We start from the raw sequence: 60,948 nt of genomic DNA, 5'->3' as shown, positions 1-60,948 counted from the left end.
TGTTGTTATATTTTATTTGAAAATGCCATTTAATTATATATATATATATATATATATATATTATGAGAAAAAATAAATTTTTTGAACATTTTGTTTTTTATAATAATAATTATATTTTATCATTATAATTAAATATATGGCTGCAAACATAATTTTTTACAAAAAAAACTTAAATTTTTTATTAATTTAAAAAAATGAAAAAAATTTGTGATACTTTTTCTATAATAATAACTATTACATATAGTTACAAAACTTGTCACTATATAACATTTTTGCACCAAAAAATAGGAAGAAATATTTCTAATAGTATAAATTTTCATAATGATTAAAATATACAATACAAAAATAATTAATTACAAAAAAACTTAAATTTTATTAATTACAATATATTTTGTTACTATATAACTTTTTTGACACTAAAAATAGAGAGAAATGGTTCTGATAGTATAATTTTTTATAATGATTAAAATATATAAGTATAAAAATAATTAATTACAAAAAACTTGAATTTTATTATTTTATGTGATAATTTTTTCCTATAACAATAACTATAAATTATAATAAAAATTGTCAATATAACTTTTGAAACAAAAAAGTGGAGAAAAATAATTATTACAATATATGCTATAACTAAAATTTACAACTAAATATAATTTGTCACAAAAACGTGAATATCATTATTTTTGTGGTAATATGTTTTTATAATAATTATTAACAGTTATTTTTGTGGCTTTATTTGGGGCTCCCCTCCTCGACTAATCCCATCACTCTAGTTAAATGGGAAGACCTCTGTCAACCTCTCCATACAGGCGGTCAGGGCCTTCATCGAATAAATTTTCAGAACATTGCTATCCTCTTCAAAATTTTCAGAACATTGCTATCCTCTTCAAAATTTGCAATGATCTCATTATCCCCTCGATTTTCTGGATCTTCCTCATGCGAGAGAAATAAGATCACTGAACTATGCCCATTTTTGATCTACCATTCCCTTGTTCTAATCCGTGGCGTAGTTTGGCAAACGTATAGCGTTCTTTCTACACCAATTTGGCTTGGTCAGTGGGTGACGGGCGCTCTATTAATTTTTGAACTGATAATTGGGTTCCCCCGATTGGCTCACTCCTCAACGTTGCAATGACTAACTTTTCGATGGATGTTTCCTTAACTGTTTCTGATATGTCTTCAGATGGTTGCTGGGATTGGGATCTTTTGAACACTCTCTTGGACCCGACAGCTATTCATCATATGAGAAATATTATTGCTCCATCTTTTGCGGTTGGTTAGGATATTGTTTATTGGTCGGTTTCACCAAAGAGGATTTTCACTGTTTCAAGCCCTTATAAATCCTTATGCTCCTCTTCCTGGGCCGCTACGAATCCTTGTTAGTATGTAATTTGGAACGAACTAGGAGTTTTCTATGGCTCACCATCAGAAATAGAGTGCTCACCAACTCTAACCGATACTGACGAGGTCTTGGGAAATGATTCCTCTTGCTGTTTGTGTCGAGTCGAGAATGAAACTTTGCACCATATCCTTCGAGATTGCATCACAGCTCGGAGCAATTGGACGAGACTCCTCCAAGCTCACCCCTTTCCCTCTTTCTTTGATTTCGATCGTGAAGCTTGGCTTATGGAAAATATTAGTTATTCTTCCCGCTGTGTCGCATCCAATGGCCCTTTGTGCATTTTTTTCGCCTCCTTGGTCTGGCAGATTTGGAAGGCTCGAAATCTTCTCGTTTTTCAAGATGTTTCTCCTTGTCCGGAAGCTATACTTCAAGTCAGCATATCCTGGAGCAAACTTTACGATGATTGTGCACCCATTCGGAGTTCACACAGACTGCAAACCTCTTCACATGTTCAATGGTGCCCGCCGGATTTGGGGTGGGTCGCTCTTAATAATGATGGGGTTATGTCACCCCAAATTGGTTCAAGTTCGATTAGGGGTTCGATGACCTTCCCTCAAATGCAACTGTCGAAGTCGGATGTATTGGATCCCATTCAAAAAATAAAAAATAAAAAGAAAAACAAAAAAAGAATAATAATATGTGGTCCTATACCCTTTCTTGTGAACCTTTATTTCTTTTCACTTTAATTTCGGTATGATGTATAATAGTTATTACTATTATTATTATTTATATTTAAAAATAATAATATCCTTTAATTAACTACTGAATTAATTGTGTCATATGTCCCCAAAATATTATTCTTATTTTAAATTGGTTCCTAAACTTTTAAATATTTTAATCCATCCTTAAACTATGACTCCAATCTAAATTTGTCCTTAAACTTTTGAATATTTTAATTTCATTACTACACTATGACCCCCTTTTTAAATTAGTCCCTAAACTTTTGAATATTCAAATTTCATCCCTAAATCCATACATATATGTGATTATTTTCAACCACAATTTAATCTAAATTTTTTAACATATAATAATATAACTTGGCCTAACGATTTTACTAACAAAGGACCTGATTAGTGAATATATATAGTTTTAGATGAAATTGGAATGTTCAAAAAGTTTGGGGACCAATTTAGAATGAAAGTCATAGTTTGAGATGAAAATGAAATGTTTAAAAATTTAAGAACTAATTTCAAATGATAATCATAATTTAGAGGTGAAATTAAAACATTTAAAAATTTAGAGATTAATTTAAAATAAGAATCATGCTTTGAAGACATATGATGCAATTAATTCTTTTTCAATCTATTGATTATAATTTTAATTTATGAGTATCTATAATTGTAGGATTAACAGTATTGTATAATAAATACAACTTTGCTGGCACCCATTTGTCAGATATATAAAAAGTTAGGGTAAATTACATACAAGGTCACTTAATTACATACAAATTATAGATATATCACTCAATTAAAATATTATTACAAATAAGTCAGCTCGTCGTTAAATATTAGATAGAATAGTGACATATAATAATAATTAATACTTCAATTTTATATATTTTATTAATTTAGTCCTATTATAAAATAATAAAATATATTTAACCTTTCATATTAAAATCTTATGATTTTAGTATTTGTTCTTTTAAATTGTTTGTTTCTCTTTGAAATATATGATTATTTTTTCCTTAATTTCATAATATAATAATATTTTAACAATCTTCCTCTCCTTGCTACGCATGCAACGGTCCTTATCTGCCTTAACAGCAGGTGCATCCCATGCTGGTGCCCATGCTCTTTGCTGTTGGTGACCATGCTTTCACCGTACCTGTCAGCAAGTTTCTCACAAGCAAATTAGAAAAGAGTAGAACAAGGAGAAACAAGAGGAAGAAAAAAAGATTTTTCATTTAATGAATTTTTTTTAAGGATCAATTAAAGATATTTTAAAAGTATACTCTTTTGGACTTGTGCTTAAATATAATAGCACCAGATAGCACTTCAATTAAACTCATTTTGTACAAATAAGCACACCTTTTATGCCTATAGACTATGTTGACCCTCCAAAAATACATGAAAACACTTTTTTTTTATAATGCACCTATGTCATACCATAAATCCGTATCTGACACTTGTGTCAAATCTAAGTCTAAGCCTATAGAAACTTGTAGTGATTACATATTATAATTTGTTTCCAAATCTAACAATATTCAGGACTCCAAATTATGAAAAGAAATGATGGTTTGCAACTTCTCAGATTCAATGCTAGTGTACCTAAGTTGTCTTTTGTTTTACCCGCTTTATTACCATATTTGTTATCCTTTACTTCCATCTAGATTACAGCCTAACAACTTATAACAACACTCTTCTCATTGCAAAATTATATGCGCATTACAGTCGACGAGGCTCTATGCCACCCTTACTTGGCACCTTTTCACGACATCAACGTGGGCCTGTTTGCCCAAGGCCATTCAGTTTTGATTTCGAGCAACCATCTGTTACAGAAGAAAACATTAAGGAGCTCATCTATAGAGAATCTGTAAAGTTCAATCCACACCCAATTCATTGAGATTTATGTGTTTGTATGTGCCTCTGTTAAGTGTACCTAGCGACTCTCGTTTGCTGAAATATAAGTTGTAGGACTCGTCAGTCCCTTCTGAGATTCGAAAATTGCTAAACGACTCGTGGAAAATACTATTTAAATAGAATTGGAGTTTGTTAAAAAAAAGTGCAACATTCATCAAATTAGGCCAAGTATACTTCCAACACAGGAGAGCGATGTACAAATTAACAAATATACCTCAACATCTGTGACAACAGTTCCATCAAAGAGAATGGCATGAATTATTCTCATAACCTAAAAAGCAAACAAAAACAATACAAACCATGTTAACGAAAAAAAATCCCAAACTCTTTTAAGAATATGTTAACGAAAACGAATGAAAATTACATGCATGCATACATGTAGCAAACCATGAATGAAACACCAACAAAGATGATGAAGCATCAAAATGAATGGCAGACATACCAGTTTTGTAGTTAGGAATAGTTGAACCTTTGAAGAGGAGGAGAGGCGAAATGATGGGATCGTAGCATAGAAAATGGAGAAGATGAAAGGTAGATGAAAATGAAGGTTTCAAATTCATTATTTGCAAACAGGGGAGGCGAAATGAAGGTAGATGCGGCGCACAAAGAGGAGAACTGGCCAAGTGAAAACAAAACGCGTGAAAGGCTAGGGTTTTGTGTTCTCCTAAAAGTTTTGGTCTAATTAATATACTGGTCCTTGTATTCTCACGTATTTTCATATGTTGTCCCTTGTTTTTCTTTCTTTTAATTTGGTCACTGAATGTTTCTTTACTATTTCTGATCGTGGCTCACTGTTTTGTTTTAGTACAATCTAGTCATTTTATGCTATTATGTTATTTTTAATTAACTATTGCCTTTTTATTTTATTACATTTTAATCTCTGGTTCTTTTTATTTGCATTTAATTTGTTGGATAATTTATATTCTTCTCAATGTAGTCATAGAATCTTAGATCAAATCCTTAGGTTTAGATTTCTTTTAAATAAATCCCTACTAGTTAGACATAATATCAAAGAAAAAACTCGTTGTTTTATTTTTGCCTTCACGATGAAAGAAGAAATATAAAGTTGGAATAATGGACTGAAACGATTAAATTGAGGGTTCTAAAAAAGTATTTATAAAATAAATACAAATAAATTTCTTTAAAAACCAGTTTCCCTTTAAAAATTAATTTCCTTTAAAATCAAATAGAGAGAAATTTCCCTCCTAAATAAAACCTAGGTACCCGTATTTCGAGTCATCGATACCTGATTAATATTTATTTAATTTATATTAATTTCAAAAAAAATACGTAAGGCTCTTGTACATTTTAAAAAAAAAACAATTTGGCCATCAAATTATTGTTGCATTCAATGCAACCCTCAAACTTAGAAAAAAACAATTAACGTGACCCTTTAACCAACAACTTCTATCATTAACCATTATGAAACTATATAATAACAAATATTAAAAATAGTTATACAACTAAGAAGAGTATTGTAGTGAATATAACATGATATACGGAAGTAAACTTTACCTAAACTTAATGTAAAAAATCTAATAGGAAATTTACCCAACTATGGTTAATATATATTGTTCAAGACTTACACGGACCGCCTTACCTGAGGGCTTAAGTTAGCTTGTTGATTCTTAATTCAATATATATATTGTTCAATTTTTTAACAATTTAATTTTCATTTTTACTATTTTTTATATTTTATTTTTTGTGTATTTTAGATTTTAAATTTAAAATAATGATTTTTTAATAAATAAACAAGCCCCTCAACTTTTTGATAATATATTTTTGTTGTTATATTTTATTTGAAAATGCCATTTAATTATATATATATATTATCAGAAAAAATAAAATTTTTGAACATTTTGTTTTTTATAATAATAATTATTTTATCATTATAATTAAATATATAGCTGCAAACATAATGTTTTACAAAAAACTTAAATTTTATTAATTTAAAAAATGAAAAAAAATTATGATAATTTTCTATAACAGTAACTATTACATATAGTTACAAAACTTGTCACTATATAACATTTTTGCACCAAAAAATAGGGAGAAATATTTCTAATAGTATAAGTTTTCATAATGATTAAAATATATAACTACAAAAATAATTAATTACAAAAAACTTAAATTTTATTAATTACAATATATTTTGTTACTATATAACTTTTTGACACTAAAAATATAGAGAAATAGTTCTTATAGTATAATTTTTTTATAATGATTAAAATATATAAGTATAAAAATAATTAATTACAAAAAACTTGAATTTTATTATTTGATGTGATAATTTTTTCCTATAACAATAACTATAAATTATAATTATAAAAATTGTCAATATAACTTTTGAAACAAAAAAGTGGAGAAAAATAATTATGACAATATATGCTATCACTATAACTAAAATTTATAACTACAAATATAATTTGTCACAAAAATGTGAATATCATTATTTTGTGGCAATATTTTTTTATAATAATTATTAACACTTATAGTTACAATATTTGTCAATATATGATTTTTTTGGCGCAAAAAATTTGGAGAGAACTCTTTGTGACAATATATTTTGTCATTATAATTAAAACATATAATGAAAAATATTTTTTACTAAAAACTTGAATTTCATTATTTGTTGTGACAATTTTTTTTGTAACAATAATTATAACTTATAATTACAAATCATGTCACTATATGATTTTGTTTTTGTACAAAAAATTGGAGATAATCATTTATGACTATACATTTTGTCACTATAATTAAATATATAATCACAAACAAAATTTGTCACAACAAATCTAAATCTCATTATTTGTTGTGACAATTTTTTTGTCATAATTACTAAAACTTTTAGTTGCAAAATTTGTCACTATATGCCTTTAATTTGGCGCCAAAAAATTGGAGGGAAACATTTGTGATAAAAATTCGTAATAAAATTTATTTTGTCAGTATATGTTACACATATTTTCTAATCGTGACAAATTATTATGACGATTTTAGCTTTTGTCATAATTGTATATCTTTTTTTAATTTAATGCGACGATTATTTATTTTGTCACCAAAAAGCTATTAATAGTGACAAAATTAATTTTGACAAAATTAAATTTGTCACAATAGTAGAAATTTCTTGTAGTGCCATAATTAGTTTTATATGTCACAATTTGAATCGTTGTGAGAATGGAACACCAATTTTTTAACACTAATTTGAGGGGGAAAAAGAATCATATACCGATTTGAAAAGGGATAAAAACTTCAGGTGTCAACTTGTATATAAGTTAAAATATTTGTTAGGAATTAAACTTTGATTTTGATGTTTTATTCAAATAAAATTATGGGTAAACTACACATTCAGTAACTAAGTTATCAGTTTTGGTCCGTTTTAGTATTTATACTTTCAATTTTTTCAAAATCATACCTAGTGTTTAATTTTTATTTCATTTTAGTACCCGACGTTAAAAACTTAACGTGTTTAGTACCTAAACTATCAGTTTTGGTATATTTTAATACCCAAAGTTTCAATTTTTTCAAAACTTAACGTTAAAACTTGAACGATATACTAAAATAAAACAAAAATTAGAGTTTTTAACGGAGGAGTACTAAAATAAAACTAAAATCAAACTTTAGGTATGATTGAAACTGAATTGAAAGTTTAGATACTAAAACCGAACAAAACTAATAGTTTAGGTACTAAATCCGTAGTTATCCTGAAAATATATATATGCCCCTTTTTCTAATTTTCTTTAAAAACTATTGTCTCGTCTTTTTCTCTTCTAACCCAAACCCTAAGGTAGATTTTTTAAACCTATTCACTCGTCTTCTTCTCTTCTCTTCTCTTCTGACCCAAGCTTAACTTGAATGTTGATTTCTACTTTGGGTCATAAGATTTTGATTTATATTCAATATGCATCTACATTGCTCTGTTATATTTGTTTCTGTTTCAGTCCTACTGATTTACTTTGTCGAGAAGGACTGGTATTTAAAGCTCTCGATTTATCTATTTTCTATTATACTGCTATTTGAGACCGTTATTGAATGTATATTTATATGTAATTCTTATGATGGATTAAGAAGATATTGAGGGCATGTTTGTTATGATGGGTGCATGTCAAGATTAAGAAGATATTAAGGGTATTTCATTAGTCATTTAAATCGTAATTACCTTTGGAAATAGTAGGCGTTGGAGGAGTAGCCTTTTCTGAAGGAGACAGAGCTTTTCTCAATTGCATCCGCCACCTAAATCAAGGTAATCAATACACATCACATTCATGCACATAAATCTAACATATTTTCATCTGATGAACAATAGGAATTCAAATCAAGCTCCTCTCAAAAGATCAAGGACCCAGTGCACTGATTATAGCTTAACTTTCACATATTTTCATATTGCCACAAATTGTTTAGACTAGAAAACTCAAAAGGGAAAATCTGAAAAGGATTATGTTTCTTACTTCAAAAGATGCTTGAAATCCTGCTTTCGTAGAACTCGCAAATCATCACAAAGAGCTTTGACCTGTCAATAAAGCAACAAAGTAAGTAATGACAAGTATTAAAGAAGGTAATGATTAGCAATACTATAAAAGATAATCACCTTTCTGTGGTAGAACTGTGATCCTTATAGGCAAGCTGGATCCCCAAAGGTTATGGTAGTAACTGAACCTAGGATTTCGAGAGGGAATCAGACCAAATGAAATCAGCAGCAGTAGACATCTTCTTTGAGATTGTCTCCCCGTCTTCATAACTGAAATTGGCATGTACTTAGAAACAAAGCATAACATAAACCTTAAAACCAGATAGCAGAGGAATCAATTCAATAAAAATGTTCAATCATTATCAACAAAGCAGTAACATTGCTGTATGATAAAGGGAAAACTTACCCATACGGTGTCTCTTCTGTTGTTACCCTAAGTACATCAATCACCTACATCAAGTATGTGGCAGAAAGAACAATAATGAGCAGAGATACAATCAATAGGATAACAAAAGTAGTCAGTTAAGAGATTTTGAAACCTAAAATGAAATTAAAAAACCTTCTTTTGTGGTTCTATCGATCCCTGAAACAGATGTTTGAAATCAAGAAGGCGTGGATCAATCTTTGCCGGGGCTTTATACCTTAGCCCCAAAACATAAGTCTCAGCTGATTTTGGGCGACTAGCATGTGGTTTCCAAACTTTAACCTCCTCAAACAGCTGCAGACCAAACCAAACACGCGTGTCAAAGGAAAAAAACAAAACTTCACAGAGAGATATATCCTATGGTTTTGTTTATCACCTGCTTGAGACAATATAGAACGGAACTGTAATCTTGGGACCTAAAAACCTTGGTGACAAAGGTGCCTTTAGGGGCCAAAAACTGGGTAGCCAGCTTAACAGAATCAATAACCAAAGTATTTTGGCTCATTTTCTTGAGCCCAAGAACCACCAACATTAGGGGATCCATCATGCAAAACGACATCAAAAGCCATAACCCTGTGCTCTTCCATGACTCGTTTAACCTTGGACTTGCAATCGGATTTGGTTATGTCTTGTTGGAGAGCGATGGCACCTCGTATAGGAGCAATGGGAACAAGATCAAGACCGAGTACAAGGCTGCCGATGGGTGTATGTTGCACGGCCACTTGCATCCAACCACCGGAGCAGCAAAGGTCGAGGACAGCATGCGCTGATTTTAGAAATCTAAAATTGTCATCCAGTTGTACTAACTTCCATGATGCTCTGGAACGGTAGCCGTGTTCTTTGGCTAACTTATAGTAGATATCTAATCTATGCTTCCCTTTCACTTTACCCATATTACCTCTTCAATTAAATCCAAATTAAACGCCAACAGCTGGTGGAGAAGAAGGAAAAGGGAAATATGGAACGTTAAAATGTTTTTTTTTAATTCTCCCAACACAAAGGCTTAATCCCTAACCAAAAATAACTAAACCTATTCAAAATAATATATATCTTCTCAAAAAAGCAAAATAACAAAGGGAGACAGAGTAACAAACAGAATCATCAAAAAACAGAAAATCAACAGAGCAATGCACAAACAAGGCAGAATCAAATATCCTCCATGGTCTTCTTCACCTAATACATTGAGCTCTTTCTCCAACTCATTTATCAACCGAAGATTCACTACTATTTCCAAAGGTAACTACGATTTAAATGACTAATGAAATACCCTCAATATCTTATTAATCTTGACATGCACCCATCATAACAAACATGCCCTCAATATCTTCTTAATCCATCATAAGAATTACATAAACATACCTTCAATAACGGTCTCAAATAGCATGTAATAGAAAATAGATAAATCGAGAGCTTTAAATACACAGTCCTTCTCGACAAAGTAAACCAGTAGGACCGAAAATAGAAAATCAAATATAGCAGAGCAATGTAGATGCATATTGAATATAAATCAAAATCTTATGACCCAAAGTAGAAATCAATATCCAGGTTAAGCTTGGGTCAGAAGAGGAGAAGAAGACGAGTGAATAGGTTTAAAAAATTTACCTTAGGGTTTGGGTCAGAAGAGAAAAAGACGAAACAATAGGTTTTTAAAGAAATTAGAAAAAATGGCCTATATATAATTTTAGGATAACTACGGATTTAGTACCTAAACTATTAGTTTTGGTCGATTTTTAGTATCTAAACTTTCAATTCAGTTTCAAATCATACCTAAAGATTGATTTTTCCCAAGTTGCAACTTGCAAGGGAATTACCTAATGAAGCAGAAGACAAACACTTGGAAGTTGGAACAAGCATAGGAACATCAACCCAAGAATCCCAAAGGAACATTAACAAGGTTTTTCGAATCAACTCGAAGAAACAATAAAAAGCGAGATTTGCTCAAGAAGCAACCATAGAAACTAAATAATCCAAATCCATAGGCATGTTGGAGAGAACCAAAAAAGAGCTAACTTTACCATTCCAATAACCCAAGAGAAGTAAGGGCGGCAGCTTTTGGGATTGGATTCAAAAAGATGATATATCAAAATTCCAAAATTTGAAGTAATTAGTACAAATTACGAAATAAAATAAGAAAAATTAACCTAATCTTCTCACATCCAAGATGATTGAAACCTATGGATCGTATTAGATCTAAGCATCGACAAATCCTTCAAACAGAAACAGTTATATACAGTTTAAATAAATGAAAAGCGGATTGATGATAATCACTGGACTGCAATGATAAACAAAAATTAAATAAAAAAAAAGGAAAAGGATTTACCCAGAGGATCGAGAATGATGCGAAAGACTTCGTTTTCCTTCTGTTCTGCTACTGAGAATTCACTTCGGGACAGCAGCCGATATTTATTTTGCACTTCACCGTTTTGACCTCACGTATTTTTAGTAAATTCATCGTTTTTGCCCTCAATATTATTTTCAAATTACGGGAAGGTCCCCAAATAATATACTCCTACAATTTAAGTGTAGTTCAAGTCTTTCACAAGTGAAATTTTGTTAAATGAGATAAACTTTACTTTTTAGTCCTTGTGTTTGGTAATTTTTATAATATAATCTTTAAATGTGTTTATATACGTTAGCTTTTTAATCAAACTTTAAACTCAAAACTAATATTAAAACAAGATCAAACCTCTAATTTTAAGCTTAATTGATCAAGTTCAAAGAATGTTATATTTTTCATATTTAAATATTAAATATATATTAATGCTCGTACCATCCTAGTTTAAGATTTGCACTATAGAATTATTAGACAGTGAAATTCCAACATCGTCATTTGTATTATACGTAAAGTTATATATTTATTCCCATACTTTATTTAGTCAAAATTAACCTCTAGACTTTTAATTTAAAATTTTAGTCAAGACTCAAATGACACGAAAAATTAAATTACAACTCCTAAAAATAACCAAATTAAAGTAAAAAAAATTAAACAACTTACATATAGTTTAGAGACTAATAACGAATTAAAATTTTGGTTTTATTATAATTTCATTTTGGCCTAATTCAAACGTAAACAAACCACCCCAACTCCGAACTTGACCTAAACTCGAAATGATATGAATACGTAATGAAATACCTTGAAAACAACCTCAACCCCAAATGACCTAAACTCAACAATTCTAAATTGAAATTGACCCGAATCAAAATGACCCCAAAATATAAAACCCGAATTAACCAAAAACTATTGACCTGACCCGCCCAAGCCCAAGCACATTTGACGTATAATTCCACTGATGAAAACCACTCATTTCAAAGCAAAACCTCTCCTATTGTTATATAGCTATTGTCAGCTATTCTTGCCATGCATTTTAAATCAGTATAATCCTCCATATCTATTTATTTGAAGTTAGGATGAAGATAAAATGCTATACAAAATCTGCATGTTTTATGCTTACAAGGGGACTTTCTAATCATCAATGCCTTCGAGTCGCTTGATGATTGCTTACCATTGTTTCTTTCCTTTATTCTTTCTCTTGTTTCCGTTACCGCTACCTCCGCCACCGCCCATATTGCTACCGCCAGTCTTCAAACCACTTCCAGGTTTGGCAACTGGGCTCTGCAGAGGTGCCTATAAAATCGTCAAACATGCCTGCTTGTACTGCTTCTGTAACCACTCTACGAATAAACAAAAATCAAATATAGAAGAGAAATGCACAAACAGAGGCATAAATCAAATATCCTCCATGGTCTTCACCTAATACCTTGAGCTCTTTCTCTCAACTCATTTATCAACCGAAGATTTACTACTATTTCCAAAGGTAATTATGATTTAAATGACTAATGAAATGCCCTCAATATCTTCTTAATCTTAACATGCACCCATCATAACAAACATGCCCTCAATATCTTCTTAATCCATCATAAGAATTACATATAAACATACCTTCAATAACGGTCTCAAATAGCAGTGTAATAGAAAAATAGATAAATCGAGAGCTTTAAATACACAATCCTTCCCGACAAAGTAACCAGTAGGATCGAAAGTAGAAATCAAATATAGCAGATCAATGTAGATGCATATTGAATATAATCAAAATCTTATGACCCAAAGTAGAAATCAATATTCAGGTTAAGCTTGGGTCAGAAGAGGAGAAGAAGACGAGTGAATAGGTTTAAAAAATTACCTTAGGTTTGGGTCAGAAGAGAAAAAGACGAGACAATAGGTTTTTAAAGAAAATTTGAAAAAAATGCCTATATATAATTTTAGGATAAACTACGGATTTAGTACCTAAACTATTAGTTTTAGTCAATTTAAGTATCTAAACTTTCAATTTAGTTTCAAAATCATACCTAAAAGTTTTATTTTTGTTTCATTTTAGTACCCTCCGTTAAAAAAGTTTTGGTACCAAAACTTTCAAATCAGTCGGATTATCATACTTTTAGAATCCAAATTTATTTTTCTTTCTTATTTTATTTCGCAACTTCTAAATTTTTTTACTCCACAAAATGCTTCTTTTATCTAATAATTTTAATGATAAAACTGAACTACTTCAATATTTAAACGTTATTATGCTTCATTTAAAATCTATATGAAGGTAGATGCGGTGCACAAAGAGGAGAACTAGCCAAGTGAAAACAAAACGCGTGAAAGGCTAGGGTTTTTGTGCTCTCCTAAAAGTTTTGGTCTAATTAATATACGAGCCCTTGTATTCTCACGTATTTTCATATGTGTCCCTTGTTTTCCTCTCTTTCAATTTGGTCACTAAATGTTTCTTTACTATTTTTGATCGTGGCTCACTGTTTTGTTTTAGTACAATTTAGTCATCATTTTATGCTATTATGTTTATTTGATAATATATTTTGTTGTTATATTTTATTTGAAAATGCCATTTAATTATATATATATATATATATATTATGAGAAAATAAATTTTTTGAACATTTTGTTTTTTATAATAATATTATTTTTATCATTATAATTAAATATATGGCTGCAAACATAATTTTTTACAAAAAAAACTTAAATTTTTTATTAATTTAAAAAAATGAAAAAAATTTGTGATACTTTTTCTATAATAATAACTATTACATATAGTTACAAAACTTGTCACTATATAACATTTTTGCACCAAAAATAGGAAGAAATATTTCTAATAGTAAAATTTTCATAATGATTAAAATATACAATACAAAAATAATTAATTACAAAAAAACTTAAATTTTATTAATTACAATATATTTGTTACTATATAACTTTTTTGACACTAAAAATAGAGAGAATGGTTCTGATAGTATAATTTTTTATAATGATTAAAATATATAAGTATAAAAATAATTAATTACAAAAAACTTGAATTTTATATTTTATGTGATAATTTTTCCTATAACAATAACTATAAATTATAATTATAAAAATTGTCAATATAACTTTTGAAACAAAAAAGTGGAGAAAAATAATTATACAATATGCTATCACTATAACTAAATTACAACTACAAATATAATTTGTCACAAAAACGTGAATATCATTATTTTTGTGGTAATATGTTTTTTATAATAATTATTAACAGTTATTTTTGTGGCTTATTTGGGGCTCCCCTCCTCGACTAATCCCATCACTCTAGTTAAATGGGAAGACCTCTGTCAACCTCTCCATACAGGCGGTCAGGGCCTTCATCGAATAAATTTTCAGAACATTGCTATCCTCTCAAAATTTTCAGAACATTGCTATCCTCTTCAAAATTTGCAATGATCATTATCTCCCTCGATTTTCTGGATCTTCCTCATGCGAGAGAATATAAGACTGAACTATGCCCATTTTTGATCTACCATTCCACTTGTTCTAATCCCGTGGCGTAGTTTGGCAACGTATAGCGTTCTTTCTACACCAATTTGGCTTGGTCAGTGGGTGACGGGCGCTCTATTAATTTTTGAACTGATAATTGGGTTCCCCCGATTGGCTCACTCCTCAACGTTGCAATGACTAACTTTTCGATGGATGTTTCCTTAACTGTTTCTGATATGTCTTCAGATGGTTGCTGGGATTGGATCTTTTGAACACTCTCTTTGGACCCGACAGCTATCATCATATGAAAATATTATTGCTCCATCTTTTGCGGTTGGTTAGGATATTGTTTATTGGTCGTTTCACCAAAGAGGATTTTCACTGTTTCAAGCCCTTATAAATCCTTATGCTCTCTCCTGGGCCGCTACGAATCCTTGTTAGTATGTAATTTGGAACGAACTAGGAGTTTTCTATGGCTCACCATCAGAAATAGAGTGCTCACCAACTCTAACCGATACTGACGAGGTCTGGGAAATGATTCCTCTTGCTGTTTGTGTCGAGTCGAGAATGAAACTTTGCACCATATCCTTCGATTGCATCACAGCTCGGAGCAATTGGACGAGACTCCTCCAAGCTCACCCCTTTCCCTCTTTCTTTGATTTCGATCGTGAAGCTTGGCTTATGGAAAATATTAGTTATTCTTCCCGCTGTGTCGCATCCAATGGCCCTTTGTGCATTTTTTTCGCCTCCTTGGTCTGGCAGATTTGGAAGGCTCGAAATCTTCTCGTTTTTTCAAGTTTCTCCTTGTCCGGAAGCTATACTTCAAGTCAGCATATCCTGGAGCAAACTTACGATGATTGTGCACCCATTCGAGTTCACACAGACTGCAAACCTCTTCACATGTTCAATGGTGCCCGCCGGATTTGGGGTGGGTCGCTCTTAATAATGATGGGGTTATGTCACCCCAAATTGGTTCAAGTTCGATTAGGGGTTCGATGACCTTCCCTCAAATGCAACTGTCGAAGTCGGATGTATTGGATCCCATTCAAAAAATAAAAAATAAAAAGAAAAACAAAAAAAGAATAATAATATGTGGTCCTATACCCTTTCTTGTGAACCTTTATTTCTTTTCACTTTAATTTCGGTATGATGTATAATAGTTATTACTATTATTATTTATATTTAAAAATAATAATATCCTTTAATTAACTACTGAATTAATTGTGTCATATGTCCCCAAAATATTATTCTTTTTAAATTGGTTCCTAAACTTTTAAATATTTTAATCCATCCTTAAACTATGACTCCAATCTAAATTGTCCTTAAACTTTTGAATATTTTAATTTCATTACTACACTATGACCCCCTTTTAAATTAGTCCCTAAACTTTGAATATTCAAATTTCATCCCTAAATCCATACATATATGTGATTATTTTCAACCACAATTTAATCTAAATTTTTTAACATATAATATATAACTTGGCCTAACGATTTTACTAACAAAGGACATGATTAGTGATATATATAGTTTTTAGATGAAATTGGAATGTTCAAAAGTTTTGGGGACCAATTAGAATGAAAGTCATAGTTTGAGATGAAAATGAAATGTTTAAAAATTTAAGAACTAATTTCAAAGATAATCATAATTTAGAGGTGAAATTAAAACATTTAAAAATTTAGAGATTATTTAAAATAAGAATCATGCTTTGAAGACATATGATGCAATTAATTCTTTTTCAATCTATTGATTATAATTTTAATTTATGAGTATCTATAATTGTAGGATTAACAGTATTGTATAATAAATACAACTGTGCACCCATTTGTCAGATATATAAAAGTTAGGGTAAATTACATACAAGGTCACTTAATTACATACAAATTATAGATATATCACTCAATTAAATATTATTACAAATAAGTCAGCTCGTCGTTAAATATTAGATAGAATAGTGACATATAATAATAATTAATACTTCAATTTTATATATTTATTAATTAGTCCTATTTATAATAATAAAATATATTTAACCTTTCATATTAAAATCTTATGATTTTAGTATTTGTTCTTTTAAATTGTTTGTTATTCTCTTTGAAATATTATATGATTATTTTTCCTTAATTTCATAATATAATAATATTTTAACAATCTTCCTCTCCTTGCTACGCATGCAACGGTCCTTATCTGCCTTAACAGCAGGTGCATCCAGCTGGTGCCATGCTCTTTGCTGTTGGTGACCATGCTTTCACCGTACCTGTCAGCAAGTTTCTCACAAGCAAATTAGAAAAGAGTAGAACAAAGAGAAACAAGAGGAAGAAAAAAAGATTTTTCATTTAATGAATTTTTTTTTAAGGATCAATTAAAGATATTTTAAAAGTATACTCTTTTGGACTTGTGCTTAAATATAATAGCACCAGATAGCACTTCAATTAAACTCATTTTGTACAAATAAGCACACCTTTTATGCCTATAGACTATGTTGACCCTCCAAAAATACATGAAAACACTTTTTTTTTATAATGCACCTATGTCATACCATAAATCCGTATCTGACACTTGTGTCAAATCTAAGTCTAAGCCTATAGAAACTTGTAGTGATTACATATTATAATTTGTTTCCAAATCTAACAATATTCAGGACTCCAAATTATGAAAAGAAATGATGGTTTGCAACTTCTCAGATTCAATGCTAGTGTACCTAAGTTGTCTTTTGTTTTACCCGCTTTATTACCATATTTGTTATCCTTTACTTCCATCTAGATTACAGCCTAACAACTTATAACAACACTCTTCTCATTGCAAAATTCATATGCGCATTACAGTCGACGAGGCTCTATGCCACCCTTACTTGGCACCTTTTCACGACATCAACGTGGAGCCTGTTTGCCCAAGGCCATTCAGTTTTGATTTCGAGCAACCATCTGTTACAGAAGAAAACATTAAGGAGCTCATCTATAGAGAATCTGTAAAGTTCAATCCACACCCAATTCATTGAGATTTATGTGTTTGTATGTGCCTCTGTTAAGTGTACCTAGCGACTCTCGTTTGCTGAAATATAAGTTGTAGGACTCGTCAGTCCCTTCTGAGATTCGAAAATTGCTAAACGACTCGTGGAAAATACTATTTAAATAGAATTGGAGTTTGTTAAAAAAAAGTGCAACATTCATCAAATTAGGCCAAGTATACTTCCAACACAGGAGAGCGATGTACAAATTAACAAATATACCTCAACATCTGTGACAACAGTTCCATCAAAGAGAATGGCATGAATTATTCTCATAACCTAAAAAGCAAACAAAAACAATACAAACCATGTTAACGAAAAAAAATCCCAAACTCTTTTAAGAATATGTTAACGAAAACGAATGAAAATTAACATGCATGCATACATGTAGCAAACCGTGAATGAAACACCAACAAAGATGATGAAGCATCAAAATGAATGGCAGACATACCAGTTTTGTAGTTAGGAATAGTTGAAAACCTTTGAAGAGGAGGAGAGGCGAAATGATGGGATCGTAGCATAGAAAATGGAGAAGATGAAAGGTAGATGAAAATGAAGGTTTCAAATTCATTTATTTGCAACAGGGGAGGCGAAATGAAGGTAGATGCGGCGCACAAAGAGGAGAACTGGCCAAGTTGAAAACAAAACGCGTGAAAGGCTAGGGTTTTTGTGTTCTCCTAAAAGTTTTGGTCTAATTAATATACTGGTCCTTGTATTCTCACGTATTTTCATATGTTGTCCCTTGTTTTTCTTTCTTTTAATTTGGTCACTGAATGTTTCTTTACTATTTCTGATCGTGGCTCACTGTTTTGTTTTAGTACAATCTAGTCATCATTTATGCTATTATGTTTTATTTTTAATTAACTATTGCCTTTTTATTTTATTACATTTTAATCTCTTGGTTCTTTTTATTGCATTTAATTTTGTTGGATAATTTATATTCTTCTCATGTAGTCATAGAATCTAATTTTAGATCAAATCCTTAGGTTAGATTTCTTTAAATAAATCCCTACTAGAGTAATTAGACATAATATCAAAGAAAAAACTCGTTGTTTTATTTTTTGCCTTCACGATGAAGAAGAAATATAAAGTTGGAATAATGGACTGAAACGATTAAATTGAGGGTTCTAAAAAAGTATTTATAAAATAAATACAAATAATTTCTTTAAAAACCAGTTCCCTTAAAAATTAATTTCCTTTAAAATCAAATAGAGAGAAATTTCCCTCCTAAATAAAACCTAGGTACCCGTTTTCGAGTCATCGATACCTGATTAATATTATTTAATTTATATTAATTTTCAAAAAAAAATACGTAAGGCTCTTGTACATTTTAAAAAAAAAACAATTTGGCCATCAAATTATTGTTGCATTCAATGCAACCCTCAAACTTAGAAAAAAACAATTAACGTGACCCTTTAACCAACAACTTCTATCATTAACCATTATGAAACTATATAATAACAAATATAAAAATAGTTATACACTAAGAAGAGTATTGTAGTGAATATAACATGATATACGGAAGTAAACTTTACCTAAACTTAATGTAAAAAATCTAATAGGAAATTTACCCAACTATGGTTAATATATATTGTTCAAGACTTACACGGACCGCCTTACCTGAGGGCTTAAGTTAGCTTGTTGATTCTTAATTCAATATATATATTGTTCAATTTTTTAACAATTTAATTTTCATTTTTACTATTTTTTATATTTTATTTTTTGTGTATTTTAGATTTTAAATTTAAAATAATGATTTTTTTTAATAAACAAGCCCCTCAACTTTTTGATAATATATTTTTGTTGTTATTTTATTTGAAAATGCCATTAATTATATTATATTATCATAAAAAATAAATTTTTGAACATTTGTTTTTTATAATATAATATATTTTTCATTATAATTAAATATATAGCTGCAAACATAATTGTTTTACAAAAAACTTAAATTTTTTATTAATTTAAAAAATGAAAAAAAATTATGATAATTTTTCTATAACAGTAACTATTACATATAGTTACAAAACTTGTCACTATATAACATTTTTGCACCAAAAAATAGGGAGAAATATTTCTAATAGTATAAGTTTTCATAATGATTAAAATATATAACTACAAAATAATTAATTACAAAAACTTAAATTTTATTAATTACAATATATTTTGTTACTAATAACTTTTTGACACTAAAAATATAGAGAAATAGTTCTTATAGTATAATTTTTTTATAATGATTAAAATATATAAGTATAAAAATAATTAATTACAAAAAACTTGAATTTTATTATTTGATGTGATAATTTTTTCCTATAACAATAACTATAAATAATTATAAAAAAATTGTCAATATAACTTTTGAAACAAAAAAGTGGAGAAAAATAATTATGACAAATATGCTATCACTATAACTAAAATTTATAACTACAAATATAATTTGTCACAATGTGAATATCATTATTTGTGGCAATATTTTTTTATAATAATTATTAACACTTATAGTTACAATATTTGTCAATATATGATTTTTTTGGCGCAAAAAATTTGGAGAGAACTCTTTGTGACAATATATTTTGTCATTATAATTAAAACATATAATGAAAAATATTTTTTACTAAAAACTTGAATTTCATTATTTGTTGTGACAATTTTTTTTGTAACAATAATTATAACTTATAATTACAAATCATGTCACTATATGATTTTGTTTTTGTACAAAAAATTGGATATAATCATTTATGACTATACATTTTGTCACTATAATTAAAATATATAATCACAAACAAAATTTGTCACAACAAATCTAAATCTCATTATTTGTTGTGACAATTTTTTTGTCATAATTACTAAAACTTTTAGTTGCAAAATTTGTCACTATATGCCTTTAATTTGGCGCCAAAAAATTGGAGGGAAACATTTGTGATAAAAATTCGTAATAAAATTTATTTTGTCAGTATATGTTACACATATTTTCTAATCGTGACAAATTATTATGACGATTTTAGCTTTTGTCATAATTGTATATCTTTTTTTAATTTAATGCGACGATTATTAATTTTGTCACCAAAAAGCTATTAATAGTGACAAAATTAATTTTGACAAAATTAAATTTGTCACAATAGTAGAAATTTCTTGTAGTGCCATAATTAGTTTTATATGTCACAATTTGAATCGTTGTGAGAATGGAACACCAATTTTTTAACACTAATTTGAGGGGGAAAAAGAATCATATACCGATTTGAAAAGGGATAAAAACTTCAGGTGTCAACTTGTATATAAGTTAAAAATATTTGTTAGGAATTAAACTTTGATTTTGATGTTTTATTCAAATAAAATTATGGGTAAACTACACATTCAGTAACTAAGTTATCAGTTTTGGTCCGTTTTAGTATTTATACTTTCAATTTTTTCAAAATCATACCTAGTGTTTAATTTTTATTTCATTTTAGTACCCGACGTTAAAAACTTAACGTGTTTAGTACCTAAACTATCAGTTTTGGTATATTTTAATACCCAAAGTTTCAATTTTTTCAAAACTTAACGTTAAAACTTGAACGATATACTAAAATAAAACAAAAATTAGAGTTTTTAACGGAGGAGTACTAAAATAAAACTAAAATCAAACTTTTAGGTATGATTTTGAAACTGAATTGAAAGTTTAGATACTAAAACCGAACAAAACTAATAGTTTAGGTACTAAATCCGTAGTTTATCCTGAAATTATATATATGCCCCTTTTTCTAATTTTCTTTAAAAACCTATTGTCTCGTCTTTTTCTCTTCTAACCCAAACCCTAAGGTAGATTTTTTAAACCTATTCACTCGTCTTCTTCTCTTCTCTTCTCTTCTGACCCAAGCTTAACTTGAATGTTGATTTCTACTTTGGGTCATAAGATTTTGATTTATATTCAATATGCATCTACATTGCTCTGTTATATTTGATTTTCTGTTTTCAGTCCTACTGATTTACTTTGTCGAGAAGGACTGTGTATTTAAAGCTCTCGATTTATCTATTTTTCTATTATACTGCTATTTGAGACCGTTATTGAATGTATATTTATATGTAATTCTTATGATGGATTAAGAAGATATTGAGGGCATGTTTGTTATGATGGGTGCATGTCAAGATTAAGAAGATATTAAGGGTATTTCATTAGTCATTTAAATCGTAATTACCTTTGGAAATAGTAGGCGTTGGAGGAGTAGCCTTTTCTGAAGGAGACAGAGCTTTTCTCAATTGCATCCGCCACCTAAATCAAGGTAATCAATACACATCACATTCATGCACATAAATCTAACATATTTTCATCTGATGAACAATAGGAATTCAAATCAAGCTCCTCTCAAAAGATCAAGGACCCAGTGCACTGATTATAGCTTAACTTTCACATATTTTCATATTGCCACAAATTGTTTAGACTAGAAAACTCAAAAGGGAAAATCTGAAAAGGATTATGTTTCTTACTTCAAAAGATTCTTGAAATCATGCTTTCGTAGAACTCGCAAATCATCACAAAAAACTTTGACCTGTCATTACAGCAACAAAGTAAGTAATGACAAGTATTAACGAAGGTAATGATTATCAATACTGTAAAAGATAATCACTTCTTTTGTGGTAGAACTGTGATCCTTAATAGGCAATGAAGTTGGATCCCCAAAGGTTATGGTAGTAACTGAACCTAGGATTTCGAGAGGAGAATCAGACCAAATGAAATCAGAAGCAGTAGACATCTTCTTTGAGATTGTCTCCCCGTCTTCATAACTGAAATTGGCATGTACTTAGATACAAAGCATAACATAAACCTTAAAACCATATAGCAGAGGAATCAATTCTATGAAAATGTTCAATCATTATCAACAAAGCAGTAACATTGTTGTATAATAAAGGGAAAACTTACCCATCACGGTGTTTCTTCTGTTTTGTTACCCTAAGTACATCAATCACCTACATCAAGTATGTGGCAGAAAGAACAATAATGAGCAGAGATACAATCAATAGGAGAACAAAAGTAGTCAGTTAAGAGATTTTGAAACCTAAAATGAAATTAAAAACCTTCTTTTTTGGTTCTATCAATCCCTAAAACAAATGTTTAAAATCAAGAAGACGTGGATCAATCTTTGTTATGGCTTTATACCTTAGCCCTAAAACATAAGTCTCAACTGATTCTGGGCGAATAGCATGTGGTTTCCAAACTTTAACCTCCTCAAACAGCTGCAAACCAAACACGCGTGTCAAAGGAAAAAACAAAACTTCACAGAGAGAATATCTTATGGTTTTGTTTATCACCTGCTTGAGACAATATAGAATGGAACTGTAATCTTAGGACATAAAAACCTTGGTGACAAAGGTGCCTTTAGGGGCCAAAAACTGGGTAGCCAGCTTAACAGAATCAATAACCAAAGTATTTTGGCTCATTTTTTCTTGAGCCCAAACACCACCAACATTAGGGGATCCATCATGCAAAACGACATCAAAAGCCATAACCCTGTGCTCTTTCATGACTCATTTAACCTTGGACTTGCAATTGGATTTGGTTATATCTTGTTGGAGAGCGATAACACCTCGTATAAGAACAATGGGAACAAGATCAAGACCGAGTACAAGGCTGCCGATGGGTGTATACTGCAGGGCCACTTGCACCCAACCACCGGGGCGACACAAAGGTCAAGGATAACATGCACTGATTTTAGAAATTTGAACTTGTCATCCAGTTGTACTAACTTCCATGATGCTCTGGAACGATAGACGTGCTCTTTGGCTAACTTATAGTTGATATTTAACCTATGTTTCCCTTTCACTTTACCCATATCCCTTCTTCAATCAAATCCAAATTAAACACCGAACAGCTGGTGGAGAAGAAGGAAAAGGGAAATATGGCACGTTAAAATGATTTTTTTAAATTCTCCCAAACCCAAAGGCCCAATCCCTAAACCAAAAATAACTAAACCTATAGCTTTTCAAGAAAATATATATATTCTCAACAAAGTAAAATAAACAAAGGGAGACAGAGTAACAAACAACATCATCAAAAAACAGAAAATCAAATACAACAGAACAATGCACAAACATATACAGAAATCAAATATCCCCAATGGTCTTCACCTAATACCTTGAGCTCTTTTTCCAACTCATTTATCAACCGAAGATTCACTACTATTTCCAAAGGTAGTTATGATTTAAATGACTAATGAAATACCCTCAATATATTCTTAATCTTGACATGCACCCATCATAACGAACATGCCCTCAATATCTTCTTTATCTATCATAAGAATTACATATAAATATACATTCAATAACGGTCTCAAATAGCAGGTATAATAGAAAAATAGATAAATTGAGAGCTTTAAATACACAGTCCTTCTCGACAAAGTAAATTAGTAGGACTAAAAATAGAAAATCAAATATAACAGAGCAATGTAGATGCATATTGAATATAAATCAAAATCTTATGATTCAAAGTAGAAATCAATATTCAAGTTAAGCTTGGGTCAGAAGAGAAGAGAAGAAGACGAGTGAATATGTTTAAAATTTTACCTTAAGGTTTGGGTCAGAAGAGAAAAAGACGAGACAATAGGTTTTTAAAGAAAATTAGAAAAAGGGCATATATATAATTTTAGGATAAACTACGGATTTATTACCTAAACTATTAGTTTTGGTCGGTTTTAGTATATAAACTTTCAATTCAGTTTCAAAATCAAAATCATACTTAAAAGTTTGATTTTTGTTTTATTTTAGTACCCCTCCGTTAAAAACTTTAATTTTTGTTTCATTTTAGTATCTCGCTCAAGTTTTAACGTTAAGTTTTGAAAAAATTGAAAGTTTAGGTATTGAAATGTACCAAAACTGATAGTTTAGGTACTAAACGCATTAAGTTTTAAACGTCGGGTACTAAAATGAAAAAAAAAGTAAACACTAAGTATGATTTTGAAAAAAATTGAAAGTTTAAATACTAAAACGGACCAAAACTGATAACTTAGGTACTGAATGTGTAGTTTACCCATAATTTTATTTGAATAAAACATCAAAATCAAAGTTTAATTCCTAACAAATATTGTTAACTTATATACAAGATGACACCTGAAGTTTTTATCCCTTTTCAAATCGGTATATGATTCTTTTTTCCCCTCAAATTAGTGTTAAAAAATTGGTGTTCCATTCTCACAACCATTCAGATTGTGACATATGAAACTAATTATGGCACTACAAGAAATTTCTACTATCGTGACAAATTTAATTTTGTCACTATTAGTAGTTTTTTAGTGACAAAATAAATAATCGTCGCATTAAATTAAAAAAAAGATATACAATTATGAAAAAAGCTAAAATTGTCATAATAATTTGTCATGATTAGCAAACATGTGTAACATATGTTGACAAAATAAATTTTATTACTAATTTTTATCAAAAATGTTTCCCTCCAATTTTTTGGCGCCAATTTAAAGGCATATAATGACAAATTTTGTAACTAAAAGTTTTAGTAACTATGACAGAAAAAATTGTCACAACAAATAATGAGATTTAGATTTGTTGTGACAAATTTTATTTGTGATTATATATTTTAATTATAGTGACAAAATGTATAATCACAAATGATTATCTCCAATTTTTTGTACAAAAACAAAATCATATAGTAACATGATTTGTAATTATAAGTTATAATTATTGTTACAAAAAAAGTTATCACAACAAATAATGAAATTCAAGTTTTTAGTAAAAAGATATTTTTCATTATATGTTTTAATTATAGTGACAAAATATATTATCACAAAGATTTCCCTCCATATTTTTTTGCGCCAAAAAAGTCACATATTGACAAATTTTGTAACTATAAGTGTTAATAATTATTATAAAAAATATTGCCACAAAATAATGATGTTCACGTTTTTGTGACAAATTATATTTGTAGTTATAAATTTTAGTTATAGTGATAGCATATATTGTCATAATTATTTTTCTCCACTTTTTTGTTTCAAAAGTTATATTGACAATTTTTTATAATTATAATTTATAGTTATTTTTATATGAAAAAATTATCACATCAAATAATAAAATTCAAGTTTTTTGTAATTAATTATTTTTATACTTATATATTTAAATCATTATAAAAAATTATACTATCAGAACCATTTCTCTATATTTTTAGTGTCAAAAAAGTTATATAGTAACAAAATATATTGTAATTAATAAAATTTAAGTTTTTAGTAATTAATTATTTTGTATTTATATATTTTAATCATTATGAAAACTTATACTATTAGAAATATGTCTCCCTATTTTTTGGTGAAAAAATGTTATATAGTGACAAGTTTTGTAACTATATGTAATAGTTATTGTTATAGAAAAATTATTACAAATTTTTTTCATTTTTTTTAAATTAATAAAAAATTTAAGTTTTTTGTAAAAAAATTATGTTTGTAGCTACATATTTAATTATAATGATAAAAAATAATTATTATTATTATAAAAAATGTTCAAAAAATTTATTTTTTTCTAATAATATATATATATAATTAAATGGAATTTTAAAATAAAATATAACAACAAAAATATATTATCAAAAAGGTCAGGGACTTGTTTATTTATTAAAAAATCATTATTCTAAATTTAAAATCTAAAATACACAAAAATAAAATATAAAAAATAGTAAAAATGAAAATTAAATTGTTAAAAATTGAACAATATATATATTGAACTGAGAATGAACAAGCTAACTTAAGCCCTCAGGTAAGGCGGTCCATGTAAGTCTTGAACAATATATATTAACCATAGTTGGGTAAATTTCCTATTAGATTTTTTACATTAATTTTAGGTAAAGTTTACTTCCGTATATCATGTTATATTCACTATAATACTCTTCTTAGTTGTATAACTATTTTTAATATTTTTTACTATATAGTTTCATAATGGTTAATGATAGAAGTTGTTGGTTAAAGGGTCATGTTAATTGTTTTTTTTTCTAAGTTTGAGGGTCGCATTGAATGCAACAATAATTTGATGGCCAAGATTTTTTTTTGAAAATGTACAAGAGCCTTACGTATTTTTTTGAAAATTAATATAAATTAAATAAATATTAATCAGGTATCGATGACTCGAAAATACGGGTACCTAGGTTTTATTTAGGAGGGAAATTTCTCTCTATTTGATTTTAAAGGAAATTAATTTTTAAAGGGAAACTGGTTTTTAAAGAAATTTATTTGTATTTATTTTATAAATACTTTTTTAAAACCCTCATTTTAATCGTTTCAGTCCATTATTCCAACTTTATATTTCTTCTTTCATCGTGAAGGCAAAAAAATAAAACAATGAGTTTTTTCTTTGATATTATGTCTAATTACTCTAGTAGGGATTTATTTAAAAGAAATCTAAACCTATGGATTTGATCTAAAATTAAGATTCTATGACTACATTGAGAAGAATATAAATTATCCAACAAAATTAAATGCAAATAAAAAGAACCAAGAGATTAAAATGTAATAAAATAAAAAGGAAATAGTTAATTAAAAATAAAACATAATAGCATAAAATGATGACTAAATTGTACTAAAACAAAACAGTGAGCCACGATCAGAAATAGTAAAGAAACATTCAGTGACCAAATTGAAAGAAAGGAAAACAAGGGACAACATATGAAAATACGTGAGAATACAAGGACCAGTATATTAATTAGACCAAAACTTTTAGGAGAACACAAAAACCCTAGCCTTTCACGCGTTTTGTTTTCACTTGGCCAGTTCTCCTCTTTGTACGCCGCATCTACCTTCATTTCCCCTCCCCTGTTTGCAAATAAATGAATTTGAAACCTTCATTTTCATCTACCTTTCATCTTCTCCATTTTCTATGCTACGATCCCATCATTTCGCCTCTCCTCCTCTCTAAAGGTTTTCAACTATTCCTAACTACAAAACTGGTATGTCTACCATTCATTTTGATGCTTCATCATCTTTTTTGATGTTTCATTCATGGTTTGCTACTAGGGGCTGTAAATGAGTTTAATTGAAGTGCTATCTGGTGCTATTATATTTAAGCACAAGTCCAAAAGAGTATACTTTTAAAATATCTTTAATTGATCCTTAAAAAAAATTCATTAAATGAAAAATCTTTTTTTCTTCCTCTTGTTTCTCTTTGTTCTACTCTTTTCTAATTTGCTTGTGAGAAACTTGCTGACAGGTACGGTGAAAGCATGGTCACCAACAGCAAAGAGCATGAGCACCAGCATGGGATGCACCTGCTGTTAAGGCAGATAAGGACCGCTGCATGCGTAGCAAGGAGAGGAAGATTATTAAAATATTAGTATATTATGAAATTAAGGAAAAAATAATCATATAATATTTCAAAGAGAATAACAAACAATTTAAAAGAACAAATACTAAAATCATAAGATTTTTAATATGAAAGGTTAAATATATTTTATTATTTTATAATAGGACTAAATTAATAAAATATATAAATTTGAAGTATTAATTATTATTATGTCACTATTCTATCTAATATTTAACGATGAGCTGACTTATTTGTAATAATATTTTAATTGAGTGATATATCTATAATTTGTATGTAATTAAGTGACCTTGTGTGTAATTTACCCTAACTTTTTATATATCTGACAAATGGGTGCCAGCAAAGTTGCATTTATTATACAATACTGTTAATCCTACAATTATAGATACTCATAAATTAAAACTATAATCATTAGATTGAAAAAGAATTAATTGCATCATATGTCTTCAAAGCATGATTCTTATTTTAAATTAATCTCTAAATTTTTAAATGTTTTAATTTCACCTCTAAATTATGATTATCATTTTAAATTAGTTCTTAAATTTTTCAACATTTCATTTTCATCCCAAACTATGACCTTCATTCTAAATTAGTCCCCAAACTTTTTGAACATTCCAATTTCATCTCAAACTATATATATACACTAATCATGTCCTTTGTTAGTAAAATCGTTAGGCCAAGTTATATTATTATATGTTAAAAAATTTAGATTAAATTGTGGTTGAAAATAATCACATATATATATGGATTTAGGGATGAAATTTGAATATTCAAAAGTTTAGGGACTAATTTAAAAAGGGGGTCATAGTGTAGTAATGAAATTAAAATATTCAAAAGTTTAAGGACTAATTTAGATTGGAGTCATAGTTTAAGGATGGATTAAAATATTTAAAAGTTTAGGAACCAATTTAAAATAAGAATAATATTTTGGGGACATATGACACAATTAATTCAGTAGTTAATTAAAGGATATTATTATTTTCAAATATAAATAATAATAGTAATAATTATTATACATCATACCGAAATTAAAGTGAAAAGAAATGAAGGTTCACATGAAAGGGTATGGGACCACATATTATTATTCTTTTTTTCTTTTTTGAATGGGAGCCAATACATCCGACTTCGACAGTTACATTTGAGGGAAGGTCATCGAACCCCCAATCGAACTTGAACCAGTTTGGGGCGACACATCCCCATCATTATTAAGAGCGACCCACCCCAAATCCGGCGGGCACCATTGAACATGTGAAGAGGTTTGCAGTCTGTGTGAACTTCGAATAGGCGCACAGTCATCGTAAAGTTTGCTCCAGGATATGCTGACTTGAAGTATAGCTTCCGGACAATGAGAGACATCTTGAAAAACGAGAAGATTTCGAGCCTTCCAAAGCTGCCATACCAAGGAGGCAAAAAGAATGAACCAAGGGCCATTGGATGCGGCACAGCGGGAAGAATAACTAATATTTTCCATAAGCCAAGCTTCACGATCGAAATCAAAGAAAGATGGAAAGGGGTGAGCTTGGAAGAGTCTCCGCCAATTGCTCCGAGCTGTGATGCAATCTCGAAGGATATGGTGCAAAGTTTCATTCTCGATTCGACACAAACACCAAAAGGAATCATTTCCCAGACCTCGTCGGTATCGGTTAGAGTTGGTGAGCACTCTATTTCTGATGGCGAGCCATAGAAAACTCCTAATTGATTCCAAATTACATACTAACAAGGATTCGTAGTGGCCCAGGAAGAGGAGCATAAGGATTTATAAGGGCTTGAAACAGTGAAAATCCTCTTTGGTGTAACTGACCAATAAACAATATCCTAACCAACCGCAAAAGATGGAGCAATAATATTTCTCATATGATGAATAGCTATCGGGTGCAAGAGAGTGTTCAAAAGATCCCAATCCCAGCAACCATCTGAAGACACATCAGAGACAATTAAGGAAACATCCATCGAAAAGTTAGTCATTGCAACGTTGAGGAGTGAGCCAATCGGGGGAACCCAATTATCAGTCAAGAAATTAATAGAGTGTCTGTCACCCACTGACCAAACCAAATTGGTGTAGAAAGAACGCTATACGTTTGCCAAACTACGCCAAAGATTAGAACAAGTGGAACGGTATATCAAGTGGAACGGTAGATCAAAAAAGGGCATAGTTCAGTGATCTTATATTTCTCTCGCATGAGGAAGATCCAGAAAACTGAGGGGGGAGAGAATGAGATCATTGCAAATTTTGAAGAGGAGAGCAATGTTCTGAAAATTTATTCAACGAAGGCCCAAACCGCCTATATGGAGAGGTTGACAGAGGTCTTCCCATTTAACTAGAGTGAGGGATTAGTCGAGGAGGGGAGCCCCAAATCAAGCCACAAAAATAAGTGTTAATAATTATTATAAAAAAATATTACCACAAAATAATGATATTCACGTTTTTGTGACAAATTATATTTGTAGTTGTAAATTTTAGTTATTGTGATAGCATATTGTCATAATTATTTTTCTCCCCTTTTTTGTTTCAAAAGTTATATTGACAATTTTTATAATTATAATTTATAATTATTGTTATAGGAAAAAATTATCACATCAAATAATAAAATTCAAGTTTTTTGTAATTAATTATTTTTATACTTATATATTTTAATCATTATAAAAAATTATACTATCAGAACCATTTCTCTTTATTTTTAGTGTCAAAAAAGTTATATAGTAACAAAATATATTGTAATTAATAAAATATAAGTTTTTTGTAATTAATTATTTTTGTATTATATATTTTAATCATTATGAAAACTTATACTATTAGAAATATTTCTCCCTATTTTTTGGTGCAAAATGTTATATAATGACAAGTTTTGTAACTATATGTAATAATTATTGTTATAAAAAAAGTATCACAAATTTTTTTTTCATTTTTTTAAATGAATAAAAAATTTAAGTTTTTTGTAAAAAAAATTATGTTTGCAGCTATATATTTAATTATAATGATAAAATATAATTAATATTATAAAAAACAAAATGTTTAAAATTTTTTTTTTCTGATAATATATATATGTATAATTAAATGGCATTTTCAAATAAAATATAACAAAAAAAATATATTATCAAAAAGTTCAGGGGCTTGTTTATTTTATTAAAAAATCATTATTTTAAATTTAAAATCTAAAATACACAAAAAATAAAATATGAAAAATAGTAAAAATGAAAATTAAATTGTTAAAAATTTGAACAATATATATATTGAATTGAGAATGAACAAGCTAACTTAAGCCCTCAGGTAAGGCGGTCCGTGTAAGTCTTGAACAATATGTATTAACCATAGTTGGGTAAATTTCCTATTAAATTTTTTACATTAAGTTTAGGTAAAGTTTACTTCCGTATATCATGTTATATTCACTACAATACTCTTCTTAGTTGTATAACTATTTTTAATATTTTTTATTATATAGTTTCATAATGGTTAATGATAGAAGTTGTTGGTTAAAGGGTCGCGTTAATTGTTTTTTTTTTCTAAGTTTGAGGGTCGCATTGAATGCAACAATAATTTGATGACCAAATTGATTTTTTTTGAAAATGTACAAGAGCCTTACATATTTTTTTTGAAAATTAATATAAATTAAATAAATATTAATCAGTTATCGATGACTCGAAAATACGGGTACCTAGGTTTTATTTAGGAGGGAAATTTCTCTCTATTTGATTTTAACGGAAATTAATTTTTAAAGGGAAACTGGTTTTTAAAGAAATTTATTTGTATTTATTTTATAAATACTTTTTTAAAACCCTCAATTTAATCGTTTCAGTCCATTATTCCAACTTTATATTTCTTCTTTCATCGTGAAGGCAAAAAATAAAACAACGAGTTTTTTCTTTTATATTATGTCTAATTACTCTAGTAGGCATTTATTTAAAAGAAATCTAAACCTAAGGATTTGATCTAAAATTAAGATTCTATGACTACATTGAAAGGAATATAAATTATCCAACAAAATTAAATGCATATAAAAAGAACCAAGAGATTAAAATGTAATAAAATAAAAAGACAATAGTTAATTAAAAATAAAACATAATAGCATAAAATGATGACTAAATTGTACTAAAACAAAACAGTGAGCCACGATCAGAAATAGTAAAGAAACATTCAGTGACCAAATTGAAAGAAAGGAAAACAAGGGATAAAATATGAAAGTACGTGAGAATACAAGGACCAGTATATTAATTAGACCAAAACTTTTAGGAGATCACAAAAACCCTAGCCTTTCACGCTTTTTGTTTTCACTTGGCCAGTTCTCCTCTTTGTGCGCCGCATCTACCTTCATTTCGCCTCCCCTCCTCTCCAAAGGTTTGCAAATAAACGAATTTGAAACCTTCATTTTCATCTACCTTTCATCTTCTCCATTTTCTAAGCTACGATCCCATCATTTCGCCTCCCCTCCTCTCCAAAGGTTTTCAACTATTCCTAACTACAAAACTGGTATGTCTTCCCTTCATTTTGATGCTTCATCTTTTTTGGTGTTTCATTCATGGTTTGCTACATGTATGTATGCATGTTAATTTTCATGCGTTTTCGTTAACATATTCTTAAAAGAGTTTGGGATTTTTTTTATAAACTTCTGTACATTTTCTTTCCAGGATTTAAGAATCAGATTCGGGCGATACAAGAGGCAACTGCAGATACTATAACTTCCCAGAAACGAAAAGAAGATGATGAACAAAAATCCCAACAAAATTGGAAGATTAAAATGTTTTATGAGGGGGATTGTCCGCTTTGCATGCGTGAGGTATATCATACTGCAAATATATCTTGTGTATGTTTTGCTTATGATGATCATATTCATAGTACTAAATTGCTATTGCGATCATCATTGCGGTTATGGTGGTACAGTCGCGGTAACCTTGAAAATCGTTACGATGCTGCCGTTTAACTAGCAACAATTTAATACTATGATAATATGTGGTGGGTTTATTCTTTTTATTTTATTTTTTCACTCGATTTAACATTTATTTCGTTGTTAGGTTGACATGCTAAGGGAGAGGAATAAGCAATATGGCACTATCAAGTTTGTTGACATTAGTTCTGATGATTATTCTCCTGAAGAAAATCAAAGATCGGACTACAAAACTGTATGTTCACATTGTACATTTTTTTTAATCCACATGAGAAGTTAGCTACTTTGTGTAGTGTAGTTTTTTTATTTCTTTTTCCGAGGTTATTGAACCCATTTTTCATAAATTTCAAGGGTTATTCTTTCAAGGAACATGGTTTGTATTGTTTTTGTTTGCTTTTTAGGTTATGAGAATAATTCATGCCATTCTCTTTGATGGAACTGTTGTCACAGATGTTGAGGTATATTTGTTAATTTGTACATCGCTCTCCTGTATTGGAAGTATACTTGGCCTAATTTGATGAATGTTGCACTTTTTTTTAACAAACTCCAATTCTATTTAAATAGTATTTTCCACGAGTCGTTTAGCAATTTTCGAATCTCAGAAGGGACTGACGAGTCCTACAACTTATATTTCAGCAAACGAGAGTCGCTAGGTACACTTAACAGAGTCGCTAGGTGGTAACTCGATTCCCGGATCAGAACTTCATTCGAAAATCACGATGCATAATTTCATATTCCAATGACGAATTTCAGAACTTAAATAATAATTTTTAAGGTGACGGAAATATTTTTTTCTGGTTCGAATCGGTGAACCGACAGTTGAATTTGGCTCGATTACGGATGCTGCCAGTACAGAAAAGTGAGACTATCGGCGATGAGGGTGTACCGACAACAGCCCTAAGGGATGGCGAACTCACGACCATGCTCACTATGGCCTTAAACGGCCGGCCACCAAGGCCTTTTAGCTGCCAAACGGTGAAAGTATATAAAGAAAATAAGGCTGACGAGGGTCTGCCCACTGAATTTCCGACCAGATAGACTTTCCCCACGTCACTTCCGGCCACGCCATGACCACGGACGGTCAAAGCAAGCCGCGATGACGGCACATTCGCGAGCAAAGCTCACTGGTTTCGAGCGGACGCGACTTCAGGTCGACGATAGCAGAAACGCAGTTAAAGGAGACGATCGACGAGCTTACCTGACCGGTCAGATGGCGTGAAGGGCAATGAAGGAGTGAGCGGCGACGGCTTAAAGGGAGATGGGATTGCTGCTAGGGTTTTTTTGAGGTTCTGTTGCTAGGGTTTTTTTGAGGTTCTGCTGCTAGTTTTTTTTTGAAGTTCTACTGCTATGGTTTTAAAAATAAAAGGGGAGGGTTGCGCAGAGTTATAAACGGGGGAAGAGGAGAGTTTGATATCAAATAGAATTGCGCTAATTTGAAGGTAAGTAATATTTTTTTAGGGTTTTGCAACTACGACTTCAATCTCTACCAATTTACAGTTTGGTCACTTGTTTCAATTTATGAATTTTAGGTCAAAAATTCTCAATTACTAGGGTTTTAAATTGGGAATTTTTCGGTGTGTTACACCATCCGTAAAGCATGCACAATCAATCTCTCCCTTCCTATTTATCCCAGTTTCCTCTTGGCGGCAACAATATATGTCGAAGAACATAATTTTTTAGCGTTAGATAGAGTTGTCAACGATTGTTTTTTATGGTTACTACTGGAAAGATTTTGCAAACTTAAATAAGTTAAGTGCTCCAATCCTAAATAAAGAAAATTTTCTAAAATAATTATAAAACATATAATTTAATTATATTCCTACTAAAATTTACATTAAATAATAATAAAGGTCATTATATTTTTTCATATTTATTTAATAAGAATAATTTAATTAGTGGTGTGCGTCGGTATGTCATATTAGTGGTTGTTTCGGTGTGCGATGTGCGCTCTAGATTCATCCTGAATTTGATCTAACTCATATTAATGAAGATGTAAACTTAAAAAAAATAGAGAAAGTAGGAAATCTAATTTGATTGAAATTAATAAACATATTTTATTTTATGTTGATTAAAAGTAGAAAAGGGGTCCGTTTGGTTTTATAAAATATTGACTATTTTTATTTTCATTTTCTTGGAAAATAGAAAGCATTGGAAAAAACTGTTTAGTTGTAAAATTAGAAAATGATTTTTTTTAAAATGAAAAAAATAAGTTAAAATATTTCTTTGTGTAGTGTAGTTTTTTTATTTCTTTTTCCGAGGTTATTGAACCCATTTTTCATAAATTTCTTCTATAAATTCAATTTGATTAAGAAATTTAATAATCCGAATTTATTAAACCGGAAATGACCCCAATATTTGGATAATCTATATTACCACCATAATGAAGCAAACAAGAAAAGCAAAACCGATTGCTCGAGCAGATACTAATGAAGGAGGCTAGAATGGTGCATTGTATGCCGTCCTCCAGGCAACGTAAACTGCAAAATGTATTGTAAAATGAGAATAAAACAAATATATATTTTTTTAATTGATAAGATAAAGAGAATAGGTACTTTCCTGCAAAGGAGCAAATGCAGAACAGAACTTTAGTATAGAAGAAGGGTCCCTTAACATTCTGAGAAATCTGTCAATCTCGGCTCCACTGGAGTGAAACGTAAAAAAATAAATAAATAAACATAACATTTTTAGAATACACAGATGAATCAAGAAGGTAAGCTATGAACATGAAACTTGTGAAAATTTCGTTTCCAGAGATAGGGGAGGTAAGTAAAGTAACTATCTTGCAGAAAACATATAACATAGCACCTAACAAACTTTTTATGCAAATGGCAAATCTTGTATTTATAAAGATGCATGTGGAAATGGATGCTAAAATTTACAAAGCTTCAACAATTGAACCGTAATTTCACTGCCTAAAGCTAAATATTACTGGAACTTATCTTGCTTTTTTTTGAAGTATAGTGTCCAACACCCTTTTCTGACATATATTTTGACATCGGTAGGGGATATGACCCTTCAAGAAATCTCCACATACATGGAAAAACTGGAAAAAAAAAAGGATATACCTATGTCGGTTACATATCTGTATCCGACCCTAACACCCAAATCAAAACAAAATAGGCAGGAACTCCTCAAAGTGTTCTTTGGTATTTGCAGGCATACTGCAGCATGCCATTGAGGAGGATCAATACAACCTTGGTGTAAGATTGGCAGCATTTTCATCGTCATATACTTTTTACCCATTAATTTGTTTTCTCAAGCCAATAATTTAAAGCCTGATTTGATTTCCTACAAACAGACTTGTAAAGGCATTTCCTACAAAATGTTCTGAGTAGACATACTGAATTTCATACAAAAATGACAGAACAACGTTCAAAACAGTTGATCTCACCTACAGAAAGGCCGGAATGGTGTTTGAGTCACTTACTAATCAAGTGCAAGCATTAACTTTTACAACAAAGTCCAGTTTGGTCTTATTAGTTACTGGTACAAATATTGGTGTTTCAAGAATGCACAATGGGCAACATAAGTCTCACATCAAGAAAGTCTAACATCTTAGGGTAATTTATAAAGTCCATAGGCTAGCCTCCCTTCAGCAATTTCCTAGTGAGATCCACTGCTCTTCCTATGGGGTTGGATCTAGTTGACTATTGAGAGAGAGAAAAAAAGGGAGAGATGAATGTGATGACAGAGGCCATGGGTAGTGACCAGTGCATGTAAATATCATGTTGTCTACAATAAGTAATTTACTATATGGTAGTAAATAGATTAATACAATATGTAATTTACTACCACAAACTCGTTCAAATTTACCAGTTGCATGCCAAATGCTAAGGCCAAAACATTAAAACCTGCATCTTAGATGTCCTGCTTCTTGTATTCTTATGGCTTCTGCTATCTATCTGTGCCAAAGCAGTGGGGACCAATGATGAAGCTGCAGTATGAAAGGATTGTGGATCGTAGAATGAGTTTACAAAGCCTTCAACATGCTTTAAGGCGATCCTCCCAACCCCATCCGTGTTCAGAGTCTTTGAACTTCCAGATGCGTCTATCCTGTAAATAGTTATGCCAAAAATTAGATCTCAAAAGTAAATTTTTGAAGCATTCTCCTACCAGTCAATACCACTTTTTAGCAAAGCTTAAATATTATTTTTGCTTCATTTTAGACGCTGTCTGGTTGTCCATCCATGAGAACTTGCAGAAAATAGATCTTTTTATCTATATATTTGAGGCTCCCAATCATTGAAACTAGGAATCCAAATTGCCAACTAGCAAAAAGTAGTTTGACATACCTTCCATCGAATATGTAAACTAAGGCTAATGCAGCCATAAAACGAGCCATTTTTGATATTGATGAAGAGCATAGATGAATGAGAGGTTTAACTCCACCATCTTGTACTATATGGAGAGCATTTTCACGATAAAAGGCCAAATTCCAGAGTGCTCCAGCAGCAGTCTCGTGGACATCCTGAAAACCAATCATATACGAAACCTTAGTTTATGGTTAGAATATTGATAAGAGCCTAGGGTTCTATCGAAAGGGAATTCGGAAAACTAACAAGAAAAAGTAAGATTTGATCATTTCGAGGGGATCAACGTCCAAACAATTGCCAAAAGGCTTTTTGTATATTTGATTGTTTGAGAAAAATAGTCATAGGACATTACATATTTATAGGGTCCATAATCCTTGGTATTGTACAAATACCCCTTATTGGCCAAACTCTTAAGGATAAACACTGAAGTTAATTACCTAAATACCCCTTATTGGCCAAAGCCTAACATTAATCTAACCTGTCAATTTACATCAACTTTAAATTCTCGGTAATCAGGGCCAAAAGCAATTGTACTAACAGTAACATAGAGAATATTCATAAAACCACAGTTAATGCTAGAAAAATCTTAAACTAATTTTGAAAATAATGAATAATCTAAGCAAGCAAAGAGTGAGAAGCTTACTTCAATATCTGAACGTGCTAAGACAATAAGTGGAGCAATACCACCTTGTCTTCCGATAGCAATACTGCATTAACAGAAAATACAGCAATTAGAATCATAAATTGCTAAGATACATCCTTCAAGAAAAAATTAATATACACTGCTATAATGTATATTGAAAAGGCTATCTATAACCCAAAAAATAAATCAAAAAGAAAAGAGATTGCTTCTTTCAGTTTGACATAAACTGAGGCCTAAATAATCGTAGATCAAACATTTTGTCAAGACACGGAACTCTGAAGATGAATTACGTCTAGAGTTTTAAGGTTTACACATGTAAATCCTTCAAACTCTAAACTAAATAGCATGAACAAGGTCTAGGTTACTCGCATTTGGTTTACAAGAAAAGATCTTTTTACAAGTATACATCACCAAAGCAAAGGGGAACTTTCACCTAAGAACTTGTTCAGCAAATATTATCACGTAAGTTGAAACATTAAACAATTACGGTCAAGAAGTTTCCTCAAATACCTGTTAGTTTCTGATACCGACAATCCCCAAAGGGCACCTGCAGCTCTTTCTTGAAGACCTCGGGAAGCACTCGAGCTAGATTGAGCGAGGGCAACCTAATGATGCAAACCAAAATAAAAAGTTTCAACAACCTGCAAGAGCTGATAGCCGAAAAATTCATATACTTGTGCAAAACCACAACCTAGGTGAGGGTTATCAGTTCAAGAAGTGGAATCATAAATTATATTAATATTTGGAGTTCTTATAGATGGTGTTGCTAATAGAATCATCAAGGCAGAGAACATTAACCTAAAAGCTTCTCGATATCAAACAAAATTATCTTTAGCACCTGCATTTCCTTCCATTTTTTATCATCAGACACGCCTATGAAGCTTCTCAATATCAAACAAAATTACCTAGTATCGCCATAGATAATGCAGCAATGCTGCCACATCCATTATAAAGAAAAGAACGATTATCATAATATGAGTCTCTTGAACTGCTGCTTTGCATATTAATTATTACCTTATTTTATGTTTGAAATCATGCATATTGAGTCTATTTTAATTGATTCAAGTCATGAATTCTACAATAATTCATAAGAAAATATAAAGACGAGAAAAGAAAGGCAAATTGACAATCTTGTCAACATTCATATTGTTAGAATAAAAGTAATTAACTGCAAACTAGAAATTTGCATGGTCAAAACCATTTAATAGCTTTTAACAGGCAACGGAATACTTGAGATAATTTAATAATTGATGCATCATATGTAAAACAAAATAGAATAATAGTTTACTTGAAATTTGCAAATATGAAATGATCAAAGTTTTGACATGCAATTCATCATATCAGTGCCTCAACACCACCAGCTGCCGCAATTGCTTCTCGATTTTTGCCATCAAATGAAAAATTCCACAAAGCACCAGCAGCTTCCTGCCTGCTTGTGAGTAGGTATGAATAAATGAAATGGCATTTGGAAAGATGGATTTATGAGTCGAGCATAGCTTAGTACATGCAATTACTTACATGAACATTTAAGGTAAAATTCCAAGTGTCATAGTCGACAGTAATAAATGTTTAAAACATGCAAGATGCATTGACATTTACTTGAGTTTCACTCAGAGGTGGTTAGGATTGCCGCAGGCGAAATGAAGCAAAGTAGATTACCTAACACCTTCATTTTCAGAATAGGCAAGTTGCACCAGCGCTTCCAGCGCACCTTCCTCTTGTCCGATAGCAGCATTATTGCTGTTGCTATCCCCATGAGCAGCCAAATTAGCCAAGGCACGAGCAGCCTATCCAAGAGGAGAAGAAAGTTCTATTTAGCAAGAAAAATTAAAAGCTATCTTTTGAAACATTAGTTTGCATAGAAATACATAATTAAGCTGATACTCAAGAATGGTTGGGAGGCAACTGAATGAAGTTAAGGGATAAGTCTTCACCTTAAAAAGACATTCCATTTGCAGGCATATTATTGACCAGGGATAGCACGCCAACTTAAAATTGAAATATAACAAATTTTCAAGTCTTAAAATAAGAAACTTGATAAAGGATCCAGCTAAATATTGCATTACCCCATTCCACGCTGCATAATAATACAGTAGAAGGAGCTATAATCTTTAGGCATTCTGAGTGAAAGTATTAGATGCATATTCATGGTAAATGCAAAGGTACTCGCAGTTTAGTGTCTTAGTTTACTTGGCATTATATCAGCCTAGCATGGAAGTGTAGTTAACAGAGAAACCCAATTTATGGAGAAAGTTTCCCACTAGAACTAGAATACCTTATAGTATATTATTCTAATACAACATGCTAATAGTTAGGATTAGAATTAGAATTAACTTAAAATACTAGGTAATCCTATACAATCGTACAACTCACACTCCCCCTCAAGCTGAGGAGTAAATGTTGAAAAAACCCAGCTTGGATACGATCTTATCAAATGTGGTTTTGGGAAGCACCTTGGTGAGGATATCCGCCCATTGGTTTTTGGTAGGAATAGGGTGAGCATTCGATCGAGTCATGTCGAGTCAAGTCGATTCAAAAAAATTTCGAGTTATTCGAGTTGATGAGTTGTATTTTACAACTTGAACTTAACTTGAAATGTTCTCGAGTCGAGTCGAGTTATTCGAGTTTGTACTAATTTTGTTATAATTATTTATAATATTATGGAAAGGATTTGTTTCAATTTTTCAACTTTCTCTAACCATATAATATATATATATATATTATATTCTTTTCACATTATAATATTATGTAATATATAAATAAATCTAAAATTATAAAATATATTCATAATATTATATTTCAAAGAAAATATTTTGAGGGTAAAATATTGATGAAAGTACAAAGGAGTCAATGAATTGATGAAAGAAAGAATTTGCAAACAACTGTAGTCAAAAGACCAAATTGAATAAAATGCAAAGTTAAGGGACTAAATAAAAACACATAGAGTACATTTTTAGTAAAAAAGTAGAAATTAAAGTTACATAGGTATTCTATTGTGGTATATGCGCATGTGGTTCAAATTTGGTAAAAACATACTTAAAATAAAGGATGAATTGAAGAAATAAGGAAATTATGGAAAATTGAGGGACTAAATTGAAAAATAAAAAAAATTATTATCAGAAAGAGGAATTGAAATTACATATGTATTATATGATGTTTTAGGAGCATGTGGTTAAAATTTGGTCAAAAATGGACTTAAAATGAAGGAAGAAGTGAAAGAATAATGAAATCAGAAACTAAATCATAAAACTGTCAAAATACTTAGTCAAATTTTTTATTTTTCGAGTAACTCAATATTTCAAAATTTCAACTAAACTCGAACTCGAAAACCAAATTGATAATTCGAGTTAAACTCAAATAACTCGAATCGAATAATTCAAAATTGAAAAAATAAATCGATTTTTCGAGTTGAGTCGAATTTTGCTTACCCCTAGGTAGGAACATAATTTAGTCTTACTAGTCCACCATTCACCTTTTCCGAGATGAAATGTCTACCAATCTCCACATGCTTTGTTTGAACATGATGAACTGGATTCTTCGCATTACTTATTATCGATTTGTTGTCACTTTGAAGTTCAAGATACTTGTTTTTACATAAACCCAACTCAGTTAACAGTCTTTGTAACCAAATCCCTCACAAATACCGAGTGTCATTGCTTTATACTATGCTTATGCACTACTTCAAGAGACCACAACTCACTTTTTACTTCTCCAAGTGACAAGATTTCCCCAAACAAACGAACAATAACCGGTTGTAGATCTTTTATCAGTTAATTCTCCTGCCCAACTCGAAACAGAGAATATTTTCACCGTTCTATCTTTACTCTTCCTGAAAATCAATCCATGTCCGGTGTCATTTTCAAGTATCTCAGGATTCAGTTCATGGTCTCTAAATGTTCTTCTCTTGGATTGTTCATATATCGACTCACAATACTGACAAAAAACGCTATATCAAGCCTGGTAAGTGATAAGTAGATGAGTTTGCCTACTAGCCTTTGGTATTGTTCTTTATTACTGGACTTCCCAATTCTACTCTTCTTAACTTAAGATTTTCATGCATGGGCGTTTCGGCTGGCTTGCATCTCATCATTCTTGTCTCTGATAGTAGATCTAGAGTGTACTTTCTTTGATTGAACATTATCCCTTCTTTCGACCTTGCAACCTTCATGCCTAAGAAATATCGCAAATTTATCAAGTCTTTCGTCCCAAATTCCCTTGCTAGTAACTTCTTCAATCTTTCTATCTCCACAGAGTCATCACCAGTTATGATGATAGCATCTACAAGACTATCAACATAGCCTTCTTGTTTAAAGCTGTTTTGACGAACAAGGTATGATTCGACTGACTTTGCTTGTATCCGTCCTGAATATTACCTTCATGAATCTGTCAAACCACACTCTTGGAGATTGTTTGAGTTCATATAAAGACTTTAGTAATCGGTACGTTTTTCCTATATCACCCTTCATACCTGGTGGGATTCGCATATACACTTCCACCTCTAAGTTATCGTTTAAAAAGGCATTCTTGATGTCTAGTTGATGAAGCACCTAGTCCTCATTGACTGACAACGATAGTAGCACCATCACAATGTTCAATTTTTCTACAGGAGTAAATATTTCTTGATAATCAACTTCCTGGGACTGAGTAAACCCTTTCACCACTAGTCTCGCCTTGTATCGTTCAATATTGTCATTCACCTTGTATTTCACCGTGAACACCCATTTACAGCCGACATGTTTCTTGTCTTTCGAGAGATCAGTTATAACACACATGTTGTTTTTTAGTGCGATTAGTTCTTCTTCTATATTCTTTTTCCACTTAGGGTCCTTCAATGCTTATTTCACCCTATTTGGAATGATAATGTTGTCTATATTGGTTGTAAAATTCTTGAAACAAGGCATCAGTTTTTCATATCCAACAAATCTATGAATCGCATGGTTTGTGCATCTCCTAACTCTCTTCCTCTGAGCAATCGACAAATCATTGTTATCAATCAAGGCATTTAATTCATTAGAGGGACTCGATTTACCTTCTTCATCTCCCAAGGGATTCGGGCTTTGTTCTGGTTCATGAGAGTATTCATGATGTGTGGGAAACTCGGGTCGAGGTTCAGAAGTAGGCCCATGCACTGGTTTTTGTCTTCTCTTGTAAAAAACAATTTGGTATGTTCGATTTGAGGCAAAGTGGGCTGGTTTGGTGCTGCTGGTCGGTCTAGGTGGGATGGACTTGGTAAATTTTTTAGTTTTTTTGGGTTCGGTGATGCTGGCTAGTCAAAAAGGAGCGTGGTTGTTCAGTCCAAGGATAGTTGGTTTGGTGGCATGGCTAGTTGGTTCAAATTTGGTTGATTCGATGTCGTTGGTCGGTTCACATAAGATGGCTGAAGTAACTAAAATTCACTATACGACTCCCCCTAAATTACAGTTTTATGGAAAAAATTAGTTTTCTCAAAGAATATGGCATCCATTGTAACAAAAAAATTCTTAGTTTGAGGACAATAGCATCGAAAACCCTTTTGAGTGGAAGAGTAACCAAGAAACACAGACCGAAACACTCGAGGATCTAACTTGGATCGAGAAGGAACATTATTATGTGCAAAGACAGTACAACCAAAGACTCAAAGTGGTAAATAGGAAGCCATAGGTTTAAAATTGAGAAAATGTTGAAGGAATACCTCTCGTGGACACTGAAAGTGCAAGGGTTTGTTGGGTAGTCGATTAATCAAGTATGTAGCGATTAAAAGAACATCCCAAAAAGAACAAGGAACGTCCGTAGAGAACAAAATAGAACGAGTGACCTCAAGAAGATGCCAGTTTTTCACTCAGCTACCCCACTTTGTTAGGGAGAGTTAACAAACACGGTTATATGAATAATCCCTTTTTCCTAAAAGAAATACCTAAAAAATTTGGCAAAATACTCACTGCCATCGTTAGAATGAAATATTTGGATACAACTCTGAAATTAGTTTCAACCATCTTATGGAACTGTTTAAAGTATCGCTAGCCCCAGACTTAGCTTTCATGAGGTATGTCTAAGTGGTTCGAGTAAGATCATCTATGAAAGAGATAAACTACCGGAATCGATTTAAAGTTTATACTCGGGATGGTCCCCAAATGTCACTGTGAATCATTTCAAATGGTTTGGATGATTTGTATGGCAAAGGTGGATAAATGTTTTTTGTTTGTTTTGCAAGATGAAAAATATCATAAGAAAAGGTTTTTGGGCTTTTATTGATAACTAAATGAGGGAACAACTTTGCAAGATAAAACAAACTTGGGTGTCCTAAGCAAAAATGTAATAACATAACATCGGTGGAGGTATCTAACAAGGAGGTTTGTGATGCAAGACTTGAAGGGATATGTTATGTGATAGGTAAGGTTACCGGAAGGAGGTAAAGGCCCCCAAAAAGCTTAGCACTCCAATCACCTTCCCTGAACACGAATCCTAAAATTCACAGGTATCATAGTCAAATATTGTGGTACAATTTAAATCGACACATAACATACTAATGGAAATAAGATTACATACAAGATTGAGAACATAAAGAACATGTGGTAGTAGAATGTATGGATTAATCTGAACAAACCCATATCTGGCAACACGCGAAAGGGAACCATCTGTTGTTCGAATCTGAGAAATGGATGAGTTCCCATTGAAGGATTGAAAGAGCCGAAGATCACCTGTCATATGATCACTTGCACCAGAATCCACAATCCACATAGGAGTGTCAGATTTGTGAGCCAAAGTAGCAAAGGAGATGTTACTTGCAGGAGAAGAAGATGTCGTTACAGAAGGAGGATGTAGTTGGCCAAAGAGCTTCTGGAATTTTTCTATTTGTTTCGTACTAAACGAACTTCCCTGCAATCCATGGACAAGGCACAATTACCTTGAGCATTACGTTATTGATATTGCTTTGAAGATTTTCCATCATTCGTTTTGCCATGTAGTTTCCAACAAGCGTCTCTCACATGGCCAACATTCTTACAGTAATCACACCAAGGTAGCCCCTTCTTAGATCGAGGGTTATTTTAAGAGTGAGTGAGTAGCGCAGATCCTTCAATGGACGCATAATGAGGAAGCATAATCTTGCACCGACTCTCTTCTCGTCTAACTTCAGAAAAATCCTCCCAAATCGAAGGAAGAGGTTTAAGCCCTAAAATTCCTCCTAAACTTCATTAAGATCCTGATGCAACCCTAACAAAAATTGTAATATCTGACACTTTTCCACGATTTGTTTAAACAATCGAGCATCATCCACACATCTCCATTCATCAGATTTTAATAGATCCAGTTGTTGCCACAACTGCGATAGGAGAGTGAAGTATTGGGTGACAGACATACTTTCCTCGGTGGATGGAAACCGTTAGTCAATTCACGATCAATGCCTACGGCTGACCAAGCACATACACATGGACGAAGAAGCTGACGTGGCTTGTCCAACTCATGGTACATGATGACGTGGTAGATCCACTTGGACTAAATGTTGACGTGGCATGTCCACGTGTGATGTCATTTCATCAAACATTTTTTAAATTAATTAATAATTATTTTTTACTTAATTAATTATAAAAAATCAAATACTGCCATGGGGCACATGGAATTTTTTTATTAAATTGAGAAGGAAGGATGGATTAAAACCCCAAAGAATACCACCCATAGGATTTGAACCTAGGTCTGGTGGATAAAAAACTCAAAGCCTAACCACTATACCAACTCACTCGAATGATATTATCATGTTAATAACAATATTTAAAGTATTGTAGCCGTTAAAACCACAACATAAACACTTTATAAATTTAAGTTTATAAATTTATTTTTTATTAAATTTAAATTACATACTTTATAATTAAATTATATTTTAAATTTTAATTAATTTTAAATTTATGAAGTTGAAATAGAAAATAAAAAAATTATTTTTTTATTTTAAATTTATAAAAAATATTTATTTAGTCTTATGTCCAAAAGATAAATTAAAATAAAAGTTTATAAACACAAGCACTTTAAAATCTTTTATTTTAAATTTATAAAGCATTTTAATTAATTTTAAATTTATAAAATTTAAACAGAAAATAAAGTATTTAAAATTTAAATAAACTATTTAAAATTAAAAATTAATTAGAGATTATGTAATTTAAATTTAATAAAAAATAAAAATTTACAAATTTAAGTTTATAAAGTTATTATGTTGTGGTTTTAATGGCTATAATATACTTTAAGTATTGTTATTAGCATTATAATAGCATCCAAGTGAGTTGGGCTGGTGGTTAAGCTTAGAGCCTTTCATCCACGTCAGTTGACTAATGGTTTCCATCCACTGAGGGTGTTTTTAACCCAAAATGAAACATTGAGTGGTCAAATGTGCCAAAAAAACAATACGGGTAAATTTGACAATACTATCAAACTTTAGTGTTATTTCGTTGCATTATGCTAAATTATATTACATATAATTTATGAAAATATTAAAAATTCATAATATTTATTAAATCTCGCATTAATCCCGCCCGACATCAAATTAATGTGATTCAAGAACAGTTGGAAAGCTAAGAGATAGACATTTGTAACTCCAAAAGACATGTTGACCAAATAACATCAGGATCCTATCCAAAAAGCAGTCGCAAGTCTGTTACTCTGATGTTCTTATTTTCCAATGCTTTGTCGTATGGATCACTTAGAAGTGTTAGTCTATATTCTTTTGATGCGAGTCTTGTGATGCATGTATCAGTTGCATTGAAATGAATTTTATAAATTTTTTCTACACTATATGCTCATGGGTTGGATGGATACTAACACGTGCTTTTGGTTATCCGTGTTATATGTTTGATGTATTTATAGACAACAATCAAAATCGATATCAAAGTAACATCAAAGGAAAAGAAAAGGATCGAGCTTAAAGCTTAGCGAGGCTTAAATTTTGACTTGTATAAAAAGTGTCAAGGTGAGTGCAATGCATACATAACATGAAGCATGGATGTTTTATACATCATTATGAAGACTTGCGATGAGTCGACCTTATTTATATTGGCATGATATATATACCATTTATCATGTATTTAACATGTTCTAGTTATGTCAAAAGTTGAATATAAATGCATGGATCACTAGTTTATATATGATGTTTATCATGAATGTTATTTCTAGTATGAAGTGTCAAATGTTAAATTAAATTATGTTGATATACTTTGCCATGGATGAAATAAATATAGACTATATGTCCAAGTATTTTATTGAAGGACAATGGTATAATTGGCATGCCATAGAGTCTAACAGCAAGTTGCATATTTGAATTATCATTATAGTGTATATAAAGGAAACTTAGTGTATATGGTAGGCACGACCTTGTGTGTATTATGGTGGGCACAACCTTATGTGTATTAGCACTTCGGTGTATATTTTGAGTCGTATACTCAGGGTTATCATAGGCTTATATTTGGGATATGGTTATCGGTTAATAAATTATAAACATGTGAAAAAGCTTATGAGCTTTTGGAATGAATGACAAGTATATTAGTAAGAAATTTTATATATGATTTATATCATGTTAATATATGGCAACATGACTGAAATATAGGTAAAGTGATCATAATGAATTGAGTAATGTTATTTTTTTTATATTTATTTGTTGTATTGCATTGACTATTACTATGATTGTCTCACTAAGTGTATACTTGCATGTGATGATTTTCATGTGTAGGTAAAAAGCAGGAATCGTAGTAAGGATTTCTTGGCATCCTAGTTATCGAGGAGTATATCTATGTATCAATTATGACATCTATATGATTTATTGTGATTTTACTAGTTGGCATGTATACAATAGTAATAGATGATCATAAACTAGTTTAGACTTAGTTGTAATAGTTTATGAATTAGTTTATGTTATTAAAATGAATGGAGATAGTTATATTAGTGTTGAAAATGTTTAAATGGATTACAGGTATAATATTCAGTAAAATAGAATAAAAATGGAGAAACCAGTTAAGGTTGAAATTAGGCAGTTTCTGAACTGCTAAGTTGCTGCTTGAAATCGAAATTAGCTTGAAAAAAATAAAAACTGATATTACTCGATTAATAATAAATGATTAATTGTAATTTTTGAATAAATGAATTCTAATGAATATTAGTAAATCAATATGTGACATTTTGAATCATATTTAGGAATTATATAGGGTAAGGGTGTTACATTAGGAATGCTAGAAGGGTGTGCACTCCGAGATGCAGAACCCTCAGGTACACTATGATATCTACCTCGTCATGTCATATTAGCATTGTATGTCGTTATACCTATGGAACTTGTATGCTCATTTAGTGGTTCCTAGGACCCGTGGGATAGAGTTAGTCATGCTCTAAACGTGTACATGCCTCTAGAGAGTCAAGAGTACTATATAGATTAGAATGACGATAATAACCTCCATTTATTTCTAATTTCAAAGAAAACCTATTGTAGATGATCCAGAATACAGTTAGGATGGTAGGGACAAGATTCATGCATCTCTAGCAGCCAACATCGATGACGAGTTCGTCCCGGACACGGACCATCATGATGTACTAGTAGATGCAGGGGTCGAGGATGCAACCTTATTTAGGAACCTTACCTCATCCCTTGGGTAGATAGTAAGGGCTATACCCAATGCAATTCCCCATTTTTTGGTTAAGGATAAAAATGTAAGTTTTAAAAGTTTGGTGACTAAAGTATAAACTTTGTGAAAGTTTATGGACCAAAAATGTAAAATTAAAAAGTTATATATTTTAGCCTGTAAATGTACCGTTTGGCCTAAAACAAGAATTTTTGTGGGAATCATATTTTTGGTATGAGATTCATATTAAAATCTATAAAGCGATAAAGTTCGGTATAGAAATCGGATAATCAGATCGAATCAGAATTTCACAAAAATTTGAAGGTGCTATATAAAGGTTGGAAATATTATTTCCATACTTTAGATCAGTGAAATTTGGCATGTATCAGTGGAATTGAAGTTAATTTGTTAGATTTGGCCGAACAATGGAAATTTAATGAACAAAATGCAATTTTTGAAAACTGCATGGCCAAAGTAGAAATTCAAAGACAATTTGGTTCATATTTAAATAAGGAATATTTTGATGGAGGATATTGCAATGGCATGGTTGAAATTATCAAGTTTTATTAATAACAAAATGGTAAACTAGTTATAAATGAAATTTAAACTCATTTATATTATTGTAAAGACGTGTATTAGTTAATTAATATAGAAAAGTCAAGAATTGTTCTCTTCTTCTCTAGCAAACCGTGAACACCATAGCTAAAAGAGGTAAAAAATTTCAAGTTCATTTTTAAACTTATTGTATTGATTTTTGGATTAAGCTATAAGATAGAGAATTAATCCTCTTGAAATTCTTTATCATTTGGTATAAAAATTTCATGGAAATCATGCTTTTATGATGAGTTTGGTGATTAGGCTATATGAAGAACATGTTTGATTTTGAAGATTTAATGGAAGATTATTATGCTTTTGATATTGTAGATTAATTTCCAAGTATGTCTGATGATTAAAATCAAGTGTAGAGTTATATAAGACATTCGACCATACCAGGGTTTGTTAAGAATGATTGGATTTTAATTTAATTTAATGTTGCGATGATTGAAATAACATGAATTTGATGTAAAAAAGTTGAATTCATGCTTGAAATTGAATGTAAATTAAGCCCTAGATGACTTGGGACATTCAACCATAAAGGGAAATTTAGGGCGGAATATTGAAAATTTTCCTATGATTTAGAATTGATATTAGATGTGTCCTACAAGCTTTGGAGATCAATTTGGAAGCTTGAAATAGAAAAAGGGCTATTTTACAAGTTTCAAAAATTGTGAGATATTATTGCATAATTGTGTTAATTGGGGTGTTCAATTTGAATTTTAATACTGAAATGTTGGAATTTTATGTTAGATTAATGATTGAGGGTCAAAAATGCAAATTTGGATAAGTATAATTATGGAATTCGAATAGTCTCAATAGATGGGACTTAATTATGAGTTTTTAAAAGTGATGATATTATTTTTTTTATGAAAATTACAATTCTGTAAAATTTATTAGCATATTGATTTTTAGAGTTAAAATATTATTTTGGGATCAAATTGCAAGTTTATTAAAGTAGGTGGTTGAATTAGAAAAGTCTAAAGAAAAAGAGGATGAAATTGCAAGCCTTTGAATGTTGAGGTATTAAATTGAGTACATTATCAAGGTGATGGAATTTTAGTAAATTATGAGAAATGATCATGATGGTGAAGGATCATTATGAATTAAATGGAAAGGTTGATATGAATTCTAAAAGAATTCATAATTAGTAATTTGAATGCAATGTTGGTAAAAGTTGAAGTTTATGATGATAAAATAAATATTTATAGAATCGAATGAGTATTTTGAGAAGTGTGAAATTTATGATGGAAATATGATTTTGTTTTATATCGATTAAGTATCGATTTTATTTCTATAGACTTTTATATTATTAAGTTTAGATTATGTTAGTACGATACTAACATATAGTTTGAATATTTTATGTTATTATATGATGTTGTCATACCTTGATCAATCTAGTGACCCAAGTGACTTGAAAGTGAAGGAAAAAGTGTGGGATTGAGAAGATTATCGTAGGAAAAGTTTGATAGTGAGGCAAAAGTGAGTGCATATTTAATTTTTATTTATGTTAACAAACAAACATTGGCTTGAATGAGCCAGTGATGGAGTTACTATGGTAATAAGTGACTCCTAAATATTATGAGATTTGTGATTCATGTATAAATGTCCTTTTGATACATTAATAGAATTATGGAATAAGCTAAGGATGTTAATCAATGAAAGTTGCCTAGAAATTATGATTTGAATAGTAAGTTTAGAAAATCATCATAAATTATACATAAGTGGTTAGAGAATGATCTATATACCGTTGGAGTTTTATTTCAGCCTAATTTCATTTAAAACAAACGTCTACTGATTTCGAGGTGTATACAAAAAGATATGAATTTTTAATCAATGATAGGTCAGAAAATAGGGCAGCAGATTATTCTCAAAACAGTTTCTATAAGTCAACTTTGAAAATTCGCTATAAATTGTACAAGTTGAACTAGAAGAATTAACTTATATGGTTAGATTTGTATTCGAGTCTAGTTTCCAGTGGTATAAATGGAATATTTTTTTAAATATTTATATTAATATAGAATAATACTTCTTTGAAGGTAGTGCAAACTGCTAGATATTGAAATTTCGACAAATTTTGTAGTCGAAGCAATCGAAAGCAAAGGATTAAACCTAAAGCTTAGTGAGACTTATATTTTGATTTATAAATAAAGTGTCAAAATGATTACAATTAGTTTATTTAATTAATTTTATTGAGTGTGACTTGTGATAAGTCAATCTCGTATTATTTTAAAGTATAATATCTATTTTAAATATGAATTATTTACACAGTGTTTGTATAAAGTTTTATGGATGATTTAGGGTATTAACTGACCATGTTCTATTTTGACGATGATGAAGTAAAAAACTGATTTTGAATTTGAAATATGGATTATGAAGCAAATAAGATAGGATCTAAAAGCCCATTTTGTATTGCATTGAGAGTCGTAGGTACAATTGGCATGCCATGAGGTGGAGTGATTCTGATTATGATCTGGTACATTTGTTTACATTATGAGTAACACCATTGATGCAAATTATATAAATGCACATGGAGTGCATTATTCTGATATGATGATAGCATCGTGAAGTACTTATTTCACACACTCATTTGACTCACTAGTACCTTATATTCTCTTGCATATACATTGGGCTATAAAGGTAAATGTGAGAGTGATGATAAGTATATAAAAGAAAAGAATAAGGAAAATGAAATAAAAGTTCTGAAGTATGAATGAAAAAAATATAATTGTTTATTGTATTTGATGTTAGTTTACATGATTGTTGATAAAATCATGAGATGATGATTTTTCAGGTTTTCATGAGGAAAACGACTTGAATAGCTCGGTTTGAAAGTTTAAATGTTTTTAATTAAATTATACATTTATGGTTTAAAGTATTTTATGATAATTATATTTTATCTTACCTTAGCTATGTTATTGCCTCACTAAGTATTTCTTAGCGCGTTTTGATTTTCATGTGTAGGTTCGGATAGAAAAGGAACGTGAAGTGAGGAGCCTCTTGAGCATCTTTTCAGAAAATCATACGTAATATAAATATCAGTAAGACATCTTATCTTTGACTTATTAGTGGCATGTATATTATATATGTACGTTGCCTTATTGGATTTGTTTTTAAATGATTTATAATAGTAAATTAGGACCATTTTATTTTGGCTAGTCTAGTTATGTTTGTATTTATGAATGAATACTATATATATATATATATGTTTTAAATGATTTTCTAATTAAGTAGTGTTTTAGCAATTTTATATAATTTATGAAACAACACTAAACTCCCTAATTGCTGCCTAAAAATAGATTTGTTTTAGGTGAAAATTTATTATTTTATGACTTTACGCAATTAACGAAATAATTTAAAAGTTGGTAAAAGGATGTTTTGTAATGAAACAAAATTTTAAGTGTCTATCATCAATGAATGTCTATAGTGTTAATGTAACATATTTAACTCGTATCTCGAGAAGTATACATGTTATGGGTGTTACACCCAACGCCTCAGCTACACCACCTCCCTCACCAGTACCTCTATCCCAATCAATAGTAGCATCTTATGAGTCCCATTAAAGAAATTCTACGGATAAAAGATCATTGAGTTCTTTGGTTTAGGGGATAATGATCCCATAGAAGCATATTAGTGGATTAGAGAGACCCTCCACACTCTCCAACAACTGCACCTTAACCCTAACAGTAAGCTCGAGTGCGTCACCGCCCTATTCAAGGGTGACACCATTGACTGGTGAGAGACAATAGAGTTGACACTAGAGCCAGTGAGGTCATCTTGGGAGATGTTCTTGTTCGAGTTCCACCAGAAACACATAGGAGAGGCTCACACTGGTAATCCGAGGGAGAAATTTCTATATCTGGCTCAAGGGGATCGTATCATGATAGATTACAAGCGAGAGTTTCTCAAGTTGAGTAGATACGTTCCTGAGTTGGTTTTGACAGATGAGAACCACTTTCGTAGATTCAGAAAAGGCCTATACCTTGATATTTTGTCACTCTTTGTAGCCAACTCTCCTAGGGTCTGTGCTGAGTTATCCTGCCAGGTGAAGCAAATCGATAGGGTCTTGAGTAAGAGGGCTAGATAGTCCAGTGAGACCGTGGCACAGTCCAAGAGAGCTAATCAGTCGACAAGGCCATCGTAGACTCTATCTAAGAGGTTTAGAGATAGTCAGGGTACGTGGATACCCCCAACAGTGCAGTCGAGAAAAGCTGGTCAGAGTTCAGACCACGGAGGTAGGTTTGAGTCTATGAGGAGACCCCTGACGTTAGTCTCTGGAGCAAGCATCATTGATTTAGTGAGAGTCTTCACTCATCATATATATGTGGAAGAGGCACCCATGGATGTACCAGTAGTGATCGAAGGGTTACTTCAGTTGTGACTACTTTGATCACTTCATCAGAGACTGCCCAAGGACTCAGGAAGTAACTCTAGTAGTGACTCAGAGGTCGGCTTCGTCTGTGTAAAGGGGTCGAAGACCAGTGAGGGGTAGTAATACTACATCTGAACAATATAGCAGATGGATAGCCAGATCAGTGGCCAATGCAGATATGAAGGTAACCTCCAAACAGTATACTGCGAGAGATTGTGAAGAGTGTGATGCAATAGACATGATATTAGGTACATTGATAGTGTTTTCCATTCCAGATATTGCATTGATAGATCTCGGTTTCACTCACTCCTATATCTTCTCCAACCTAGTTCAAGAGATAGAAATACTAGCCAAAGACTTAGAGGTAAAAGTTTCAGTATCGAGCCCTCCAAATCTAGATGCTCTAGTAGATAAGATTCACCGGAGATGCCTAGTATAAATTCAAGGTCAGACCTTCCTAACGGACTTGATGTAGTTACTATTCTGAGAGTTTTACATAATCTTAGGTATGGATTGGTTAATTAAGCACGATGCCAGATTGAAATAAAAAAGCAGACATGATGGTAATAAGTTAGTAATGATTAGTTAGAAGTCGGGCCAATCCAAGATTATACTAGCTATAAAAGCTCAACGGATAATCGAACGGGGATGTAAGGCATTCTTAACTCATGTGGTCGACACTCAAATTTCAAATCCAATACTCAAGGATATCCGACCAGTGCTAGATTTCCCCAATGTGTTCCTAGAAGAATTATCGGGTTTACCACCCAACCGTGAACTAGAATTTGGCATCGAGGTAATTTCGGGTTTGGCTCTAGTGCATATTGTTCCTATTGTATAGCTCCAACGGAGCTGAAGTAGTTAAAGGCTCAAATTCAATAATTATTAGAGAAAGGCTTCATATGACCAAGCATCTCTCTGTGGGGAGTGTCTGTCTTGTTTGTTAAGAAGAATGATGGGTCGATAAGGTTGTACATCAACTATAGGCAGTTGAACAAGTTAACCATCAAGAACCGTTACCCACTTCCTAAGATAGAATATCTCTTCGACCAGCTGAGGAGAGCATGTGTGTTTCCCAAGATTGATTTACGGTCAGGTTACTATTAGTTGAAGATGAAAGATACTGATATGGTGAAGACAACCGTTAAGATGATGCATGATTATTATAAGTTCTTGGTAATGTCGTTTGGACTTATCAATGCTGTAACGGTATTCATAGACCTAATGAATCGAGTCTTTCACCCCCTATCTAGATCAATTCATAGTGGTATTCATGGATGACATCATTATGTATTCTCGATTAGAGGAGGAACATGATCAACATGTTTGCATCATCTTGCAGACGCTCTGAGACTGTCAATTATATGCTATGTTTGGAAAGTATGAGTTTTTTTCCCAGAGGTTTCATTCATAGGCCATGTTGTGTCAGCATACAACATTCGAGTTGACCCACATAAGATTCAGGCAATTGTGGAGTGTGAGCCACCTAAGAATGTTTCTGAGGTACGTAGTTTCCTAGGTTTATCCAGGTACTATCATTGATTTGTTTATGTTTTTTATGATTGTTTCCCCACTAACCAAATTGTTTCAAAAGTAAGTTCCTTTTATGTGGGATAAAAAGCGACAAAAGAGCTTTGATCAGTTGAAGACCATCTTCACTCAGGCCCTAGTGCTGACTTAACTGGAATTGATTAAGGACTTTATAGTTTTTAGTGACGCTTTGTTGAATGGTCTTGGATACGTCTTGGAGCAGAAAGGTAAGGTCATAGCTTATACATCCAACCAGCTTAAACAACATGAGTGCAATTACCCTACCCACAACCATGAGCTAGCAACAGTGGTGTTTGAATTGAAGATTTGGTGATACTACCTTTTTAGCGAGAAATGTCACTTTTCACTGATCACAAAAGTCTTAAGTATCTACTCGCATATAAATAGTTGAAATTAAGACAATATATGTGGTTCGAGCTGCATAAGGACTATGACTGTATGATAGAATACCATCTGTGTAAAGAAAATTGTTGTGATTGAAGCCTTGAGAAGGAAGTTGATGATAGAGTTGCAAGCTCTCCAAGGACGATTGAGCTTGACTAGTGAAGGTGGGTTGTTAATTGAGTTGTGAGTTAAGTTAGAGTTAGTAGGTGAGACCAAGAGTCCACAGAGTTCAGATGATCAGTTAAGGGCTCGGGTTGAATAGGTTCGTCGAAGCAAGGCTTCGAGCTTTGAGTTACGTGATGAGGGTGTGTTATACTTTAAGGGTCAATTATGCATAACCATGGACGTTCATTTGCACAGTAGAATTATTTACAAGGCACATTGCATTCCACTCTCAGTTAACCTATGCAATAACAATATGTATTAGGAGCTTTGACAGTTCTATTAGTGGACGGACATAAAGGGAATTGTCAGAGTTTGTCGTTAGATGCTTAGTGTATCAGCAGGTTAAAGTGGAACACCAAGTTCATTCAAGATTTCTTCAGACATTTAGATTCCTCAGTGGAAATAGAATAGGGTGACCATGGACTTCATGATTGGGTTACCCTTGATTAGACAGAGATATGACGCAATTTGGATCATAGTAGACTATTTAATCAAATCAACTCATTTCCTCCCATTTAGATGGATTATACCTTAAAGAGGTTAGTTCACTTGTACATCCGTGAGATAGTGAGGTTGCAAGGAGTACCAACTTCCATCATATCCAATAGAGATCATCGATCCACTTCCTAATTTTGAAAAGCCCTTCATGAATCTCTAAGCACCAAACTAAACTTCAGTTCCTCTTTCCATCCTCAGATAGACAGTCAGACATAATGTCTCATCCAGATATTAGAGGACATGCTTAGATGCATCATTATAGATCCCGAAGGTAGTTGGAGAGATCAATGGCTATTATTGAAGTTTACGTACAATAATAATTTTCAGTTGAGCATTCAAATGGTTTTGCTTGAGGCCCTGAATAGACGCAAGTGTAGAACTCCACTAAGTTGGACAGAGCTCAGTAAGGGTAAGATAATGAGTCCAGAATTGATCAGAGAAACTGATAAGAAAGTTAGATTTATTCATAATTGATTAAAAGAAGTCTAATACATACAAAAATCGTATGAAGACCTGTACGGACATAGAGTTTGAAGTGGGAGGAAAGTGTACCTCAAGGTTTCCCCATGGAAGAAAGTGCTTCATTTTGGGCGGAAGAGAAAGTTAACTATCCACTTCATAGGAATTTATGAGATACTAGAGAGGGTTGGACCGATGGCTTACCGGTTAGCCATATCACCAGAGCTGGAGCCCATTCAAAATGTGTTTCATGTACCCATGCTTATGAGATATCGTTCCGGTCTATCTCACGTCATACCACTAGAATAGATCGAGTTGAGCCTAGACATAACCTAAGAGGAGGAACCGATTAGAATCTTAGCAAGAGTTTAAAAAAGATAAGGAACAAGAGGATTCATTTAGTAAATATGTTGTAGAGAAACCATGGCCTTGAAGAATCAACTTGGGAAACCGAGGAAGACATTCAACTTTAGTACATTAACCTCTTCTATCCAGGTAAATTTCAAGGATGAAATTTCTTTCTAGTAGTGGGAGTTGTAATGCTCTAAATCCTAGATTAATAGTTTCAGGTTAATTCGAGGGTGTGTTAGATAAGACCATTAGCCTTATAAGAAAACTTGACCCATGTAGTGCAAATTTGGGCTTGGGTTGAGCCCAAGTTGTTATAAAGGGGGACACCTTTATAATGGGGTTAAGACTTAAGGGAACAAAGCAACAAATTGTCCATCACCTTTTTCAAAAGTTGAATCCCCTTAATATGGGATGATGTCAATGTGGAAGAGTTTTGTCTCTTTTTCTCCACCCTTGTCTTCATCCTTCATCTTTCTCTCATTCTTTCTTCCTCTTGTGATCTTCAAAGGTGATAACTTAGTGGCCTTCCAATACTATTTTGGCATTTTAAATGTAAGAATCATAACCTCCACCTTAAAGGCTTCAATTCAAGCCCTTAATCTCTTCATTTCACCGTAGTATCCAAAATATGGGTTTAGTGGGGGTTTAAAAACCTAATTGAAACCAACTCTTTTTTTGAGAGATTCAAGCCTCAAGAAACATTCTAAACTCTTTTCTAAACTCCCCACCAATGTTATTAACAATTATGATTGGTTCTTGTCTAGTAATAGAAGTTGGAGAAAGCTCCAAAGCTAAGTGAAAAGAAGAGTTAGTCCTTGGTTGAACCTTGGGTGTTTCCAGCAACTTAGAAATTCAAGGTAACTCACTTCTAACTCAACTATACCATATATAGGACACTAGGTATGCTTTGTTAGCTTGCATGAGTCATGAAACATGTTCATAATAGATTTCAGTGGTTGGTGTTTTCAACATGTTTATGGATTAATATGACCCACTGTTCTCATACATAATACTTTAATAACATTTGGGGACCTTAGTAGAACTCATGGGAGTGTTGGAGGGGCATTTTGTACCCAAAACAGAGTATTTTTTGGCTCGAGTATCGGTACTAGAAAAACAATATCGATATTGTTATTCACCTAGCCAAAAATAAGGGGATTTTAGGATAGAAGTATCGATGCTATAATGGATATCGATACTGTAGGTAAGGTATCAATACTCACAGGGTGGTATCTATACCAAGTTCACTTAGTAGATTCCAGTAGCCATGTTTGGTATTGGTACTCATGGAAGTATCAATACCGAGGGTAGAGTATCGATACTCTCCAATATGGATATCGATTCTTAGGTATTTTTTAGAACATCGAAGTCAAATTCGATATCGATACTCAGGAAAGTATTAATACCATATATCACGAGTATCGATACTAGCCCTTTTTCTATCAGCCTTCAATAAGTTAGTATTATCGATATCCAGGGGTTAGTATCGATACCCATAGGTTAGTACCAATACTGAGGGGCTTATTATCGATACCTATGAATAGTACCCAAGGGTTTTAAGGGATATAATTGAGGGACCCAATAATGCCAAAATGCCATGAAATAAAACTACAAGTTAGAATAGTTAGAAACAATAACAACTATGATGAAATAAAACTAGCCTTGTTTGATGCTCGGGAAATAGTCAGGATAAACGAGTCACTTTAGTAGACGACGATCGTTCAATTTGGATATATCCCAGTCAGTGTCAATGTGCTTTAGAAGCCAACTAGGCGTAGGTACTCCAAGACTCGACAAAATAAGTTGATCGGGTGTATGTTTTCGATGTAGTTTCAGATCTTACCCCAAATACCCAAGGTTATTTTAGGAAGGCTAGAGGGGTGTGCACTCCGATATGCATAACACTCAGCCACACCATGATGCCTACCCTAACATGTCATATTAGCATCCTATGTCTTCATACCTGCCACTAGAATGCTCATTTAGTGAATGAATTAGTATAGTACATTTATTAGTGTGGCACTGAGCTCGTAAGCTCAACGTTCGGAATGTGATTCCGTTTGCAGGTTCTTAGGAGATCGTCTGTGGAGCGTTATCGTCACCAGATATTCCAGCTCAACAAAAATACTCAAAGTACGTCTTGATTTTTATTATAGGGCATGTACTATTGTATACCCTTTTTGTACTCAATTGTACCTCTATTTTGATTTAAACTCAGTGTATTATTTGGATGATTTAGGAGCTCCCTTGTATTGTAAACTCAAATTTATTACTTTTTATTTTATAAGTGTATTATTTGGATGATTTAGGAGCTCCGTTGTATTGTAAACTCAAATTTATTACTTTTAATTTTATATTGCTATGGGTGACTTTTTATAACATGGTTTACAACTGTTTTAAAAGAAAATTTTTGGGTTAGCCATTTTGGTGGTTCCATGTGGCATTGTAGTTCGTCGTTCTTCGGTCGAACTGGATTAGGGTGTTACATGACTATTCATAATGTTCCAAAACTGTCCTTTTTCATTAGAAGATTTACGACAATTTGAACTTGATTTTAATTTGTTCTCTGAGATATGATAGTGGTTTGAGATTCTAGATCAAATTTCATCATATCTTAGACAATAGATTAATATCCAGCTAGACTATCGTCATTTTTTTAATAAAAAAGAACAAATTTGGAACATAATGAATTATCGGGTGATCTTTTTGTAACTTTTAATAGTCGAGGGACTCAACAAAGAAACATGTCGATGGGTGATTTTATAACTTTTAATAGTTGAAGGACTCAATAAAACAACACTTTATACTCAGAGACCATTTGTGTACTTTACCCTAAATATAAATTGTTTTCACGAGGAATTGTGATTCATCATGTACCATAGTGTTTTCCTTAATTATAGTGCATGGTGCAATCCAACCTTTGTTCGTGGAAAGTGAAAATTTTCACAAAAAAGGTGATTAAAGTCGAATTATTTAGTAAGTTTTTGTTCTAAAACAATGGAGGAATTATTGGACGTCGATTGATTGTAAACCTAACCCATAAAATAAATATATATATATATATATATATATATAAACGTTTCTGAAAAAAAAATCTAATACCTGAATAAAAAATTAATATAGTTTAAATAGTTGTGTGATATAAACTTTTTATTTTCAAAAAAAAGGAGTGATGTTATTATTACAAGAGGACAACTGAAAATATAAAAGAAACAGAACTTTCTCAAAGGTCCTTGTTCTTAAATTATTTTACTTTTTATTTTAAAAATTACATTTTTGTCAAGTAAAATCTAGGTAAACTGTGCATTAAGTACCTAAATTATAAGTTTTGGACCGTTTTAGTATCTAAACTATAAGTTTTGATCCATTTTAGTACCTAAACATTTAATTTTTTTCAAAATCATACCTAATATTAAATTTTCATTTTACTTTAATACTCTACCATTAAAAACTTAAAGTATTTAGCACATAAACTATCAATTTTGTTCTGTTTTAGTATATAAACTTTCAATTTTTTCAAAACTATCAGTTAGAGCTTGCTTAATGGAACTAATTGTCCCTAGTTCGAAACCCCTTGGCAGCATAATCACAACTTTTTCCCCTTTACAAAGGTGGTGACACGTTTCACCACCTGGTTGGTGGATACAATTATTAAATTAAAATATTAACTAATATTTTCCATAAGCCAAGCTTCACGATCGAAATCAAAGAAAGAGGGAAAGGGGTGAGCTTGGAGGAGTCTCTGCCAAATGCTCCGAGCGGTGATGCAATCTCGAAGGATATGGAGCAAAGTTTCATTCTCGGCTGGACACAAACAGCAAGAGGAATCATTTCCCAGACCTCGTCGGTATCGGTTAGAGTTGGTGAACACTCTATTTCTGATGGCGAGCCATAGAAAACTCCTAATTCATTCCACAACATGTAAATGCCAAATTACAGACTAGCAAGGATTCGTAGCGGCCCAGGAAGAGGAGCATAAGGATTTACAAGGGCTTGAAACAGTGAAAATCCTCTTTGGTGAAACCAACCAACAAACAATATCCTAACCAACCGCCTGTATGGAGAGGTTGACAGAGGTCTTCCCATTTAACTAGAGGGATGGGATTAGTCGAGGAGGGGGAACCCCAAATAAAGCGCCTGACCATTCGCTCGATCTCATTACAGAGAGATTTCGGCAATTTGCAAGCTTGCATAATGAAGGAGGGAACACAAAGAAGAACTGATTTTGCAAGA

At 31.5% G+C, this 60,948-nt stretch overlaps 1 protein-coding gene and 4 long non-coding RNA genes across 6 annotated transcripts; 1 reads left to right on the top strand and 4 right to left on the bottom strand.

Annotated features, from left to right (window-relative positions):
• Nucleotides 1–3,846: 3,846 nt before the first annotated feature.
• On the bottom strand, nucleotides 3,847–4,447 carry LOC120142459. The gene is made up of 3 exons (XR_005517857.1): nucleotides 4,424–4,447; nucleotides 4,196–4,252; nucleotides 3,847–3,890 (listed from the first exon to the last, which is right to left on the bottom strand). It is a non-coding gene; the product is annotated as an uncharacterized LOC120142459 (long non-coding RNA).
• Nucleotides 4,448–8,178: 3,731 nt separating this feature from the next.
• Nucleotides 8,179–8,496, bottom strand: LOC120142435. The gene is made up of 2 exons (XR_005517848.1): nucleotides 8,427–8,496; nucleotides 8,179–8,211 (listed from the first exon to the last, which is right to left on the bottom strand). It is a non-coding gene; the product is annotated as an uncharacterized LOC120142435 (long non-coding RNA).
• A 375-nt stretch (nucleotides 8,497–8,871) lies between these two features.
• LOC120142445 lies at nucleotides 8,872–9,370 on the bottom strand. Its single transcript, XR_005517854.1, has 3 exons — nucleotides 9,247–9,370; nucleotides 9,006–9,164; nucleotides 8,872–8,896 (listed from the first exon to the last, which is right to left on the bottom strand). It is a non-coding gene; the product is annotated as an uncharacterized LOC120142445 (long non-coding RNA).
• A 7,500-nt stretch (nucleotides 9,371–16,870) lies between these two features.
• On the bottom strand, nucleotides 16,871–18,194 carry LOC120142452. 2 transcript variants are annotated; one of them, XR_005517856.1, is made up of 4 exons: nucleotides 18,111–18,194; nucleotides 17,882–17,938; nucleotides 17,504–17,576; nucleotides 16,871–16,909 (listed from the first exon to the last, which is right to left on the bottom strand). It is a non-coding gene; the product is annotated as an uncharacterized LOC120142452 (long non-coding RNA). The 2 variants fall into 2 exon arrangements; XR_005517855.1 differs by lacking the exon at nucleotides 16,871–16,909 and having other exon boundaries at nucleotides 17,042–17,576.
• Nucleotides 18,195–30,115: 11,921 nt separating this feature from the next.
• On the top strand, nucleotides 30,116–33,204 carry LOC120140402 (uncharacterized protein At5g50100, chloroplastic-like). Its single transcript, XM_039155392.1, has 4 exons — nucleotides 30,116–30,241; nucleotides 32,216–32,402; nucleotides 32,561–32,709; nucleotides 32,945–33,204. The coding sequence occupies exons 1-4, from the start codon at nucleotides 30,116–30,118 to the stop codon at nucleotides 33,095–33,097; spliced, it is 615 nt and encodes a 204-aa protein (XP_039011323.1). The 3' UTR covers nucleotides 33,098–33,204.
• Nucleotides 33,205–60,948: the final 27,744 nt, after the last annotated feature.

The sequence above is a fragment of the Hibiscus syriacus genome, unplaced genomic scaffold (assembly GCF_006381635.1).
Source record: "Hibiscus syriacus cultivar Baekdansim isolate YM2019G1 unplaced genomic scaffold, ASM638163v2 tig00002237_pilon, whole genome shotgun sequence".
In the NCBI taxonomy this organism is placed as follows: Eukaryota; Viridiplantae; Streptophyta; class Magnoliopsida; order Malvales; family Malvaceae; genus Hibiscus; species Hibiscus syriacus.
The sequence above is the reverse complement of the archived record's forward strand: the minus strand, read 5'-3'. Positions and strand labels throughout refer to the sequence as shown.

Bases quoted from the DNA above. Each gene is read 5' to 3' on its own strand.
- LOC120140402 (XM_039155392.1), top strand. From the start codon at position 30,116: ATGAGGAAGATCCAGAAAACTGAGGGGGGAGAGAATGAGATCATTGCA. The intron at 32,403-32,560 runs GTATGTCTTCCC...TTTTCTTTCCAG, and splicing joins TATTCCTAACTACAAAACTG to GATTTAAGAATCAGATTCGG. The intron at 32,710-32,944 runs GTATATCATACT...TTTCGTTGTTAG, and splicing joins GTCCGCTTTGCATGCGTGAG to GTTGACATGCTAAGGGAGAG.